Source organism: Neolamprologus multifasciatus, chromosome 12 (genome assembly GCF_963576455.1).
Source record: "Neolamprologus multifasciatus chromosome 12, fNeoMul1.2, whole genome shotgun sequence".
Taxonomy (NCBI): domain Eukaryota; kingdom Metazoa; phylum Chordata; class Actinopteri; order Cichliformes; family Cichlidae; genus Neolamprologus; species Neolamprologus multifasciatus.
The window spans coordinates 18,102,227-18,174,315 of record NC_140450.1 but is presented as its reverse complement, the minus strand read 5'-3'; the positions used below and the strand labels follow the sequence as shown (position 1 = coordinate 18,174,315).

At 41.7% G+C, this 72,089-nt stretch overlaps 3 protein-coding genes across 10 annotated transcripts in view; 1 reads left to right on the top strand and 2 right to left on the bottom strand.

Moving 5' to 3' along the window:
• Positions 1 to 14,601: 14,601 nt before the first annotated feature.
• Positions 14,602 to 20,781, top strand: selenom (selenoprotein M). 2 transcript variants are annotated; one of them, XM_085181102.1, is made up of 6 exons: positions 14,602 to 14,620; positions 15,542 to 15,714; positions 16,420 to 16,455; positions 16,655 to 16,689; positions 16,776 to 16,854; positions 18,906 to 20,781. In XM_085181102.1, the coding sequence occupies exons 2-6, from the start codon at positions 15,619 to 15,621 to the stop codon at positions 19,134 to 19,136; spliced, it is 477 nt and encodes a 158-aa protein (XP_085037228.1). In that variant the 5' UTR covers positions 14,602 to 14,620; positions 15,542 to 15,618; the 3' UTR covers positions 19,137 to 20,781. The 2 variants fall into 2 exon arrangements, with proteins under 2 accessions (XP_085037228.1, XP_085037227.1); XM_085181101.1 differs by lacking the exon at positions 14,602 to 14,620 and adding an exon at positions 14,759 to 14,908.
• On the bottom strand, positions 19,628 to 67,787 carry smtnb (smoothelin b). 2 transcript variants are annotated; one of them, XM_085181076.1, is made up of 21 exons: positions 67,657 to 67,787; positions 67,383 to 67,518; positions 49,598 to 49,755; positions 48,373 to 48,451; positions 48,208 to 48,286; positions 47,081 to 47,154; positions 41,674 to 41,770; positions 36,948 to 37,612; positions 35,903 to 35,954; positions 34,595 to 35,194; positions 33,191 to 33,264; positions 26,289 to 26,468; positions 26,004 to 26,079; positions 25,813 to 25,845; positions 24,877 to 25,056; positions 24,598 to 24,660; positions 24,422 to 24,494; positions 24,163 to 24,339; positions 23,944 to 24,070; positions 23,660 to 23,811; positions 19,628 to 21,222 (listed from the first exon to the last, which is right to left on the bottom strand). In XM_085181076.1, exons 2-21 carry the CDS (start codon positions 67,431 to 67,433, stop codon positions 21,069 to 21,071), a joined length of 3,144 nt encoding a protein of 1,047 aa, XP_085037202.1. In that variant the 5' UTR covers positions 67,434 to 67,518; positions 67,657 to 67,787; the 3' UTR covers positions 19,628 to 21,068. The 2 variants fall into 2 exon arrangements, with proteins under 2 accessions (XP_085037202.1, XP_085037203.1); XM_085181077.1 differs by having other exon boundaries at positions 21,105 to 22,316.
• A 1,752-nt stretch (positions 67,788 to 69,539) lies between these two features.
• The window catches only part of trafd1 (TRAF-type zinc finger domain containing 1), a 12,665-nt gene continuing 10,115 nt past the window's right edge, over positions 69,540 to 72,089 (bottom strand). For all 6 annotated transcript variants that reach the window (XM_085181085.1, XM_085181082.1, XM_085181086.1 and 3 more), the window contains exon 12: positions 69,540 to 71,699. In XM_085181085.1, coding sequence (XP_085037211.1) covers positions 71,661 to 71,699 — 39 coding nt within the window. In that variant the 3' untranslated portion in view covers positions 69,540 to 71,660. The remainder of the gene's footprint in view (positions 71,700 to 72,089) is intronic.

The window sequence follows — 72,089 nt, the reverse complement described above, 5'->3', positions numbered from 1 at the left end:
TTTCATTCTTGATATATATATATTTCTAATACTCTATTTTTAAACATATTTTTAAACAAGGAAAATGAACTACACCTTTTTAAATCACTGTCATAACTATTCCACAGGTTAACTCCTCTAACAGAAACACATCTCTGCTTTATATTTGTCCTTATCTTGTTTTTTTTTAAAGAAATCTGTTCCCCTTAAGTCATATTGACTCTCTCTGACTTTGAACAGCTTCTGAGTACTGGGGCAAAGCAAGTTATTTTGTGCTTTATACATTATCTGTGCCATTTTATATTCAACTAAATCATAAAATTTCAGGGTATTCAGATTAATAAACAAAATGTTAGTTGGTTCTATATAGTTTGATTGGTTTATAATTCTTATAGCTCTTTTTTGCAACTTGAAAATAGGAAGAGTGTTCGTTTTATATGCATTACCCCATATCTCCAGACAGTAAGTCATATATGGAAGCAACAGAGTACAATAGAGTGTGTATAATGATTTTTTGTTCAGGACATGCTTTGTTTTATAGAGAATAGCAATGGTTTTTGACATTTTTGTTTTCACATGGTTTATATGAGACTTCCAACTCAGCTTATCATCAATTATCACTCCAAGAAATTTATTTTCGTACACTCTTTCAATTTCAATTCCATTAACCCTGATTTTAGATACATTTTTCATTTGTCTAGTGCCAAAAATAATCAATTTTGTTTTCTTTATATTTAATGATAACTTATTTACATCAAACCAGTTTTTTAATATATTTAACTCCTTTTCCGCTGTAGTCAGAAGCTGTTCTAGGTTTTTACCTGAGCAATACAGAGTGGTATCATCAGCAAACAATACACATTTTAACAGTTTGGAAATGCTACATATGTCATTTATGTATAATATAAATAATTTAGGGCCCAGCACAGAGCCCTGAGGAACACCACAAGTTACCTTCAACTGCTTAGATTTTACATTATTGAATTCGACATATTGATATCTGTCATCCAGGTAACTTTTCATCCACTTGTATGCTAACCCTCTTATGCCATATCTCTCTAGTTTATTCATTAATATAGAATGATCAATCGTATCAAACGCCTTTTTTAAGTCTATAAAAACACCAACAGTATATTCCTTATTATCTATAGCATTAGATATCCCTTCTACAAGTTCCATCACTGCCATCGAAGTGGACCTTTTCACTCTAAAGCCATATTGGTTATCACTTAGGAGATTATGCTTCTCAATATATTTATCAAGTCTATTAACAAATAACTTTTCTAAAAATTTTTGAGAACTGTGGGAGCAGTGATATTGGCCTATAATTGGTAAACTGACTTCTCTCTCCGTTTTTATGGATTGAAATAACTTTTGCTATTTTCATTTGTGAGGGAAATACACCAGTTTGAAAGGACAGATTACAAATGTATGCGAAAGGTTGCACTATATAGTCTATAATACTTTTAACTTTTTTTTTTTTTTTTCTTTTTTTTTTCTGCCTGTCCCATTTGGTTCTTTAGCCGTCAGAATTGTTGTCTGAAGACCAACAAGGATACCCAATGGATTTATTTTGCCAAATGGATCATCATGGCATTGCCGTATTGGTCCATTTGATCGACCTTTGTTTTTATTATTTATTTTATTTTCAGTTGTTACAGACGGGACAGACATGAGTGAGGGATAGGAAAGGGAGAAAGAAAGAGGAAGGAAAAGAAAAACAGAAGGGGAGAGGGACAGTGAGAAAGGGGGGAAGAAAAAATATCTCCGGGATCACCTGTTGAGAGAAAAAGAATAGAAAACAAGCAAAAAAAACCAAAACAATGCAACATACTATACACAACACCATCGCATTAATCTAGCTAAGTGTAAACAGCAGTAAATACTAAATATTGAATGTTGTTGTGCAGCACGCAGGACAGACAGCGCACAATGTGCTTTGAAGTAGCAGCCAAGAAAGGTGTGATTTAATACTTTTAACTAATATCATGTCAATACCAAAACAGTCAGTGGACTTTTTATTTTTAAATGTCTTCACAATGTTAATTATTTCTCTATGAGTTACAGCACCAATAAACATGGAGGACACATTCTGAGTAATATGTTTATTTAGGTCGTTATTATTTCTTGACTCTGGAATTTCTTTTGCTAAATTAAAGCCAACATTTACAAAGAAATCATTAAATCCATTTGCAATGTCTTTAGTTTTATCAAGCACAATATCTTTATCTTTTTTAAAATAATCTGGATAATTCTTATTTTTTGAGCCCTTTTTGATTATACTATTTAATATCCTCCATGTTTCTTGTGTGTTACTTCTACTTTGCTCCAATAATTTGTGGTAATATTCTTTCTTACTTGTTCTTATAATATTTACTAATCTATTTTTATATAACTTGTACTTTATTTCAGCATCTTTTGTCCTCTGTTTTATGAATCTCTTATATAGATTATTTTTCTTTTTACATGCATCTTCTATCCCCTTTGTGATCCATGGCTTATTTGATCTGTGATGCTTTCTAGTGATTTTCATTAAAGGACAATGTTTTTCATATAGTGAAATTACAGTTGATAAGAATGCATCATATGCACTATTTGAATCTTCATTTGCAAAAACCTCATTCCAATTGTGTTCCTTTAAGTCCACCTGGAGGGCAGCAATGGCTCTTGTTGTTCTAAGTCGTATCATATCAAATATTTGATTCTTTTGTTTAGTTTTAATCCCAAAATAATTTTGAAAAATTGCAAAAACAGGAAGATGATCGCTTATATCAGTTATAAGAAGTCCACCTACTATTTCATGGTCAATTTTATTTGTGAATATATTATCTATCAATGTAGCTGTATCAATTGTTATTCTACTTGGTTTTATAATTACAGGGAAAAGGGAGTTACTATACATTGTATTTATGAAATCTGTTGTTTTCTGATGTCCATTTGGGTTTAGCAAATCTATATTAAAATCACCACAAATTATTTGCACTTTTTTATCATTTAGATTGCTAAACATAGCAGCAAGTTTTTCATTGAATGTCTCAAGGCATGAACCTGGTGTCCTATAGATGCAACTTATAATTATATTGTTAGCTTTTTCAACATGGATTTCAATAGTGACACATTCCAATACGTTATCTATGGTGCTTGACATACATTCAATCAGACTACATTTCAAAACTTTATCTACATATAAGGCAACACCGCCTCCTTTTTTATTCACCCTGTTCATTGTAAATAATTCGTATCCTTCCAGTCCCATTTCACTAATTTTCTCATTAGACATACAGCACTGCACTTCAGAGTCACACTGCTAGCGATCGATGCAGCAATTCTGTAGTGTACAGGAGAGACGTCAGGAGGAGATCGTCTGCAGCGATCAGTACGCAGGACACAATGTGATGTAAAAAAAAGCATGCAAACTTGCACTAAAAAATCTGCGAAACAGCGAGGTGAAAGGTGAACCGCGTTATAGCGAGGGACCGCTGTAATTTTGAAGGTAAGTCACAACATACCCTTCATACATACTAGTGTATAGAAACCCTTACCAGCAATCATTAATTTTTTGTGTGGCTTTTTTTCACGATTTGTTAACTGTGTAGGTGTGTACTTGTGTAGCTGATATCGACATAACGGGGAAACATCTGGTTTGACTATTCTTCACCTGTAGTTTGAATGCTGAACATTTGCCTATTAAATCATAAGACCAGTCACTATAAAGAGATGGATGTGCTTCTGAATGTGGACGATGTCTTCTGCTGCAGTAATGCAGTTCTGCTTGTGTTGAGTGATGTAAACAACTGATCGATCTAAACTCTTTAAACGTCAAAATTGATCATTAAATTTTTTATGACACAACAGTAGTGAGTGTTCCCACCTTCTGCTCTTTGTAACGTAACGCAATCTTTCCGTTTTCAAGTTTTCGACATGATTTTGGAGTATATCTTCGCAGTAGTGATTGACCGCAAAGTAAAGCTACCGGAAATGTACAACCCCACATCCGGTCTCAAACCAGGAAGTTAGCATTTTCTTGTGCACAGGGTCCATAAAGTTTATTTTGACTTTGACAACTGATTCAGGACTGTCCCCAGAAATGATGGTTCAAGCATGAAGGGGCACACAGGCTGTGTCCCAATTCAGGGTCTGCACGCTTGAAGTACGCATTTTAAGTGCGATTACGTCACCGCCACGCGAAGTGTATGGCTGTATCCCAATTCAGGGTCTGCAGCCTTAAAGTACGCAGCCTTAACGGTCCACAAGGCCTGCGTACTCAAAGACCGCTAAGGCCGGAAGTCCGAGGCTTGTAAAATGGGACGGTCTAGCCTCGGTCGCGCTGCCCAGGTTGCCTAGCAACCATGATACTAACAGCTGGAAACGTTTCATACAGCTTTGTTTGACAGAAATGAAGGAGAAAATCTTTTGTTCATTTGTTTGTTTGTTTCTACATGAGCTTTGATCATTCTCCTTAAGATTAAGGTGAACTGTGTATATTTTAAAGGCTTTAAAACCAAGTTAGTACAAACGTCACTAATGTCACATAACTTTGCCGACATGTGGCCAACAGTAATGTTTTAATGTTCTTCGTTATTAAACATTTGCACATAAATAAGTGACATAATATTCAGTACTTACTTAAAGTTTACTCTTCGGGCGCCCCTCATCCGCTGTTTTTTTTCGGCAAAATTATCTATACCCACCGCCGCGCTATGCATTCTGGGATATGTGGGGCCACGAAGTCTACACCGCCACATCCTTGAAATTCAGGGAAATGAAGGACTTTTTTTTTTTTTTTTTAATTGAAAGAAATTTTCATATACAAAACAAGTTAAAGAAACAGACCAGAATTGTAACAATTTACATTATAAAGATGGGGAAGCAAGTCATTATAACTTTACAGGGAGAAAATAAAAGCTTCTAGGGTAAAGTAATAAGGAACATAGACCTTTTGACACAGGCAGGAAAATTAGAATAGCAAGTATTTTGTGATTTTACAGTATAGTACAGCAGGTTTTTTTTTTTATTCATATTTGAAATAAGCTTAAGTGACTTAAAATATTGACAAAAGTAATTCAAGTAAACATAGGAGGGGCATTCTTCCACTTACATAAATGAATGAAAAACTTACATAGCACTATTACAAAATTAACAACATCTGAGATTTCAGAATCCAGATTGTCCATAAAGTAAAGAACATCCTTAGATGTGAAGGAAGGTATATTGGAAATTCTGATTGAAACCCAACAGTGTATTTCAAACCAAAAAGCATTAACATACTGACAAGTGAAAAATAGATGCTCTAGTGCAACGGTCCCCAACCCCTGGGCCTCGGACCGGTACCGGTCCGTGAGTCGTTTGGTACCGGGCCGCGAGAGTTGAGGCCCAGGTGTGAAATGTATAGTTTTCAGGGTTATTTTGTTATCGTTTTTATCATTAACTCGGTTTTCCTGGGTCTTTTCACGTGTGTTATGAATAAATCTCCTTTTTTTCGGTACCGGTACTAGTTTTATTTTGTTGTATTTATCCGCGACACCCTAAAGGCTGGTCCGTGAAAATATTGTCGGGCATAAACCGGTCCGTGGCGCAAAAAAGGTTGGAGACCGCTGCTCTAGTGTTTCTGGATCGGAAGAATAGAAAGCACAAGAGTCGGCCTCAAAATTAAACCTTTTATACAGGAGTTCTCCAACTGGATAAATGCCGGATATGATTCTGAAGTGTGTTTCTTTCATTTTAGGTGCAAGTGGGTATTTTAGGTAAAAAGAAAATTACTTTTCTTTCAACATACTATCAAGATCATGTCTGACATTGACATTGTAGTTGTAGAATACTATTTGCTTAAAAGTATTAGAGATTAACTTATTGTTACATTGTTTTTCCTTTATTGAGGTATTACCTATCGTCAGTGAAGATAAGCATGTTCTTATTAGTGAATACTTTAAAGTATTTACAATAAGATTTAACAACGGTGTGGGTAGTGCTTTACAAACCTTATTATAATTATTAAATGAAATGTCTATTTTATTCTTATCAATAAATTCTTCATAAGATAGCAAGTTTCCGTTTTTATCAAGCAGATCAACAACAAAACATACACCGCTATCATACCAGTCTGATTTAAATAAGGACTTCTTATTGATGACTATAACCCTATTATTCCACAACACAGAATTGTGAGGTGAAAAATTGTGGATGAAAATTAGTTTCCCAAAATTCAAAGCTTGCTTATAGAAACTAGACAACTTAAGAGGAATCTTAGATATTTCATAATCACATCTGAGCAGAAAATCTAACCCCCGACCTTATTAAAGAGTTTGTTTGGAATATGGTACCACGTAGATTGAGGATAGGAAATGCAGTCTTTTATCCATCTGAGCCTGAATGCAGCAATAATGGATTCAAAGTCTGAAGCTTTCAAGCCCCCATTTTTATAGTCTTTAACTAATTGTGATTTGCGTATATAATGTGTTTTATTCTTCCAGATAAAGCTGAATATAATAGAATTGGACAGTTTAATCATTTTAGGAGATGTAAAAATTGAATAACAGGGGTATATGAGTCTTGAAAGTCCTTCTGCTTTAGACAGGGGAAATGAAGGACGCATTTGAGGGCCGCATTTCGAGCAGCCTTCGAATTGGGACAGCCTTTGTCACGTCGCTGTGACGTAATCGGCCTTAAAATACGGCCTTTAAGGCTGCAGACCCTGAATTGGGATACAGCCTACTTCAAATGCATACTCCAAATGCGCCGTCAATTTCCCCAAATATCAAGCATGGTCCGGTGCACGCTTCGTGGTCCCATATATCCCACAATTCATAGCGCGGTGGTGGGTGTGGATAATTTTGCTGCAAAATACGGCAGAAGGGAGCAGCTGAAGAGTGAACTGTCAAAAGTAAGTACTGAATATTATGTAACTTATTTATGTGCGACTGTTTAATAATGAAGAACATTAAAACATTACTGTTGGCCACATGTCAGGAAAGTTGTGTGACATTAGTAATGTTTGTACTTGCAGCGTTAACTTGGTTCTAAAGCCTCTACTTCAATATATAAAAAAAACACCCAGCACGCCCCTGCGGGCAGTTTATCCTTCAAGCTCGGGTCCTCTACCAGAGGCCTGGGAGCTTGAGGGTCCTGCGCAGTATCTTAGCTGTTCCCAGGACTGCGCTCTTCTGGACAGAGATCTCCGATGTTATTCCCAGGATCTGCTGGAGCCACTCGCCTAGCTTGGGAGTCACCGCACCTAGTGCTCCGATTACCACGGGGACCACCGATACCTTCACCCTCCACATCCTCTCGAGCTCTTCTCTGAGCCCTTGGTATTTCTCCAGCTTCTCGTGTTCCTTCCTGATATTGCTGTCATTCGGAACCGCTACATCGATCACTACGGCCGTCTTCTTCTGTTTGTCTACCACCACTATGTCCGGTTGGTTAGCCACCACCATTTTGTCCGTCTGTATCTGGAAGTCCCACAGGATCTTAGCTCGGTCATTAAGTTGACCTTAATCTTACAGAGAATGTGATGATTCTATGGATAATTAAAGTCAGTCATATATCCACAAACACAACAAGATGATAGTCAGTGAATGCTGCTCGGTTTGCAGTCCTGAATATCACGGCACAAGCAGGATTCACTGCACTGTTAATGTTTGCTATGTTATATTGTAGTGATGGGATTTCCGGCTCTTTTTAGAGCTCTTTTCCGCCTCTTTAGGCTTGGCTCACTAAAAAGAGCCGGCTCTTTCGGCTCCGAACCGGCTCTTCAGGTTGTTTTGTTGCTTTAATTAATTTATTATTAACAATAATATAAGATTATGCACAAACGGAATTACTAACGTAAAAAAAGTGGTTTTATTTATATATGTTTATATATAAATATATGCGGTGGCCACCTTTCTACTACCACACACCAAATCCGGTCGTTGGTACTTGCTGGCTTGTGTAGCCACTAGGTAACAAAAGCTCAACACTGCACCTAGCATCCTGGAGCACTTCTGTTGTGTTTTGTACGTGTTTTGAGTTTTTATGTGCTTCGGAGTTTGTACGTGTTTTTGGAGTTTTTACGTGTTTTGGAGTTTGTCCGTGCTTCAGGGTTTGTACGTGCTTCAGAGTTCATACGTGATTTGAAGTTTGTACGTGCTTTGTCTGTAGGAGCCACTGTAAATATACTTTTATTTATTCACTCCACATAAAATGTAATAAATAAATCATATAATACAAAAATCAACTATTCACATTTCAACTTTTAACTATTTAAATTTTCAGCTTTTTCCTTTTACAAATTTAAAGTGAAACAACACAAAACACTGCAAACCACAACACAATTAAATATAAATTAAAATATGAAAACAAAAAGAAGATGCATATTCTCTGTCATATGGACCTGCATGAATAAACTTTCTGAATCCTTTATCATCTGCAACTGAAAATAGTTGTGGATGATTACTATACCTTTCTAATGTGACGTTGTTGTCCCTGCCTCTCTTTCTCTCTCTCTGTTCCTGTGCTACTGAGTGTAACTACCGCCCCTCCCCCCTCTTCCCAGCGTAAAGCACAAGGCTCGTGTGCTGAGTGAAGCAGAAAAAAAGTGCGAGAGAGAGAGAGAGGCTGAGAGAAAGAAGAAAAAAAAAAACACGTGACGGCTCGCGATAAGGAGCCGGCTCGCGTCGTTCACGTCAAAGATTCGGCTCTAAGAGCCATTTCGTCCACAAACGACCCATCACTATTATATTGCTGCCTCTGTTCGGTGGTGTCGAGCCAAACGGACTGTAACGTGTGTTTGAACGAGCTGACGGTTCACTCGTTAAGCAGAAAGAAAATGCTTTAATCACAGGAGTCACACGTGTCCACTGTACCATCTGTTTAGCACTCGTAATAACACAAACACTAAATCCTCCTTCTCTTGTGCTGTTTTGTAGCAGTGTCTACACCTGAGACTGCCACCTGTCTGTCTGTCCTGCACTCTCTCTCTCTTTCTTTCTCTCTGATTGTGGAATAAAAGTATGAACATGTATTTATAAGTTACACTTGTGTTTGAATCCTGCAGCTTATCACACATTTGATTTCCATGTGTGACAACTGCAAGTGTCCAGAGTGAGGACAGACTGAGGGACCCACTGCTGCACATCATCTGTGAGGCTTTGCACCCCTGATGATCCACCAGGACAAACTCAGCAGTGTGTGAGGAAGAGGAGGAGGAAGAGCCAGCAGCAGCTGACAGATGGAGAGAATAGACAGACTGTTCCCTGTTTGTGAAGGACTGCTAGGAAAGTTTAAAATAACTAATTGTCCTGAATCAGTCTTATTAAGGATAATGTTCAAATAATTTTATCATCCCAGTGTTTTCCGTGTGGGAGAAAGTACTCAGGGCCTTCAAATTAAACACTATGAAAGGAAGTAACAAGTTTAATGTCTAGAAACCTAAAGTGTGTTTCAGCAGCAGAATGGAGCTAAAAATAAATGTTTGTTTCAGTTCTATGAAGCTTTGAGTATTTTGGATCAGTAGTACTGCTGTGTTTGTTGCATCATATTGCGGTAATTGTTTATATGCTTTATATATTCCGAGGTTAGTTGATCTATAGTGTTACATCATATTCTATAAGGATGTTATGTGTTTGTATACTTTCTGCCAATTTTGACCCATTGAGCAGAAGTCAGCCTGTTTAAGGCTCTGATATCTATTCTGTATGACTTAAAGCAGTTATGACATGGTCTGATTTTCTCACCCAATATAGGAATATTTAATATATCAATCTACTCTTCATTCTATCAGAAAGAGTTTTCACAGCTCGTACATTTTCTTTTTATACATATATGTAAGCATTGAGCCAAATGTCATGATGCCAACGTATTAAACGAACAATATTTCTCTTATATATAATACATCTGTATATACACTGTCAAAGATACTTGTCTTTGACTGAAGATTTAAGGTGATAGGAAATATAAATAACTGCAACTTGAATCTTTGACCCAGAGTTCAAGCTCACTGCTGTAATATATCCTGTAATATATATATATATATATATATATATATCGCGGTTAGTATCATGGTTGCTAGGCAACCTGAACAGTGCGACGGAGGCTAGACCGTCCCATTTCACTGGCCTCTCACTTCCGCACTTCTCGTACTTACAGTACACACGTACGTACGCGTAGTGCGCGTACTTCAAGCGTGCAGACCCTGAATTGGGACACAGCCACAGTGAGACGGCCTACCTTGCACTCAAGTACTTGGCAGCACCTGCCACATCCATACCATGGAGAGGTTATTTTCACTCTCTGGGCATGTTGTTCAGAAGAAGGGAGCTGCCCTGTCATCTGAAAATGTCATAATGCTTGTCTGTTTGAGCAACTGGTTCAGTGCAAAGAAACAAAAGTAGTAGGGACAACCCATGTGTTGGGAAGCATTCATGTAACAAAGGCTGTGTCCCAATTCAGGGTCTGCACGCTTGAAGTACGCGCACTACGTACGGTGCGTACTATAAGTACGAGAAGTGAGGAAGTGAGAGGCTTGTGAAATGGGACGTTCTAGCCTTCGTCGCGCTGTTCAGGTTGCCTGGCAACCATGATACTAACCGCGAGAAACGCGAGATTGTGTGACGTAAATGAAGGAGAAAAAATGTTTTGTTGGTCATTCATTTTTGTCATGACATCACTTTGATTAGTTGAGTATCTGAGGCTGAGACCACAGGACTGTAAAACATGATTGTTAGGCTTCACTAAAGTCACTAATGTCACATAACTTTGCCGATATCTGGCCAACAGCAATGTTTTAATGTTCTTCGTTATTAAACATTCGCACATAAATAACTGAGGTCATATTCAGTACTTACTTTTGACAGTTCACTCTTGGCCGCTCCCTTCTGCCGTATTTTGCAGCAAAATTAACCACACCCACCACTGCGCTATGAATTGTGGGATATATGGGACCACGAAGCATGCACTGGACCACGCTTGATATTTGGGGAAATCGACGGCGCATTTGGAGTATGCATATGAAGTACACTTTGAATTGGGACAGCCGTCGTCGCGTGGCGGTGACGTAATCGCACTTAAAATGCGTACTTCAAGCGTGCAGACCCTGAATTGGGACACAGCAAAAGGGTTTTGCAGGTTACCTCTGTGGTGGCCATCTTGTTTTCCCAGTAAAGAGGAGGCCTTCTTCTTCAAACAACTGAAAGGTGCATTACCGCCACCAACTGGTATGGAGTATGGTCTGGAACGACGCTAAAAAAACAATTAAAAAAACAATGAATAAATAAATAAATTCCTCAAATCCTTCCAAACAGGTTCCCCTCTTTTAAAAACTGAAATAAGGCCTGATAACTTTTACTTCCCGATTCCTTTCACAATAAATTAACAAGATCCAGTTCGATTTTTAGGTTACTGAGATTCCGAATCAATTGTCTCCTCTCAACCTGATACCTCTGACACTGCAACATGACATGTTCTATAGTTTCCTCTACCCCACAGTAATCACATTTTCCGGTACTATGTTTCCCTATCATGAATAATGTATTATTCAAGCCAGTATGTCCAAATCTCAGTACGTATAATCACCTCCTCCCTCCTAGTCCGTCCTGCGTTTCTCATTCCTCCCACCCTCCTTTGAATTTTATACAACCATCGTCCCTTCCTTTCCTCCTCCCACTGCTTTTGCCATCTTGCTCTCATATCTTGCCTTACCATACTCCTTATCTCTGCTTGGCCAAAACTAACAGCCATGTCAACCACCCAATGTTTTACGGCCTCCTTTGCAACTCTATCTGCCTTTTCATTCGCCCATACTCCATAGTGCGCTGGAACCCATAAAAACACAACTGCCATCCCATCATGTGTATCCAGAAAAGTGACTGCTGAATTTCCGCCAAAACATCTGCTCTACTGTCTGAGTGACTATGCTGTAGACTGACCAATGATGAACTTGAATGTGAACAAATGACAGCATGTAATGGTCTCACGTCTTCCACCCACTGAACAGCTAATAATATTGCGATCATTTCCCCAGTGTATACAGAAAGCCCATCACTAATCCTTTTACCCATTTCCACCGAAAACTCTGGGACCACAACTGCAACACCGGTTTGACCAGTTGTGTTCTTTGAGGCGTCTGTATATATTTGAACATAACTATAATAGTGGTCAATGTAAGCCTGTACCGCATGAGAGTTCAAAGTAAATGCCTTATCCTCATTCTTCTTGTTCAACAATCTTAAGTCTACTGTAGCATCAGGAAGTAGCCATGGAGGTACTGCCGGTAACGGCACTCTGTGACTAATGTTTAACTGATCCAGATTAAATTCTGTTGCTTGTCTCCCCACAATCCATCCAAAGCTCTTCTTTTCCCTCCTTTCTTTCTCCCAGCAAGGTTTAAGTACTTCATGCGTTGGGTGATCCTGCCCATGGCCCTGTACGTTAGCCCAATAATTAAGTATGAGCTGCTCCCTTCTCAGCCCTAATGGCATCTCTCCCATCTCCACCTGTAAAGCTGCTGTTGGAGTTGTTTTAAATGCACCTGTGCAAATTTGTAGTGCTTGATACTGAATATGGTCTAACTTTACCAGAGTTGTGTCTGCTGCTGAGTTATATGCTACACACCCATAATCCAACAGTGATCTGACCAACCCAGTGTATATGGCCCTCAAAGACTTCCTATCCGCTCCCCAGTCCCTCCCAACTAAACACCTCATTATATTTAACACTTTTTTTTACATTTGTCCACCACCTTCTGAATATGTGCAGCCCATGTTAACCTTTCATCAAACCACAATCCAAGAAACTTAAATTTACTCACCCTTTCTAATTCTTGATCATACAACTTAAGCTTGATGTCTTTACCAACTCTCTTCCTTGTAAAAAACATCACCTTGGTTTTATCAACCGAAAATTTAAAACCCCACTTATAAGACCACTCTTTGACTCTTCTAATTGTTCCCTGCAGTTTCTTCACAATATACTCTATATTTTTCCCTCTCTTCCATATTGCTCCATCATCAGCAAAAAGTGAACATCCCACCCCTGCCTCTATATCATTAAACACATCATCTATCATCAAAGAAAATAACATATGGCTCACTATGCTCCCTTGAGGTGTACCATTTTCTACCAATAACCTTTCAGAAAAAACCTTCCCAATCCTCACTTGAATATGTCGCCCCTTTAAAAAATCCATTATCCACCCGTACATCCTCCCCCTAATACCCAATTTACAGAGTTTAATTAGTAGGCCATCTCTCCACATCATATCATAGGCCTTTTCTATATCAAAAAACGCCGCAACTACACAAACTTCATGTTCCAAACATAAAACTGGATCCATAGTATTCCTCCCTCTTCTAAACCCACTTTGATATTTAGAGATAAATCCTCTAGTTTCCAAATAGTACGTCAATCTTTCAGTTATCATACGCTCCATCACTTTACAAACATGCGATGTTAATGCTATAGGTCTAAAATTTCCTGGATTTGTGACATCCTTTCCAGGTTTCCGTATGGCTACCACCACAGCTTCCTTCCAGCTTTGCGGCAGTTTCCTACCCTCCCAAACTCTGTTATACAACCCTAACAAAAGATCTTTAGCTGATTCACTGAGTTGGTTTAACATGGTATAGCATACCTGATCTTTTCCCGGTGCTGATAATTTAGATATTTGAGCATTCAGTACCTTTGAGGTTTTTCTGAAGAGTATTTTGGACTTTTCATTGTTTTGAATTGTTGCAATAAAAACATATTTCAAATTCAAATTCAAATTTTTATTTGTCACATACACAGTCATACACAGTACGATATGCAGTGAAATGCTTAGACAACTGCTCGTGACCTAAAGAAAAAAAAAGAAAAGGCTATGAATAAGATAGGAAATAAATATGAAAATTAAAAAGGGTAAATTTAACTAGGAAGGAATAAAATAAAATATAAAAATTAAAGTTAAAAATGAAATAACTGTACAACACAAATTAGAATGAAGGGTAAATTTAACTGGGAAAGAATAAAATAAAATATATAAATTAAAGTTGAAAATAAAATAACTGTACAACAAAATACACAATACACAGTATAGAAATATATAAGAATGTATGAAGAAATATAAATATATATATACACAATAACAGCAGCTGTACAAGTATTAACTGGAAATGAAGAATATAATGTCCAGTGTTGTGCAATCCACATTTGTAAGTGTCTTGTGCAGTGCAAATATGCTTAAAGTGATTTAAGTGATGAAGTGAAAACAATGTCCAGAATGTTCAGTGTGTGTGTGTGTTTTATTTGCATAAAGCAAGTATATTTGTTCACTCCCATGCTGTTAAGGGTATTAGAAACATGAAGAGTATGCTGTTGAAGTTTCTTTAGAACAGATTTAAAAAACAAATCTGATTAATTTGCGATTAATCTTGAGTTAACTATTGATAAGTATACGATTAATCGCGACTAAATATTTTAATCGACTGAGAGCCCTAATAAAAACATAACATTTGTCCCAGTGTTGTGACTGATTTATCTGTCACCGGTGGCACCAGTGAAGTCTATTTATGAACGAGTTTCACACAAATGAGCTTCACTTGACACGTAAGAAGTCTCAGCACAGCAGTCCTGAAAGGGACATCCTGAAAACAAAGAAGCTGATCGACAGCACAGTGAGTTCAGGAAGGTAAGCTGTGAAGTTGTAGTTTATCTCATTGATGTTGGCGCAACTTATTTCCACGGTTTTTTCAAGTGAGATTGTAAACCTGACACCCTTCTTAACTCAAGGGGAGGTCCTCCTCCTTCCTGTTGTTTCAACTAATGGTTTACATACCGTCACCTGCTTTAACCCCGGAAACAGAGCAGTGCAAACACAGCAAACAGCTCCAGTTTTTCTTCTTCCCAGAAATGTTTATATAGGAAGATTTATCCTTTATATTTAAACAGGAGAACAGCGAAAGAAGGTAAAATACAAGTAAGTTGGATTTATTTCATATTCGGATCTAATATTTCTTGAGCTCAGCGCTCACCGGTCACTGTGAGAACTTTTGTAGTGCGGGAATCAGACACCTGAAAAGTCTGCTCCCACACAGGGTTGTGACTCATTAAATAGTCCTTGACTTGGTAAATATCACATTTCCTTCACGGGACTCTGAGTTTTGCAACCACAATCCTTTACAACAATCGATCTTCTTTAATCCTCCTAAATCCAAGATTACACAGGCTAAATAACTTTGCATAGTTCACCCTCAGGATCAGTCTACCATATAATCCAGTGCATTTTGGAATTTTAAATTATGCTGTTATTAATGTAACACGGCGCATGTGTCACTTTGCACAAAAGGGCATCAAAAAAAAAAAAAAGAAGAAGAGCACGCAGACAATAACAGAGCTCTTTATGTTGTCCATCTCTACAATTACACCGCCTGTGACAGCCTATAGAGCGCACATGAAATCCATAGGATTCATTTCTTTTAAGGAAGCCCGGGATAACCAATGAGCGCGCTATCCACGCCTCCTCCTCTCTCCGCCACAAAAATATTTGACGTGGCATAAGGTCCGGACGTGACATAGCTGCTCATCATCTCTCCTCCCTCCTCTTCCATAGCTCGGTTACCTTCAATCATCTGCAGGTACTGGTCCTGGTGAAGAGCGAGTGTGGCTCCTCGATCTGAAGCAGGAGAAATGTGGCTGATCGTGTTGGCCAGTTTACTTCACTGCGCCTCGGCTTATGATGTGGATCTGAAGAAGCTGGAGGGGCTGGCAAGAGCGAGGGTGGAGGTAACATAAGGCTTTATTTTTTTTCATAATCCTCCCCATAAAGAAGAACACGGGAATAATTAGGGCCGATTATCAGATTCGTTTAAACGTGTGAATGGGTGCCCTGCTTTTAAACATTTTTGGATTGGGCGCATGCGTGAGCAGGACAGATGTGTACTAAGCTGAATGGATGCCTCCGTGCCTGAATGGCATGCGATCTAATGAAGAACACGGTCTCTAATTCGCAATGTTACTATTTTAGTAACCCTAAAATCGTCATCACAAAGTGACTTGGTGGAAGCTTAAAAGGGGGGCACAGGGTGTGTAACAGGCGGTCCTGCACAAAGACTGAAACTCTACACCTTTTTCTTTTGAGATCTGTGCAGTTTCCCCCAGGGTGTCACCCAGTCACCTACTTGCCAGCATCACTGAAGCAAATCATGATCTGTTGTTATTGTAGTGTTAGTCACGCCTTATACCTGAGGCTCAGATATCAGCAAAAATAGGTCGGGTAGCCTTCCCTGGGGCTGTACTAAGCGTTCTTCAAAGTAAAAGCTTGCAGTGATACCAGCACATAAATTATTTTTTTTCTGTATAAAGATGCATTACAGTTGCAGATGACGTGTGTTCAGTAATCATGTTTCCAGTTCTTGTAAAGCCCCATTTCTGAAACACGAGTTCTGCATGTAACTTTTTCTTGTTTCTTGTGTTGTTGTCTTTCCTCAGACGTGTGGTGGATGACAGCTGAACAGGCTCAGAGAGGCAAGTTTCCCTGTTATGTGAACAAAAGTGACAAAACACTGAGAGCCAGGGGTCAGAGGCAGGCTAAAGCCTTACTCCTGCCTAGAAGTTTTTTCTCTCTGAGGAACATTTTAGTTTAGAGTTTCACATAATCCCTGACAGATTTGCCACTGAAACCCAAACTGAGTAGAAAAACACTAATCCAAACCTCTGTCTGCAGGTCAAAGCCTTTGTGATCCAGGATATTCCTCTTTAGTATCCTTTCACTGAAGTGCACTGTTACTCTTTAGAAATATCTGCTCATAAACTGCACGCTGTTTAATCCCTGAGCACCACCTCAGCCATAACCTGGTGATGAAGCACATTCCTGGCGCAGACCCTGAGCTTGTCCTCCTGAACCATTATTATGAAGAGCTGGACGTAAGTGTGTGTTGTACCTTTCTTTTATTTTACTTTTGTAAATTGTATTTGTTGTTTACTTGCAGCAAATATGACACTCGTTTGTGCTGAATGTCAGAATCAGTTTAACAACTGAAGTAAAGCATCTCACAACAAACCACCAACACTTGACATCATTACTCGAAGAGATTACAGCTGAAATGATGACAAACAGGTGTCCTGTGACCGCTGAGCAGGCTCTGAGCTTTTCACGTCTTTTGGATTAAAATAACTTCAGAAGGAAACAAAAAATCTGCAGCGCACAGCTCATTCTACAGATATATCCCACTTTGATATGACAAGAATTTACTTCTAACATTTAAACTTGAACTAAATTATTACTTAACTGACTATTTAGTTACAAAAATGACAGCTTTTCCCCACCAAATTTCCTCAAAGCCTGGTTGTGCTGTGATTTTTATTTTATTTTTTTCTCAACGGTGTTTCCTTACTCCTTCTGCAAGCCTCCAGCCGTTTTAATGAATATTATTTCCTCAGGCTCTTCAGCCACATAGTCGGTTATAATAATCGTGCAACAAATCAGCAGATTGTCTTATTAATTTCATACAGTTAAAAGTAAGTAACCCTTCATATGTTAAGCCTTAAGTGTAACAAAATTCAATGGCTGTGAAATTATCTGGTCAAATATGACACGTTTTATTTTATGTGACAAAAAAACAGTGACGCAGTGAACCATCTGCTGAGATATAAGACACCCAAATTAGACGTACTTGATAAAAAGATTGATAATGATACAGAACAGTTAGAATTTGCATAAAATACTAAAATTTTACTCCAGAAACAAAACATTTGAACAGCTTGTAATGTTTTTGTGTAATTGGGAGTCACTAGTGTTGCCAAGAGCTTTTACTCATGATGGTTACATCAATGCTTTTTAAAAATAGCTGCTACTGACCACATGCTGTCATTCAACTCATATTCATTCAGTTCTGACATTTAATCAATTTATTTATTTTGCACTTCCCTAAAAGTAAAGTGAGAAACACCAGTGACTTTAACTAAAAGCTTCAAATTATTAAATAAGAGAGGAATTCAGATAAACCACTTACCACTAGCAATTCAAAACAATAGACTTTTCTCATGCAGTTACACAAGTTGAGCTTTGTTGTGTCATGTTTATAATATATGTGATAGTCCTATTATGGCGTTTTAAATGGTAAAAAGCATATTTTTGTGGTCAAAATACAGCATTGAATCACTGTACTTGACTGTGGGGATGAGCGTTTTTGTGGTGGTCGAACTTATTTATCACTTAACAAACAAAAAAATAAAATTGTTGAACTGAATATTCGAGAAGATGTAATAGTTCGGATAACGTTTTATTTGAACGTGTAAATAAATTGTAACCCTAAAGTGTTTTTCAAGTATAATATTTTTGTAAATGCCGGGAGCATTTCCATGAAATGACTCGCAGATCACTTTGTTTGATCTGCGGCTTCCTTTAAATTTTAAAGTACTCTTATGATTTAATCAGATTTTTCTCCTTTTTACTTTCCCCGTTCTCAGGTGTTATTTTGTTTTTAACTTCAGCCATATCTTTTATATAGCCTTATTTTTTCTTAACTCCTGTATTTGTTGCCGTGGTTGTGGTTAACAGCCTTTATCGCATTATTTTTTGCACCTGTTGTTCCTTCCTGTGACGTCTTGTATGTTTGCATTGTTAATCAGCCTCCACTGGAAAGGTCTTTGGGCCAGTTCCCATGCTTTTAAATGGGTTGTATGAATACAAATGTCTGTTATGACATTAAAAAGAGCAGCACATTGGCCAGAAAACTGTAACAAGGATCCAAAAGAAATGTAAAATGTTTCAGAGCTTTGTAGTTTGATCATCACGAGTGATCTTTTCACACGACACATAATTCATTTGTGCAGGTTTAATGTTTTTTCAGGTTTCTTTAAACCCATCAATGTTCAGCTCAGCTTTACTGCACTATTAATATATCACAGATCAGTGTCTTTTGTTTAGCTCACAGTTTAATGGTCCTTTTATAACAAGTGCGTTTCCTCCGCAGCGCATCGCCCTGTCTGACATGACCCGCTCTGAGATAAACGAGCTGCTGGGGAAACTGGGTTTCTACAAGAAGGCTCAGGCCGAGGCCGAGGTGCCGGAGGAGTTCCGCTTCTCTCCTGCCAAAGACAGCCCGTTCAAAAATGAGCCTGCCTACCAGCCTTCTGCTTCATCTATAGCCACAGAGGGTGCCTCCTCAGAGCCCAGCACAGAAGTCAAACACACTGACCTGTAAGACAAGACATCAGCAGTAACAGTACCCCTCTAGCTCCCTTAGCTGCTCCACAACCAGCTGATTATCACAGGTGACAGAAATGTTTGTAATTTTAGAGCCTAGCAGATTACAGATGAGCCCGTCAGCAGGCCTATGTAGACGCTCCACAGTCTGAATTTGCACCTTTTTTTTATGCCACTGTCCATTGTGTTGTCATCTGTGGTAATGATCTTTGCCTCATTTGAGCTCTTTTGTGTGTCTGTGATTGCCTCTGACCTACTGTGAAACTAAATGAAGCCTCAGGCTGAAAATCGTCTGACTGGCCTGGGGTTGATGCTGCATGTTCTGGTGGGTTGGGCTGATGCGCACAAAAAGACTCAAGTGCATGGAAAGTAAACCATTTTTAAAAAGAAGTGTGCTGTGGCTCTTGTTGTGCTGAGTGTTTGTGTGCAGATATCCCACGCTGCCGGGACCATGGATAGTCTTCAAAGCAATAATCCCACAAACACACGTTTGTTTCTCAAATTGGTTTATTTCATATTTAACTGTGGTGCACAGAAAAATGAAATAATGTGTTTTAGCTCTCATATATATACACACACACACACACATACAATACTCCACTGCTTCATGAAAGTTTTTTTTTTTGTCAGCAGCAGATAGTTCTCAAATAATCTCTCAAATCTAAGAAATAAGCTTCTTTTAAATCAACTCTGAACCCAAATTTTCTTCTCGTAGAAACCCAAATTTTATACAAGTGAAATAAAATATTCATTTAAAATTATTTTTTGTCCCGTTTCCTCTTAGCTACATTTAATTAAATATACAGTTGGCTGGTTATCAGTCATGAGTCCTCATGTTTGTACTGAAAGCCGGCTTTCACACAAGAAAATATAACATTGTGGCATCTTAAGCTTATCGACAAAACCTTTTAAAAGCACGATGTACACACCAGCGTTAACCGTATTAAAAACTACTCAAGCATAAATAAGGAGCCCTCTAACAGAGCTGTGTGAGAATGTGTGTGGCAGGGCAATGCAGGAGTGGTGGGAGGTGTGTGTGTGCTGTCCACCAAACAGCCAGTAATGACACAAATCAGCTGAATGACTTCTTTGTACCGAAATACAAAAAAATCCAAACCTCGGTTTAACAGCTAGCATCTTTCATCCATACTTATATGATGGTGATGATGATGATGGTGGTGGTGTGGTCATACAGGATGGATCAAATGTCCAGTAAATGTCCTCAGTAGCTGTTTGGACTTCAGAAAAGTGAGATTACAGCAACGATGTTGAATCCACTTGAATAACAAAGGCAGAAAATCCCTGTGCTCATGTAATAAGAATCCTTATACTCATCAATTACATCAAAATGAAAATAACTTAATTAAAACACTTCAAGCAACATGAGTTTGGTTTAAAAAAAAAAGTAAAAGTACCAAAATTGAATAGAAATAATAAGTTTTTTCTTTTTCAGTGAGATTACTGAGAGAAGTGCAAACACATTACAGTACTTACAAAAGTGTAGCAGAGAAAAACGCATGTACAAATACTTTAAAAACTGCAAATACTAGAAAACTATTTTTCTTTTTCCCCTCTTGGCCGTTTCTCAGTACAACAGCAATGTGATCAAACGACTGCCTGTTGAATATTACTTGGAGTTTTTTTTTTTTTTAAACAAAGGGGTCTTTTTAAGAATCATGCTGCTGCTGACCTCTTACTGGAGAACGGTAGACTTTTGTGTCGACAGTGTGTGTGTGTCCAGAATAAGCAACACACATTATCACTGCCGGAAGACATTTTAAGCTGATTTTAACTGATACATACACACGCACACACGCTTACAATCCCCAAGCCGACCATCAGAGATGTGCAACTGTTTGACCCAGCCTGCTGTCAGAGTGGAGGCCATCATCAGGTGAAGGTTGGGGGTGGGGGGGAGCCCGAAAACAGGTCAGAGGTCACAGGGCCGACCCATGGACATCTCATATCTGCGCAGGTGGTTGACCAGAGACTGCACATAGGTGAAGACGCATTTGGAGTCTGGTTTGTTACCCATGATCATCATGTCTTCCACCTCCAGCAAAGGCATGCAGTTGGCGTGGGTCCTGAGGAACAGGCGTACAGGACAGCGTGCATGAGAAAGCAGAACAGACAGAAGACCAGCTGGGAAGGAGAAATCATCATGTTCACTACAAGTTTTTTTTCTTTTTCAAATAGATGATTCTTTATCTATGAATATAGTATAAATGGCCATGGAGGAGGTCTTTAACAGTAGGAAAAGCTGCAAAAACGTTGCTGCTCTTCACATTTTCCAAAGCTGTTTAGTGTGCTAGAGTCTTTGGCACATTTGCTCTAAACCATTATGGACCCTTTAAAAGCTCTGTATAAATAAACTTGGGTAATGTTGGGCATTTCAATAAACAGTTTTAAGAACTGAGACCTCCAGTGTGAGCTATGCAGAGTGTAACCACAAGGTGGCAACATCTCCTCACACTAACCCCCCTGAGAAGTCCCACAAAGAGAAAAAGCACCTAAAAACAGCAGATGGGACGATGAGATAATAAACGTCAACAACATAACATTTTTTCAGTAATTTCAGGAACTGTGGACATAAATCATTCTGAACTTTATTTCTATTAGAGTATTTTTACAAGGCTTGACAAGCCAAGTGCATAAACACCTGTAACCTTACACTTGATAAAAACTCGGTGCACAAAGCAGGCTTCATCCTTCTCTGTTTTTTTCCTTAACTCTGTTTGAAACGTTGTGATCTGGCAGTTCCTTTTAAAGCACTGATCTGCAGATGGTCCTGGCCCTCTGCCTGAGCCATAGTCTCAGAATACAGATACACACATGCTATCACACACACACCATGTTTGGTACTTTAGAGCTTCAGATTAACATGAAGCATCAAATATCCAAAAGAAGCCAATAAAGGAGTTTTTCTGTGTTTTACATTTTAAGTCTGTCGGGAACCACAGAGTGTGTGCGATTCCCTCACAAGCTCGTCCCCTCTCTCACCATAGGCTCAGTTTTAGCTGCGGTGCAACTCTAGGAGGAATTTTTGGTTTTAACCAGGCCCTTCGTCACCAGACCCCTGTAGAACTCCTGCAGGTACGTGTACACACACTTCCAATCTGGCTCACGCATCTTCACCATGTCGTCCACATCCAGCAGCTGGGGACAGTCCACTAGTTTCCTGCGCCCCCGGCCAGCGGGGGAAGGGGGTAGAGGAAGGGAATAGGGAGAGGAAGGAAAAGACCCAAAAAGACAGAAACAACGTGGAGAGAATAGGAAAGACAACAGGCAAAGGACAGATAAAAAGACACAGAAGGAACGGGACGGAGAGAGTAGACAAAGAGATGGAGAGTGTGGGAAAATGAGGAAGTGGGAGTGGAAAAAAAAACAGAAAGCAGTGAGCAGCCAGTGAAAAACAAAAACAGAAGGAGTGAGAAAGAACACAAAGAAAAAACAATCACATTACATTCTGTGTTCACAAATATATCCATGAGCTGACATGCTTCATGAACATCTCAGTACATACAGTGCGTGACAAAAACACGTACGCACACACACAAAGGCGAAACAAAATGTCAAATGAGCGCCAGGCGATGCTCATTTAGCCTTTTTGTTTGCTGTTGTTTTTTTCTGTGCACTGAGACGAGGACATTTTTGTTGTTGTTTTTTTAACCATAATCAATGTGAAATACGAGACACGATGAAAAAAACAACGTGGATTCTGCAAAAAACACACAAAAAAAACAAAGTTACAACGACAGAGTGACTAACAAAAACAACCACACTGGTGCACAGTATAGTGTGTGTTTGAGTGCGTATCAAGAATCCAGATAGTAAACATAAACTATTGGTGGGGATTGGAGTGCCCGGGGAGGTGAGTGATGGTGCAACACAAAGGTGAGAAGATCTGGGGGAGTGGGTGGGGCTGTGGCTGAGTGACAGGACAGCGCTGAGTACGATTCACTACTCGAGATATCTCAGCGTTACATTATCCTGGTAGGAGCACGTGAAGATGCACACACAGCTGGGTGGGGGTACCAAAAGTGAAGACTGGTGGCATAAAAGAGGATTTTGAAAAAGAAAAGAACAAGGAGAGGAAAGAGTTTTAGACTAAAATAGAGGGACATGACTCAAGGCACAGAGGCGAGCTTAGAAGTTTTGTTTTTGTTTTTTTTTTTAACCTGTTTGCTGTTTGGAGTGGGATTGCCCGTGGGGATCTGGTTTGGAGGAGACTGGGGTGTCAGAGTGGTTACTCATAGCAGAGGAGAGAGTGGAGGTTTAGAGGCAGAGGTATTAGACTAGTAATGGGCTCAGTCATGAGTGGGGTTTTGATAAACCTGGGAGAAAGGGGGAAAGCAGGACATCGGTCGAGAAGTTTTCCCATACCGCTGGTCTGCAAATGCCGGCAGCGAATCAAACTGGCTCATCACTTCTACACCTATAGGCCTAACACAGTAGTTCTTCCATTGGTTTCCTACAGTCACTGCAAATGTTAGGAAGAACCTGTCTTCAGCGTGTACTCACTCTGCAGCGCTAAAGGCCACCTCAAAGTTTTGCCTGCGGTTGCTCGGGCTCAGGGAGTTGTAGTCAAAGGCTTCGGGGAAGAAATTGTGCACCAGGGCACAGAACGCCATGCCGTCACTCCAGCTGGATGAAAAATTCTGAATATCCACATGCTGACGAAGGAAAAGAAACAAAAGAGATACGCAGACGGGGATGGATAAGCAGTGGAAACTTTCCCAAAGTATCATCTCAGCTTAGGTTCAAGATTAAAAATGAGCACTTAGCGTGGAGGATCGCTGGCTCACCTCATATGAGCGGGTCTTGGCACGACACCAGTCGAGTAGCATCTGCTTGATGGAGTTTGCATTGGGTACGCCAAAGCTGGTGGAGCGCTGGACTTTGTTTACCTTGGCCACCGCCTGATTTCCAGGGCTAAAAGAAAAGTCGGTTTTGTGTTAATATTTACATGCCTCCATCTGCTCCTTTTCTTTCTTTGGTAGCACTACCTTTCTGTTTATTCTTACCCGCCTCCCTCCTTCTCCAGCTTCTCTATCATGGCTTTGCGGGCCTGCATGGCCGATGTCTTCGGCAGCGTCTGAGCCCTCATCAGCTCCTTGCGCCTCTCCGCCTGCCTTCGCTCGATGGCGGCCAACCCACCGCTGGCACTTCGCGACAACGCGTCGTCCTCGCGGTCGAACACACTGAGCGCAGGAGTTTAATTTGAGAGAGTGCACAGATATTTAAATCTGCTGTAGTTAACAGTACAAATGCCTCGTGACCAACCTTCCTATTTTTTTGCTCGTGTTAGTGGAGGTGGAAGAGGTGAAGCTGAATGATTTTGACTGGACTGTCCCTCCTAGAACGACAATCACACGGACACATTAATGAGAAGATTAAGAAAAAAAAATGCAATGCACTTGAGTGAATGTGTTTTTGTAAATCCAGCAAGCAAAACTCACTGTCTGTTTTCTGCACATAACTGGACTCGACAATAGTACTGCGTGTTGATTTGCTCCCATCATCTGAAAACACACAAAAACTTTTTTAAATCAACCATTCTTTACAAAATTCTTCCCATCTCTGTCTTTATAATCAATTTTTTTGCATTGTTTTGATGCAACACAATTTTACTCTTTTTACTTTCAAGCTAATGTCTTTGTTTTGAATGTTTATAGATTGGTTTTATTGTTTTGGTTTTACTTCAGTTAAATGCTGGTTCAAGAAAGATTAGAGACTACCAGACTGAGCAAAGCGGTTCGTTTTGGTGATTTGGCCGACGGCTGACCCATCTGCCGACTTCTCCACCTTGCTCGTGACCACCTCTCCCGCTCCGACCCCGGCACGACCTTTCTGCACCCGGTCGTCTCTCTGCTGCCGGAGCTCCTGCAGGCGGGTTTCGCGCTCCTTTTCTCTCTGGTCTGGAGGAGAGGAGACGGGAATGGTAGAGAGATGATGTCAGTGGAAAAAGAGGAGGAGGAGAAGGAGGACAAGAGGTCCTAAAGCTGACAGCACCTCATCTGACTGCCACAAATTTGGATTAAGTGAGGCCTTCCAGATTTGAGGCAATATGTTTCAGAATTCTTTCCACGGGACTGTGAGGGTTTCTGAGCACACAAACACCCACAGGTGGGAGTCTTAACAGGCAAGCCAAAGCTGTCAAATAAGATGTTCTGCGCAAACACCACAGACCACAGAGAACAAATACACACCGCGATGTCAAAAACGCTGGTACCTGCACTGATGGCTGTAGTTTTTCTCAGAAAACACGCATGCATTTACACATTCTGCACAGTATTAATGATTTACTAACTTAAATTGTGTCTAATATCTAGATCACCGAGGCCCTCTTGGACCCTTTGCATGCTCATTTCCACTGAATCCACTGACGCATCCACTCTAAATCTGAGCTCACCATTAGCAGGTGCCTAATGAAACGTGGTGAGTGCCCGCAGAAAAACAGATCTTAACTGTTGTAGGGTGAGTGTTTAACACATTAAAAAAACCAAAAACAAAACACAGGATGCATGCACGATACCAAAAAATGTCATAATATCCTCCATCACAAACCACATCTAAGATTGTTGCAGTCTCACAATGACAGGGTGTGTGTACACAAAAAGGCAAACACAGGCAAGTATAAATTGTTATTGCACACTGCACACCACCTGTCCTACCCATTTCCTCTTGAGTACATCCCAGCGTGGCCTCTGAGGGCAGAATTAAAGGCAATTACGTGTCAAGATAAGGTATAAACAATAACAAAAAAGTAGATGAAAATTAGAAATCATCAGGCCTGACTGCTTTTAAATATCTAAAAAGAAAGCCTTCATGCAGTTTGGAGTAACAGTAAGATGCATGGTGTTACCTCTCTTTCTTTTACGGAGGTCTCTCATGGCTGCGCGGATCAGCTTCCTCTCCTCAAAGTCTTTTGACTCATCGAGCTGTGAAAGAGGGGATGGAAACATGAGGGGTCGTTCTATGCAAATTCGCCCAATCGGTACTTTCTATGCTACAAATCTGCACACACACTGCAGAGCTGTGACAAGGTTTAGTGTCAATGCACAAACTTTCCACATGCCTGAATCAAAACACCACTTTTATCGAAATAATAACTTAAATCATTGAGAATTATGGCTCTGGAGTGACGTACCATTTTGTCGAGGAGCTCTTCATCCTCGATCGCAGCCAGCTTTTCAGCCGTTAGTTTCCCGGAGAATTCAGCAGGTTTGGTCTGAGCGCCAGAGCCATTGGGAATGACTGGGACGTGACGCTGGACAGACGAGACAGCTGAAAACACTGGCTCAGAAGCGACGACGGGCCCTGTCTCCATCTGCGCACAAAACGAACACAGTAACACAACACAGAGCGTGAACAGGAGCACATATATTATCATAGACTGCAAAGAAAACCGTGACCTTAGTTGGAAATCAGTGAGCTACTGGAAGGACACCAGAGCCAGAACCAAAATGAAGGAGGGTAAAAAAGAAAACTTATTTGAAAGTGGCTGACATTTAAGATGTAATCAGAACAAGCCGAGGGCTGCTCTAACACATCGCAGGGACAGTACGTCCGACACTTCCTGTCCAGTAATAACTTCCTTGTCTCTAGGCCAGCTCCAGCGGGATGATCTGCGAGGGAGTGACAATAAGCACACGAGGCTAAAAGAAACCCTGCCAAGTTACTGTTCACTAGTTTATGGAGTGCTGCTGACACATGGATTTTTCTTAATCATACAACACTGCTGCCAACCCCAGAGTTTATGTGACAGATGCAATACTTTACTCTCACTGTAAAATAGGGACAACGCATTACTATATAAAAAAGTCCAGAGGAAAAATATCTCCTAAGGGCTGAGGAGCAGAGCTGAGGAACGTGGGAATGTGTTGCATTATTGAGAGTTACCATGAATCCTATAGAAAATTCCTTTTACATGTTCATATGGTGCTGAATGCCTGTGGCAGACTATATGTTCTAGCTGTGGCCTCAATGCTTTTGCTGTAAACGACTCTGGGTCCAGATATAGCTCAGGCAGCTGGTCCCATCTGTATCCACAGCCGCCGAGACCTGCCCACTGAAGTCCCCCGGCCAAACCAGGTCTCAGCAGGGAGGGACAATGCCCAGCTCAGCCACAGAACTGGGTGATCAAAGGTGGCCCCTGGTTTTCAACTCTTTTCTGGACACAGAGTTCTGACCCATGGGACAGGCTGGACTGAGAGGCCCGCGACCGATGAAGAATGTTCTGGGAGGCAATGCAGCCAGACAAGGTCTCTGAGTCAGGCCACAGGGGGAATGCACACGGGGTGAGAAGCTCCCCGATAACCTTTGTGGTCGAGTCATGTATAACTAAGCCTAAGTGTACCTATAAACATCCAAGTTATTGTGGAATTTAAAAAAAGCCTGTTTTGATAGTTTTTTTTTTTTCTGTGATGGGAGACTGCTTTGACCAGTTCCAGGTGAAAAAGTATAAATAGAAAAAATGCCAAAACAAGCTGAAACTGGGCAAAGACATACAGAAACACGATCAGATAAGATCACCCCTCATTATCACATCGGTCTGCTGGAAGGATTACCACTTAATGGAAACCAGTCACCTTGACTTAAAGTAGTTGATTGGCGGTCCCAGCTGCCTCCACAAGATTAGACTCTGCATGGTTCAATAACTGAATCTCATGCTGCAAATTTACAATATCCCTGGAAATGTTACAAGTGCACACACAGAGGATATGTTACACAGTAGCAAAAGCAAACAAGCCTCAAGATGAGGACCACATCTAATCAGAGCCTTTCAGTCTTTTCTAACCTGACGTCTTGATACTAGGCTCTTTTCTGAAAAACATGAACGTACATGCCACGCGCTGTGCCACATGAGTTAAAAACGCCTTCAGTGGCTTTGCGGGACCTGCTTTCCTTCCCTGCATTTTCTTTCTAACTCGAGATTGCAACTTTATAAATGAGAAGGAAAAAAAAGCCGAAGAAAGACTTCAAACGTTCAATTCTATCTTCATGTGCCTGCCAAAGTGAGCACGGCACACAATCTGCAGATGGCAAACTAAAAGGCTGCTGCTAAATGTAATCATCCTTCCCTCCGCCGGGAAGTGCATCCACTCAACAGAACACTTGCAGGCATCCATGAATGCGAACCGGGACACAATTAGAGACGCATGGTGTTACAGCACAGGAATACCTCTGTGACAGACTGCGGTGGAGTCCTTCACATAAACACAATCTGTCAGAACTCTGTGGCAGCTGAGACGGTCAGCTGAGACGGTCAAGCTTACTGAGAGATTTGAAAGAGGTGGCCAGAGAGAGTATGTGGTTTGAACACGGGATCGCTGCTGCGGCACATAAAATTAATGGTCTGCTGATCCGCAGGTATTGGCAACACTGGCACAAAAAGACAGTCCCATTCTTCAAGTGGCTTATCTGAACTAAAGGGATCATGATCAGAATCATTAACAGAGCAGTACCGTGCTGTTGCAAAGAGAAATGTTTGCCATCAGAGAGGGAGCAGAGAGGGAGCGGCACGTAGCAAAGGTTGGCGGGTGAGGGGCCGGTGAAGGTGCGTTTGTCCTGGGAGACACAGAGACTGAGTGCTGGATGGGCGTTAGAGGCTCCTGGGGTACACTTAACTGACTATGCAGGAGACGGTGTGCTTGGGTTTCCTGAGGTGCACTGGAAAGAGAGTGTTGGGGAGTGCAGCTGGAAGCATCCTGAAGTTTTTCGGACCCAGTCTCCTGCATGCAGGATGGAGCACCACCAGATGAAGTTTTGCTTTTATTAGAAATTAAACTGGAGCAGTCTTTGCTGTAAAGTTCATGCATTGATGGACCAGGTAGCCCCATCACCTGACACAGGGCCTCAACTTGCCTCATCAGCCTTTCCTGCTGAATCCTCAGTCTCAGGTTCTCCTCCTGCAACCTGGAAATTGTCTCAGCCAGAGGAGCCACCTCAGCCGCAGCCTCATCCAGCCGGGCATCCACTCGCTTCCCAAAGGCTTGCAGGTCACTGTGGATCTCCCCCACGGCACAGCGCAACGTTGCCTCAAATTTCTTCACACCAAATTGCTCCTCTTCATCCTCAGCTTCATCCTGAGCAAACAGGTCCCCAATTACTTCTTCGAGGCCAGACTCAGCACAAGCACTGTCTGGGCTTCCCAAAGCCTCAGGAGACTGAGAGGCTGGGAGGAAGTCCAGGTTCACTCCAGGCATGGCCAGACAAAATTTAACTCACACTGGCCAATGTCCTCTTTGCTGAAATACACACAAGTTTCCAAAAGGTTTATCCTGAGGTGTCAGATCAGGGCTGTGTCCTATGCCTCAGTGAGAATAGAAGTGTCCTCTCAGAAAACAATGCATGACCTTTATACCCCCAGCAAATCCCCCTTGCAACCAATGAGTATGCAGGGAATCCCGTTTCCCAGGCAGCCCACACCTACTTATTTCTAGGTGCCCTGGGCGTGTATATTTATCTCCTGCCCCACTGTTATTCCACTGAGCTGGTTAGATCTGGGGCACTGGGGGAGGCCAGAGGGGGAATTGTAGTGACCACAAGTCAGGAAACTCACACCTCCCAGTTCAACTTTCCTTTTATCTAAAACACGTCCTTCACACCTCCACTGGCAGGCAGCAGGCATTTAGATGTGGCTCTAGGCCTGGGCTGAGGTGAAAAAGTTGCACACTGGTTGTACACCTCCTTTACTAAAGGCTTTCTAACAAAATACAACCTGATTCATCAGCTCAGCCATTTTGCATGATTACCATTCAAGATATAGCTCCAGATTTGGGAAGAGGGCAAAGAATTTAGGTCCATGAGAAAACCAGACATGCTGTGGATATGAAGTAAAGCCCTGTTTTCAGAGCTCTGGGCAAGGATGTTAGGAAGGACAGCAATTCAAAAATTTCGTTCAAGGGTAAAGTCAAATTAGCCAGTGCTGATGTCAAGTACTTTTGCTGCACCACAGAACAGAAATCAAATAGTACTGTGCATACTGCATCTATGAACACAGTGTGAACAGAAGCATTTCATGATAAATATGTGATCATTGATGACAGACATAAAGATTAAAATGAGGACTGGAACTGGGGAGAAATTTGACAAAGTGCAACAGTCTCTGGAATTTAAAGATAAGCAAATGAGAATGACGTGGGCTCGAAGAGTGAATACAAATGCTTAGCGGCAGCAGGAACAATAGCCCAACCCACGGAGGACATCGCTCTACTCTATTAATTAAGTACATCCCCAGTCTTTACCCTCCGGTCTGTGAACCAAGCTTAAATCTGTGACAGACATGAACTGGTTGTGTACCCAGCATGCGTCATGCATCGGCAGCATGCTAACAATAGAGTTTTCATCCCTCTGTGTGACAGCGAGACAATCTGCCACTGACTTTGAGCCTAGACGTCCACGTTCATGCGGCAGCACCACCAGCGTGACCGAGAGCTTTGAAATAATCTCTGCGACTTTTGGAAAGGTCAACTGTCCTGTCATCGCCATGGTTATAAAGCTAAGGCATCATTTGTACTTGTGTTCAAGGCCAGCTATCAGCATGGACAGACAGCGGACAAAACAGGCAGGAGCAGCTGCGATCACTTAGAGCAGAAGCCAACATTAATTAGCCACCGCCTAAAATGAACTCTCATTGTAGTGAAACACTGCGAGCACTTAGCCGAAATAAAAAACTACAAGTCACTCAGTATTTGGACTTTTTCATTGTTAATATGATCTGAACCGGTCTCTCAAATGGCTCCTGATTTAAAAGTGATCGTCTAGAAAAGAAAAGCCGATGCTATCAGCGTCTTTTATTGAGATAGAAATAAATTGCAAGTGCTCAGGTTAGACCACCAAAGTGAAGGCCAGACCACCCAAACAGATCAGAGTTTCATCTCAAAACCACTCTGGTCAATTAACATCACTAAACAGGAAGAGTTTATTTAAAAGCACGCCATCCTGTGCACTCTCTTATAGTCACTAATGTGAAAAGGGTATGTGGGTAAGCTTCTTTAAGGTCAATCCTCCTGACATGTCACCTTCTCTCTCTCTTATACACACACACACACAAGCTAAACCAGAGAAAGTCAGGCAACAGGTGGTCTCTGCATCTGCCTGAACCAACCCACCAACCTCTGAGCTCAGCTTAACCAACGGTGTCTGTTATTTTTCACAGTCTCATTAGCGTGGTGACTGAGGCTCAGTCTTCGATGGTGAGCAGAAGCTGTTGAAATATCAGCAGCAGCCTTAATGCAGCTCTGTGCTTTCTCACTGAAGGTGTTTGCGTTAAACTTATACAACTACAACGCAGCTGTCTGGATGTTGTAAACCACTGCATGCTGCTGCCAGCATGCTGGCATACCTGTGCTGTGTCGCTGGAGCCCATTTTTGATCCACCAACCTCAACAGTTACAGATAGCACAGTTGTTGTCTGGTAACTGTTTAGAAGTAATCCTATGCACAGCTGCACTTAAAGACATTACCTGCATGCTAGGATAAACCTCACATCTTGCAGAAGATTTGTCTTCTTCATACAAAAATCTGTCTTTTATAAGAAAGCTGTTATGCTGAAAGGAGGGTCCACAGGCACAGCCTTGTGGACCCTCTTCCCAGCCCTAATTAACCTACTCTCAAATCTCATAATCAGATTACCACTGCGCTCAACACACGGGGGGAGGGGGGACACAAAGCCATTAAAGAGTAAACAGAACATTGTTTGTTGTGCCTTTCCTCTCTCAATCACCCACTCTCCATTAACTAGGATGCTTCCTTTCATGGTAGAGTGAAGGATTTAAGAAATGAGGCAAATGGGAGTTTATCTGTTCTCCCAGACCTCAGAGGTTATAGTTTGGTCATTTCTGACTGCTGTAACTTTCCAATCCTATGGAAAGACCAATCCACCCAGTCAGTGCAGTGTGTGCACATGCAGCACTGTGCAAATGGCCTGATCCACACCTCATTTCTTTATGTTTTGCTAGGAAAATGGGAAATGGGCGCAGTGCAGCTTTGGCACACAGTAGATTCATCAGCTGATGGGCCAGATGTATCTCTCAGGTCCCGTGTCAGGTTTTTCCTGGATTCTTTCCAATTTTGTAAGGGAATGACTTTCAGATAGTGCTGTAGTGGGGGTTTTAGGCCCAAGACTTCCAGTTTTCTCCTCAACTTGTTCAGTTTTCTCAGTTTTTTTAAGAGATAAGATAAGAGAGACTCTGTACACCAGGATGAGATAGTCCAAGTTTTCAGCTAATAGCGCTTTTGGAATCATGCTGATGAAAAAAATATAATTTGATATCCGTCAAACTGTGTTATCTTTGGCATTTTTCATAAAGAAATGTTCTTTGCTAAGTTGTCTAGATACAACACAGGTTGATCCCTTGCGTTACATGTAGTTTCATGCTTCAACAACTCATAGGTCAGCGTTAACTGGCTTAAAAAGCAAAAAAATGTTCCTTTGAATGTTTACAAGGCCTTATAATTAGTGAAAAAGTAGCCAATGTCCAGGGAAAACTTTAAAAAATCTCTAGAAAGCCTGAAGAAATAGGTTTTCTAAAAATTACAAAAAGGAAATGAGGGGTAGTTCAAGACTTTTGCACAGCACTGAAGGTGTATTTAGGAAACATTTCCTGGATAATTTTCAGCGTGCATGACCTACAGAGAAAAACGGGAATACCCAGAACACCTCCCTCCCTTCCTCTTTCTCTCTCTCTCTGCTTCTCTCTTTCATATACCCTACAAGGGCAGATGTGACTGGCTACCCGCTCTGTGTTTGATAAACACTGTTCTTCCCTCCTCTCCCTCCTTTTCTCACACTTGGTGACCTTCACTCCCCTGGCTCTCTAGCTTTTCAGACCTTATAGGTGATTGTTGTGACAGAAACGCAGCAGAAACCGTGCAATTTAACTGGGTCAGCTGGAAATAAAACAGAAGATGAAAAAAAGCTCAAACTATAAATTAATAGCAGGTCTTATCAAGCCTGTTACACGAGCTTGATAAGATCTGTCAGGTTTATGTGTAGCCACAATTTTGTGACCATTTGTCAAAACCATTTTGTAAGGCAGTTTGTACCTTGATGGAGGGTCCAGAGGAGAAGCTGGAGGAAGAGATCTTAAATGGTGTGGCTCTTAGGCCGAGGGTCAACTCTGAAACAGACAGAGAAACAAAGCTTTGAGAAATGTAAGACCTTAAGCTGGGGTGAAAACAAACACACTACAGTACAGTGTCATACACAGCACATAAGTCTAATGACTGAAGATAGCACCACCTTTAACATAAGCACTTTCTTCACTGGCCTGGTGTGCACATTTCTATGTGACCCGCTTCCTCCCACATCCAGACACGCACACATGAAAGCTATATCATAAAATACAGGACTGATGCAAACCAGCAAAGCTCAGTCTACATTTAAGAGAGCTTGCAGTGCTTTTGCAGGAAACTGGAAACACATTAACAGGCTGCTGTTACTCAGAGCAGGACAGGCAGGATTCCAAAAAAGGAGCCTAAAAAACATTAAAGCGAACATGACATGAAAAAGAGTGTGAGGCTCGTGACAGAGCGCAGCGCGGCTCTCGGAGTACGAGGGAGCTGTAAGTGGTGAGCGGGCTGGAATCGCACGTGTTCAGACTGAGTTTAAAATAAACTGTTTGGGTTTTAGATGCTGGTCGCTGAGAAGAGCTGAAGCTTTAGACATCTTTGTTTGGACAGACTGTAACAGCAGCCGTAGCGCTCGCGCTTCTGTAAAGCGCTGAGTTGATGCCAGACATGTTTTTCTATCATGCAGATAATTCGTCTCTGTTACATCATGACGTACTGTCCTGAGTGTACTATCAAGATGTTGAGCCACATTCAAAGTGAATGTGTTCCCTCTCTGATGGCATTTTTCTCTCATTTTAAAATTCACACTCAAACGACTGACTGTAGAAAGTACGTGTGTTGCAGACAAGAACTACAGAATATGACACACAAAGGCCTGTACTGTATGGGCAGGCAGGCTCATTCATTTGCACTGTAACAATATTCCCATTGAGTTTCGTCTGAGACAACCAGTTGCTGTTTCTCTTGTCCAAGTTTGTTCTCTTCTGTTGACCCACAGCTCCGTACTCCCGACATGCCCACGCTCTAACAAATACCATTCAGTGCGACCATGCCGTTCATACACTCAGCTCTAACATCTATCCCCACTCATCCATGTGCTTCTTCAGATGCACAAAACCCCTCTTGACATTATCCCACTTGTGACCTTATTCCTTCAATCTGATTACTCCTTGTAGCGGCTGATATTAATGCTGACATTTGGAAGAAAAGACATATAATCCATTAGAAATAACGTGGGCTGCAGCTTGGCAACCTTAATGAGTCCAAACAAAAACACTAGTGTGCGGTAGCTCAGAGTAAAATCTCTACACTACGTCAACCATCGCTGCTCCTGGTGACCATTTAAGGACGTAGTGAGCTCCAGGTTGATGCTCCTACCTTGCCTTTGCCCCACCAGGGCATTAGGAGTGATGCGTGGGGTCATGTGGGTGATGGGTATAATGTTGCCTCTACTGGTGGTTGATGAGGAGGAAGTGGTGGTGCGCCCATCCTTGATCTCAATGGTGAGGAAGGTCTTCATGTCTGGGTCTGCCTCTCCCTGGGTGACCTTTTCTCCAGCTGCTATCCCTGGGGTCCCGTCTTCCTTTAACTTATCGGAGGCGTGCGCATCTTTTTGAGCTGGATGTCCCATCCCACCCATGGAGCTCTGCGATTGGTCAGCTGAAGACAGAGACTTGTTAGCCGCGCCTCTTGGCTGAGGCACGGCCTGACTCACGGATGCGGATGCAGAGCCCACACGTGACCGTGCTGGCCTGTCTCCAGATGTGCTGAGGGATGCTGCTGAGTGTGTAAACAGCTCGGTAGCTCTGGAGACATTTGCTTGGCCAGTGCTGCTGGAGAAGGAACCATTCCTCAAAGGAGTCTTCTTTAAAGATGAGACATTTGAACTCTGTTCAAGTTCTGCAAACTTGCGCATTCGATCACGAACAGAGGTGGTGCGACTTAACTGCTCCGATATAACAGCTTTCTTCTCGGGTGCTGTGAAGACAGAATCAAAGAGGGGAGTTTAAATCAAAGAAAGAGACAGCTCAGTACAGGAGAGATAAGTAACCAGGATCTCCTCCACTGCCCAGGTTGAATTTAGCACCGTTACAACTTATTGCTCTTGTAATCCCCTCCTTCACCTCAAAAGCTTTCTACAAATCCTATTCCTCTTTTCTTTCCTCATTTTTAACCTTTGTTCCAGCCCCTTGTTTTACTTGACTTAACTTGTGCTTCACCCTCTCTTTGTTCCTATATTTTTGGACTTTTCAGGCAATGTTTCTCTCACTTAGAGGTGATATGTACAACGCTCATGGTTTGGGATATCTAAGGATTAGAGTAGATAATATTTACTGGGGTCATACTTACAAAGATAAAACAAGATGTGACACTTAAGAGGAAAACAAAATTATAGCACAGCTTGTAGGACATGAGATGACATGAAATCTAGGAGAGAGCGCTGAAGATATGGTGCATTAACAAAATGCTCCCTTCCCAGCCGTCCATTCCTTTATGGTCAACCTAACAGCCCCTACATAATTCTCAGAAATGATCTAGCAATAATTTCAATGAGAATTTCTCCAGATATATTCAAGACAATGTAAAGATGAATGTCTAAAGTTTTTCCTTGATAAGTATCTTAAAAAGATGATCTAGCTTGATATTGACAGGCTTTCTATTTATACATCAGAGCAGGGCTCTTACCAGAATCCCTCGCTTTGCCATAAGAGCGGGACAGGTCGCTGCCCACAGTTATCTAAACACAGGAAAAAACAAAAACACGACAGAACAATTAGTACAGGAAGAAGAGGAGAGCAGAGGTCAACGGGCAGAGCGAAAAATACACATTCATGAGGACTACATGGGCGGCTACGGGGACTCCTGACCTACACAGTCCTAAATACAGAATCGACTGGTGGTGTTTTCATTATGTAACATTGTACTCGGCATGAAGATGTGAGCATCTGTTCTTTTTTTGGCACTGTGGCCACGATGGATCCCAGAGTGTTTACATTACTGCGAGGAGCCTGAGGATCAGCTTGTATAGCACGGGGAACAATAAAAAAAAGTTTGGGGCCAGTCTTGAGTAAACACATTAAGCAAAGCGACACGATGGCGTCATGGTCACCGTAGCCCCCCTCCCGCTCCATGTGAAGATCTTGCTTTTAACAGTTTAACAGAGTCAGTGCAGAAAAACAGAGAGAGAGGGAATGTTTGGCCTTTAACGCTGTGTACTCCTCTCTGACACCAGGTGAGGCCGAAGCGCCGCTGAGGTGAAACAGAGACAAGTCAGGTGCACAGTTTGTTTGTGTAACCAAGTAACAAAAGTCAAACAACATCCAGCGGGAGTTCGAAGTGGAGTGTTTATGGATGCCGATGTGACCTGGGTGTCACTGAACAATGAAGTGTCGGCTTTCGTGTCAAGAATAATGACGTGGAAGGAAAGAAAAAAGGAGCGCTCGGACGGTTTGTGCGCTTCAGTTTGGCTATGCAGCTCAGCACCCCACTCTAGTGGCGCAGTCACGATATACGGCGTGTGTCGCTCGGAGTTCAGCAGGCTCAAAGATACAGACAGCTGACAAATGCACCACAAAGCATTCATGTAAGACTCCAGGACAGCCTGAGTACAAGGCAGTGTAGCTTAAAAAGGTGCAAAAACATGGATTACTTAATTTAAGTTGTTAATTCATGAATATGACTGAATCCTGAAGCACACACAGATGGACACGCACACACACACACACTCCACCTTTTGCCTCTGGATGTCAGTTTTCCCGCTGAGCAGGCCATTTACGGGATCTCTCCGAGATAAAACCGCCCCATCAGGCTCCTCCTGGTTAGACTCAGCTTGGGTGCCGGCTGAACCTCGGCTTCTGCTGTCAGTTTCTGAATCTGTGCTGTAAGTCGATTCACTCCCGGCTACCTCCGCCTCCTCCGATGGCGCCCGCTCCTCTGAGGACATGCTTGCACTCTGATCAGATGTGCCAGAGACCGTCCGCTTCCTTGACAACAGGCCGATGCTGTCTGAAGTCTCGGAGCCCAGACGGGGTCTGACGCATGAATCCGAGACATCTGAGCCCAGTCTCTGTCTGGCACAGGACTGGGAGTTGATGCTTCTGTCTGATGCCCCGGAGTTCAGCCGACCACGCTGGGAGGAACTCTGGCTCTTGTCTGAGGCTCCAGAGTCCAGCCGGGCTCTGTAAGCTGAGCCCAGACCTTTCTCTGAGGCCACAGGATCCAGATTGGGCTTGGAAAGCATTGAGGCTGCGTTAAGATCGGAGGAGTCTGACCTCTGACAGTGAGACATAACCAGGTCAGCCTCCTTGGTCACAGCTTCTCGCTGAGGCTGGATCAACAGAGGTCCATCATCCTTTACCAGGTGATCCAGAACCAACACCATCCCTGAGTTGGAACCTGTTATAAAAAACACAAATGAAATATATGAAGTAACTTTCTGTACCATTCAAGTTTTCTCTGCTGTAAAAACACATTTTCATGTTACCTAGATTCTTCTTATATTACTAGTACACTAGAGGGCAATGGAAGAAGTAGATGGGTATGTTGGAGAGTTAAATGAAATCTTTCCACAACACTGGGGCCCCAGAAAGGCCAGGCTAGAAAATACACTCAGGATCACAGGGCAGGCATGTGGAGACATGAAGGGATGTAGACATTTCCTCCAGACTGGCCTCAAGTTCCTGAGTGAGATTTGCAACTGGGCCGGTGAATGTGCGTCAAGTAGGAAGAAGGCTTTCCACGAGTGTGGAAAGCGATCATGTGGCACAGTTATATCTGGGACGCGATTAAAAAAAAGGAGTCAGGGAGAGAGTGGGTTAAAAAGAGAGACGAACAGGAAACCACACTCCAAATATCACAGCCCTGCCCGCATCCTCCCCCCTGCGACAAGTATCTACCTCCAACACCCCACCATGCTGCTATATGAATATCTGAGGTTATGCACACACACCGCAGATAAGAAAAACAGAGAAAAAAACCAAGATGTGTATCCACTTCCTACAGCACATGTACAAAGAAAGACCTAAAAACACTTATGACTGACCTTAGTTTGCACCAGCTTGGCAACCAAATGGAGTTCACCAAGTATGCATGTCTGTCATTTACTAACCAAATCAAAGAGGGACTCCAGTCTGACCGGAGGCAGCCGACAGTCTCTTTCAACTTTCGAGCAGTCGTAATCACGGCTGAGCATTCACAGCTTCACCAAGCATAGCTGACCTTTATCAGCTCATTACTGCTTTATAGATTCTGCACAATAAGTTTATTAATAATAGTTTATCGCTTTTAAAGCAATTTCCCAAAATAATCCTGTGAATTATTTCAGATATGAGAGAAGCTAAAAATGGCAGCAAGCTGTTGATTAAACAGACCGAATGCTTATGTAATACAGCCTGAATAGAAAACGTGATCGGGACACACAATTAGGAAAATAATGGTCCGCTACACAGTAGTGTCTATAGCTCGCAATGCACTCAACCAAAGCTCAATTAATTACTGGTCTTTAATAAATGTAATAACCAAAGTGAGAGCCAGCACACGCGCGCACGCACACACACACACACACACACACACACAGCTGCTCTCCAGCAAACTCATGTTATTGTTCACGTCGTTGCCGTTGGGAAGCTGTCGTATCTATTGTGTGGGCATTTCTGGGAAAATCCCCACTGCTACTGCATAATGAGAGGCTTGCATTTTTTTTTTATATATTTCAAAATAGCAACAAAACGCTACAACCTTCTGCCAGTATATATACGGAGCACAAACAAAGGACAACCAAGAGCTTTCTTTATACTGCTTTGACAGTGAAGCAATGACCCCAGAGGAAGCCTGCCCAGTATTTGTGCTGGCTGTGAAGGGGTCAACACGAGTTCGTTTCAGCTGCTCATGAGCAGTTCCATGGTTTAATCAAACCTTAAATTTGGTGTAACAGGCTGGGCACAGGCTTCTGTAGCAAGGTGATGAAGGCAATGGTTAGCCCTGTTAGCCAACTTCTTTTAAGTATTTTAAAAGAAGTTGTTACATTAGATGTAAACAATATTAACCCCACTGTAGATTTGGAGCCATGCCAGCAGCTCTGGACTTTCATTATTAGTATTTTTTTATTCAATTTGACAACTAATACAATACACAGTAATACAATATGATTTGATATTTTACTAAAATCTACAAGTTTAACCTCACTGTGGTGAAAAAAAAAGAAAAAGAAAAGAAACAGTCTGGATTACTAGAGTCTGAATGATTCATCCTCAGGAACAATGAATGTCTGTCCGTGCATGTAGTTGCTGTTGAAACTTTTCAGTGGCAACCAAATGGAAGAGCAACACTGACAGAGAGGTTAAAAAAAAACAAAAACGTATGTAATCTTTCAATGATCCGACCTGTGGTGGGATTAAGCAACTTGTTTTTAGAGCTAGTACATGCTTGTGCTACGGTACTGCGGGGTCTGTGTTATTAGGTGGTTGCTAGGAACCGTGATGAGGTCATATTACACATCATTAAAGCTTTGTGGATATAAATTAGATGTTATTGTTGCAAAATGAGATGATGCTTTCATAATTTGTTACTTTTTTTTACTTTTTTTTTTTCTTTTTTGTTGCTTTGGCAAGTGGTTGCCAGGCAAAATAATAAGATCTAATATAGGAGGCCTAAGATATACCTGTGTGCCAATTTTGGTTGCTCAGCTTGTGATTGTGTAAAGAGATTTCATGTGTTATAGCAATATTTGGACTAAATGAATGGACTAATCAGATACTGTACATAAAAGCTAGACAAATCACCTGGGCACTTGTGCCTTTGAGCATGTCCATTCTTTCTAATGATCAGCAGCGAGGAACTCACCTGTTTGCAAACAGAATCTGTGAAACTGTGTGTGTACTGTATACAGACCACAAAATCCTGAGGAGTTAGTGTTCTCAGCTGTTAGCTTCACGTACTATTGAATAGCAAATGACGCTCTTTTTGCAAATTATGACCCAAATAGAGTTAAAAGGACAATAAAGCAGCATATTTTTGTGCAAAACCTTTAGATTAATAAGTTACTGTATGGGGATCACTTTCTCAGTCTGAACTACCCCTATCCCACATCACCTCAATCATGATGTCCAAAACGCTCAGCTCAAAGCTTTAAAACTGCATAAGATACGTTCAAAGGAACTCGCTCTCCCCTGGGAACTTAAAGCATTGAGAAACTCTTGAAATCATAACCTTACCGGTATAGTGACACATGGTCACTGACGTAAGCGTGTAAATATAAGCTTCTTCTTTTGTATGTGAAACGCAGAATTATGCGTTTATGCTCAGGGCTTAAGACGACCACACCTTCAGGAACCACATGCCCACCCTGCCTACACTGTATTACACCAACCACAAATGTCCCATGTCTTTGTTGATCCACTTTAAAAAAGCTCCCTTTCCTCTTTACATTTCTATGGTGGTCTTTTTTTTATTGACCCTAGCTTCACACTGGCTTAAATTGTAAGGCACAGCTAAATGCAGAACAGTGGGGAGTTTCACGGCCACGTAAAGGAGGCTTCAGTTCTGTTCTGGTATCAGCTTTATTTAGCAGAGATGTGGTTGTTGGGTTTCCCTCTGTTGCTTCCCAGAACCCCATCACCAACCCCATGTGAAGGACACCAAGAGCCAAGCCCACGGCTGACCAGGCCACACACAATGACATTATGACTATGAGCCTCGGGCCAAGCTCCAGTTAGCCAAATGTGTGCTGAAATCAGCTACGGATGGCCAAAGTTAAATTTGTTCTTAAGTTATACAAAGCGGATGTTATACGTGGTATTTAGGATTAAAAAAAAAGTAAAAATGACAAAACACAAACAGGCTTGCAACAAGACTTCAGTCCCCTTTACACGTTTTATAAGCTGCTCGTGGTAGCTCTGTAAGTGTTGCTGCAAATGTAGCACACTTGTTTCCTCTTAAAGGCATGAACTGACATTACTTTATTGATGGCTGTACTGACAGAGTGGCTAATAAAATTACTTTACACTTAAAAAAGAAAAAGTAAAGGACGTGTAGCCAAAGAGATTTAGTCGTGGCTGTGAGTTACCCCAAACACTTAATAAAGTTAGATGAAGGAGCATAAAGAAGCTGAACTAACATGACCTCCCGACGACCACCTCATGAGGAGAATGGCTCCTTTGGCCAACTATTTTAACAGGCGCTCCAGAGGAAAAGGCATCAAGAGAGGCGTATGCATTTACACATACGTGTAACAGAGGTGACCAGTGTTGGTTTTGTGTTGATATTGCCTGACTAAACTTGACCTTTAGGGCATGTTTACAGTATATACAAACTTCTATATGGCAGTGATCCCTAAGTGTGACAGAAGTATATCCTGCAAGCGTGAGGTTGTGCAGCTTCTCTTTTTTTCTTATGAAAAACAAACCATAAAACGGTGAAAATTTCCCTCTCTTTTGAAGAGTACTCGCATTCATTCTCACCTATTCTCTGTTGCTCTCTGTTTTGTTGTGTCTGCTGGCTGCTTAACTCCCAGATCTGAGATCGGATACGCTCACTGCGGCTCTCCTTCTCAGTCTCCTGTGAAAAAAAAAGAAGAAAAGAATAACATGTGCTTAGTGATCTTCAATTCAGCTGCAAAAAGCAAAGCTGCACTCAACTGAGCTGAAATTCTCAAAAGACACAATGTGTTCAGCCATTGCTCAGAGCAGCAGGCAGCCACTCCTCCGATCAAAACCAGAACGAAAGATCAGTTACTGTCGTAGGTCTGAGGTTAGCTGGTGATCACAACTGTCTTTTGTTTGAGGTCGAGGTCAAATGCTCGAGGCGTTGAGCATGGATGAGCAACACAGCTTGGCCAGCTGGAAAAATAAGGATGTTTACTTTAGATTGTGTATGGCTGAGAAAGAGAGAGAGGCGCCCTGAGTGGCTAAAAAGCAAACATGTGCATTCACCACCTGGTTTACTGCTATATTAGGTCCATGATTTGACCATCTTTAGATTACCTCAGCACTTTAACCCTGAGCTCCAATGCAGGAGGTCACGGGGTTGAGGCGGCAGCATTTTGGATTGAAGAAAAGAAACAGGAGAGAGAGAACAGAGAGGGAAAGATGTGGATGCCGACACTACTGTTGGGCCTCTGGTGCTTGACCTTGAGCTACTCCACGGGAAAATCAGCTGCACAAATAAGGCTTCTCTGAGCACACACACACACACGCACGCACGCACGCACGCACGCACACACACAGTCTTCAAATCACCAACAAACACACTCTTAACTCAAACTTCTGGAGACTTAAACTTTTCTACTAAAGGGCAAAAATTCTCTTGTGTGGAGCTTCAGGTGTTGCTCGTCACTCAGCAGCTCATTTGAAATGATGAATGACATCACAGCACAAAAATCACTTTAAAAGAGGCATCTGGGTTAAGAATAGCGCAACAAATGCTGGGGTGGATCCTGAAAAAACATACAATACATGAAAATATAATACTTAAAGCAGATTTACAGCCTACTATTACTGCCAAACGCTCCTTAAACACATTCACTATCTCTCAGGCTCGGAAAGAAAGTGCACACACCCAACCGCACAATCGCACCGCAAACAGTTCCCCATGTGTAAATTATGTTATTCAAGACAAAAGGCTGGCCTGGTTGTTAACAGCAGAAGCAGAGTGAAAATCCTACAAATCACACCTTTGGTGTTTTAAATGGAATTTAATCAGTGCAATGTGTGATCCGCGCAGACAGAGGACCAACCACAAAGCCTGCTCCAAGTCAAACACAAGCAAGAGGCAAGAAAGAAACCCGACAGCTTTATGCTCTCTTGACTGTGACCTTCCCCTCCTTGAGCAGATCACAGGAGATAGTGGTTTGATAGCAGAGGAGAAAATGTGATGAGACGCAGGCAAAAGGTGAATGTGGAAAATGCACAGCTCGGGTTGGGACACGATTACATTTTGTTGCTAAAATAAGCCAAAAGGGGAGTTGAACTCCTAAATGTGATATTATAACAGTGTAAATCTACGTAGCAGGTGCCCTGATGTCACTTTTTCCAGGTTTCCATATGGAGCTAAAAGCAGAGCACAGACTCAGGGGCTCGAAAAAAAGGTTTTCTGAGCTTTTCTAGACAACAATAAATGTCACCTATACACTGCGGCAAGCCACAGAAACGTAGCAGAATGCTCCTATAATGAGTCATTAAAGCGTCTGATGGTTTTGCAGGGCACAAACAGTCTCCTGTAATGAAGGCACTACGGTGCACTGAGGCGAGAGGATGCTCGCATCCTGAGTGCAGTCACCCAATCAAAGAGTCGCAGGGGGAGATAATTGTGTTCGAGCAACAAACACAATTAAAGAGAACAAGCCTTCCCTCACGTGCTCACCCCCCTCACCCTCTGCTGCTCCTACCGGGACTCAGACAGACAGCCGTCATTTAAAACTCCCACTAAACCACAGGGAACATATTTCTCACAGACAGCGAGGCTGAGTGAAAAAAAAGGGGAAGATAAAGTGGAAATAGAGATCGAGACCAGAGTACGGGACCTGCTGCCAGCCGCCATGCTGTCATTAGCGGCTTCGCTCTGGCCCTGATGGTTGGGACCTGACAGAGGGGAACCAACACCGACACCCTGTCGCTCCAGCCAATCGTCCCATACGGCCTCAAGCGCCTGTTTGTGTCAGACTATAATTGCAAAATCTCAACCTCGTAAACACAAAAACAACTGTCCTCTCCCGTGACCGCAGCGAGGCGTGGGCCATCTGGACTCCTCTGAACCCTCAACTCCACAAAAAAACAACAATGAGAGTTCAGAATGAGACACAAGCACCTCTTTTACCAACCAGCTCACACACGTGAGCTCAACTATGGATTAACACGCCGGGTTTTAATCCATAGTTGGATTAAATGACGGGGTTTAACTTCCAGTTTTCCGTGGAAGTTAAATCCATCACTCCACCGGTGAGGTCAGACCCATTTGAGGGTCTTCCATGCCGCTACGTGGAAGAAGAAGAAGAAAAGAAGAAGGAACCTGGCGGCTCACTTTCCATTACGGCAGCCTGAGGAACCACACGCTCGGCTAACCTCCAACAAATGAAATACAATATCTAGAATGAAGCAGGAATCCTCTCTGCATCACATATACACTCAGTCTGGAGTGAGGAAACCCGCAGAAGTCGTCAGACCAGAGTCTCATTCCCATTTTTACTTACTGCAGATCAGCACATGCCAGTCTAAGCTTTCCTTCTGGTCTTTTTTAGACTTTTCCTCCTACAGGACGCTTTCACAATTCATCTCTAAGAAGTCTGCTAAACCCTCTCTATTGCACATACTGGGGCTTGTTTTTGACAACTAAGGTTCCTTATTGTAGCAATTTTATGATTAAACAACAACCCAACAAGCAGCCTGACTGAACTCTTCCCCCAACACGCCAAATAGTAAGCGAACCTGCAAACTTTCAAAGTTTAGTTTAATAAATCCATTTTAAAATCCAGCATTAAATATTACAGTTTCTGTTAAACTTGTTAAACAACACTTTGACTATTTGAATGGATCTTCATGCAAAATGTGAAAAGTTCCAGCTGTAATTAGTCTACCTGTTGGCTAAAATGCGCACCGAGCGATCTAAGTGAACAATAAACCATTAAGTACACATACCTGAAATGTAAACACAGAGGCAGGCACATCCCATTCTCCGCTCAGAAAGAAATGAGCACAGACTGACGAGGAAAGATATTTACATGCCTTTTCAGGACAAGGAAAAAAAAAACAAAAACCCAAAGGTTAAGAAAATGAGAGGCGTGTTTAGCCTGCGATAAAATCAGAGTGACATTTACCTTCTCTTCACGCGACTGACTGCCTCTCCCTCTTTCTCTCTCTCCCTCTCTATCAGCAGCAACCCTCTTGGAGTCAGGACGTCCGCTATTCTGACGCTCTGCTCCCGCAGCCACATCATACACACCCACGCACAAACATTTACACCACCACAAACACCACACACACACACATATAATACCAAGAAGCCACTCCCTTGACTTCCCCTCCCTCTCATTCTGTCTCCAGAGGGATCTGACCCCCACCACACTCACACTCACGGACACTTTTACAGGTTAATGGGTTGCCTGGTTGACACATTAACTTCTGACACACTCTGCTCTTGTTTTGACTTCTTTTTTGGGGAGTTGTGCTCTTCAAAACAAAAAACACAATTTAAATATTTTGTGCCTTTATGTGTTGCAATAATCAAAAGGACCCTTTCTGTGTACTGACATTTTTTTCTGCTACATACATATAATTAAAGTTTCCACGTGGTTACTAGAAAATGGGCAAAAGGAAACTTTAAGTGTACCTCAGCTACCCGCGCATGTGAGCATTAGAAACATTAAATTCTAAATGGGATCGGAATCTAGCATAAATACAGACAAACAGCCGTATTAACCTACTAATTAAACACCTTCATTCATCATTTTGTATACAGGCAACTTCTTGAGTCCGGGCTCACATACACATACTGCATGCCGCTTGTGCCTGCGTGCTGCTTTTCAGGCCTATCTAAGACCACCATCTTCAACGGGACAATTGTAAGAGGCTCAAAGAGATCCGACGCTGTGATGTGACTGGAAGGAGCCCTGCTGCTGCTGCTGGCTGATGTTTTTTTTGGCCCACATCCCCATTTCAGTACAGACTTTTAAGACTGCCGGGGCACAGCTGGTGGGCCGTCTGTCTGTCCATCCTTCCGAATTCAACCCCCGACCTCCGCATTTTCCCACTCCCCCTCCTCGTCCATCCTCACAATTTCACCAACGTACTGTTCAGCTGTCTTGAAGGAAGCGAGGTAAAATAGGCTTGAGTGATAGGGCATCCTGTTACGCCAACATGCCATCATCACTTCCTAGCTGAGGAGAACACACACACACACACACACACACACACACACACACACACACACACACACACACACACACACACACACACACACAGGAATGCAAGCAAAGCACAGGCTCCAGCAGACAATGGGACTGATACTAAAAGCCTTTCATTTCTCCCCCTTTGCATCTCTGTGGTGGGAAAAACAAGTGCTTTTAAATGAAACACCAGAACTCTGATAAGGTGAGCGATTGTATTTTTCCCCTCTTTAAAAGCACAGATATGGGAGGTGGTCTCATCACTCAGGGACTTAGTCTTAAGAGCAGTGGCTGCATACAAAAGGAATTTTCCCTATAGAAATCCTATCCACTGGAAACAGAGCTTTTATCAAGAAACTGATCACCGACAGCAGATAATCTAACGTCTCCTCCTGTAAGGCTCCGCTGCTCAGCCACAAGAGGGCGCGCCAGCTGTGAGAGACCTCTGAGACAAGGCCGAATACTCCAGCTAAAAGTAGTTGTCCGACAGATGTAACAGAAATCTTAAGAAATCCATACTTTAAAACTTTTTTTTCTTCAAAAATGAGACAGGCTTTTCAGTTACATGTGTGTGAAATGACAGCAGCTGGAAGACTCTCCCTGTCAAAAGCAATTTTCCGCCCTCACACCAAAGTCAAAGCGCATTTTATCATTTTCCTCGGTTTGGTCGAACCTGAATAGGAATATGTGACAAACACATTCCTCCCTCTGTGGCGGCTCAGGCATGTGTTTTTTTGTTTTGTGTGCAGCTATATTCCCGCTCCGGTAAGTGACTCAAGTCTCGCTGTTTGTTGTTGTTTTTGTTGTTTTCTTCACTGCGGCAGCAGAGAAACCTCGGTGGTCACTGCTGCCATGCAACAGAATGTGACACCCGCAAACGGCCCCATGCTTAGATGATTTTTGTAAATGTAGATGTCAGGACTGCACCAGCACAGCGCTGTGACATTTAATCGTTCTTCTTCCCACTCCAGTAACTCTGCAGTACTCACCCCAGTTCCCATGCTGCTCTGGGACTGCACACCCTCCGGCTCCAAGCCAGAAGTCTTCCCCCTCTCCACGACCACTGAAAAACATGGGCACACAATAGAATTACAGTACAGTAGGAATATTTAGAGCAAAGTAGATACCTTCTTATAATCTCATCTCATGTTAACATTCTGGTCATGTGTGATTTTAAAAGAAGAGGAAACACAGGGGGACACAAGTTAAATTGAAAATGGGTTGCTTTTTTGTGTGCGTGTATCACCCTGCACATACAGCCTCCTACGTGCAGTTCAATGTTCACATGGGCCAGACAGCACTTAGGCATGACAGGAATCCCCTATCTGACCCAGCATCGTAGGTGGATCTGCCCTAGTAACTATGGCACTGAGCGCTCACACGTGAACATACTTTATGGCCAAGACAATGATAAGACCAACTTACTTTTACTTTTACGTTCCACAATGAACAGCTAAGTTCATTTCTTTACCTTTAATTCTAGCACCCTCTTCTGGATGTGCACATGGTGCCTGGATGGCTCTTGAAGTATTGATGTCCATGTGCTACAATGATGGATGCTGTAGCACATGGAATCAGTTAATGTGCAAGATAACTCTAAGCCAAAAGCGCATGCATGAGACTACGCAAACGGCTTGATTTTAGGCAGTTTTTCAGCCTAGTTAGTGCCGTTGCCTCACAGCAAGAAGGTCCTGGGTTCAAATCCACCATCTGGCCGGGGTCTTTCTATGTGCATGTGTTTGCATGTTCTCCCTGTCTATTGTTGCACCAAGGCCCAGTATGAGATAACCAGGGATTATTTCATAACAATGTAATAATTTTCATCTGTAGATTAGCAATAATTTGTCCATCTCTGGAATTTCTTCCTCTCTGCATCCTCATCAAACCAATTTACATCTTTTGCAACAAACCGCAAACATCTGAAGACTTGAAATTCTGACATATTTCCCTCTGGTGCATTTCTCTCTAATTACACTGGTGCAAATTATAGCTTGGTTAAACTGTTTGAGATGCCACTATGGCATGAAGACTACAACACCCTAATTTGATTTGTCACTATAAGACAAGATGTTTCTGATTCCGCTCCGTCAAACAAGTGCTACTGGATCCCACTCACCCTGCTGCTGCTCCTCTTGAATTTGCCGAATGGCCGCTCGGATCATTCTCCTCTCCTTGAACTCGCTGGCTGCATTGAGCTATGAGCAAACACATGCAAAAGCTCAGTGAAACTACAAAGTGATGTGAGACGTTAGCATTACTGATATTGCGATACGATATTCACCATTTGCTGAAGCTCGTCGATGTCCCGGATTGATTGCAGTTTCTGTTTCAGCCCATCCAAGTTCTCGTTGGATTCTGACCTGAGAAAGAAACGCAAAGACATTTTAATGGATCTTCAACTAATCCCCACTCACCATGAAACAAACTAGAAAGCCTAATAGTTTAAAATATCAGACTGTAAAACTTTGGCTCCTCTGACTCTAATCTGAAGCTTCTGCCCATATATTACAGGCAGCTGAAGGTAATTTGAAAGATAAAGGACGGTTTTCTTGGCAGAGAGAAAACCCAGAGGGAACACTCCCAAATCGAGCATGGAAGAAGTGATATTACGACATGACAGATTTGACAGCCAATGACATCCCCCCCCCCTAAAAAAAAAGCTGCACTTATTTTCCCTTTTTCAGCCTCATATTCTCCATTTCACTCCTTGCTTTTATGGTGGTTTCTATTACTCACATACTCATTATCCTCGCTTCTCTCCGCTCTTTGGCATTAAAAAGATGCGCAGCAATGCCGGAGTGGAATACTTCACATTCCACCACTGAGAGGCACGGGACAATGGCCTTTCCTCCTACCACATTTCTATTCCACTTTCAGATGGGTTTCTGTGTCCTGGCATATGAATACATGCATGCATGTGCAAAAGCATGCTTTTTTTAGCAGCTTCACTGAGGCACCTCCTGTGTTATTGTAACGCAAGTCATTCGAGAGCAGCACTGAATGGAAACAATCAGGGCCCCGTCACCACTCTTATATTAGGATTCGGCGATGGAGGAGGAGAGTGGCGGCTGATTCTGAGCGTCTGCTTCTTATCCAATAATGTCACTTCTTCCCTTTACTCCAGAACAGATGATGGGATTGTGGTAACCTAAAGTGATTCAAATAAGTAACCCATTAATCCACGCTGCTTAGCTGGACGACAGGTGCTGGAAAGTCTCTGAAAGGTAAATAATCAAACAGACTGCGATAGCTGATCTACGTTAATGTGACACATGACCGTGTGGCATATTTGAAAGTGAAAGTATTTATTGTAAAACAACCACACTAGGTGGAAATTTTAGGGATGGGAAATTTTACTGTTGCAGTTTTCTCTCTCCTGTGATTTGCTAACTTGACTTTTCCAGAGCTTTCCCAGTGGAGTTGAAGATTTTCAGCATTTCCAGTTCACCTGGCCTAGTAAACTGTCATCAGCACAGACATCTGTGTGTCTGTGTGTGCAGCTTCACCTGTGCTGGTTCTCCTTGTCCTCCTGCTGATTGAGGCGTGTGGGTCGAAATCTCTTGCTAGCCAGAGCTGCCTCCATGTCCTCAATCTCCCTCCTCCTCAGCTCCCGGATGGCTGAACGGATGCAGCGCCTCTCATCCAGATCCACAGTTCCATCCAGCTGCAGACACCATAATAAAAGACAAACAGAATAAAGTGCATGAAGGATGGAGGCTGCACAGAACGGCAAACATTTGGCTTGCAAAGTTTAGTCTTACGTTTGCATATCTGCACGTATTCACAAGTAAATACAGCGCAGAGGCTTGCTCGCATTTCATGAAATGGCCACACAGTTACATGAGAGTCTGCAGATAAAGAGTCACAGACCTGCTGACAGTGTAAGTACAAGGTGGCGAGCAGCACTGAGCGTAACACGTAAAAGTAACACATTACTGCGATCACATTTTATTTCACCAGTAATGCAGTAATGTGACGTTATTGTACTAAATTCGGTAATTACATTATAGTTACAATATGTTGTTACTTTTGGTCTCTGTAATTAATCCCAGCTCTCTCACACACACACACCCACGAGAGACAGCGTATCCAATAAAGTTTGGGACTCAGCGATTTTTAATTATGTGAGCCTAATTGCGATTAGGTGTGACTGCGATTAGGATAATAAATGGTGTAAATGGTGTTGAGGAGTGTGTTGGAAGAGCTAGAGAATTAGTTGGAGAGATTTGGGATTTTTTCCATGCATTGCAGATAACTTTGGATGACACCGTTATCATCGTTATCATTTGCTCATGCAGGCATGGTGGGCATGTAGGATAAGCTTTTCACGCAACCTTCAGCTGTTTGAAAAAATACAAATCTGGAATCATTGAACTCCAGCTCCAAGTATGTGCGTGTACTCAGTAGTATAATTCCCAAAGTTCCCATCCATGCACTGCTGGCTTACTTTCGAACATTTAGTAAAGAGTTATAGGGTCAGTAGGGTGATGGGGGCTTTAGAGATTTGCGATGACAAGTGATCAGAGTTCACTAATGTGACGAGACAGAGCGCAGGATTAGAAATTGGCCTGGCAACAGCTAGTGCTCAGCACTAAGGATGAGAAGTGTGTTTGTCTCCCCGGGTCAACACACTACTGTGGTGTCTTACCCAGTCTCGCTGAATGGCAGCCAGACTGCAGCGGGACCCAGAAAAGTTGAATGGCCCACTTAAAACACTGAGTGAGCCATTTCATCGCTCTGAGTGGCTGTTACTTAAAAGGCACATATTTTCCTCGAGCCAAAGAGGACTAATTAAGGTGTTCAAGTGTGTATAAAAGCACACCTGCAGACAGAAACACCACTTCAACAAAGACAGGCGCCTTCGTGTCAGCAACAGCCGTGAGTGCAGGGTAGAGAGAGCCCTCTCCTGTCAAACAGGAGATAAATCTCTCTTTTTAAAACAAAAAAAACAACACAACAGCAGGAACCTGTCAACACACGCAGAGAGGAACAGCTCCTCTGGCAGGCTTTTCTTATGAATCTCATGCTCACACACTTTAAGGTTTCCCGCTGCACCGGTTAAAACCTGCAGTGTTGTGACTCAAACCTGTGTGTGCCAACTGCCTTCTTCTGAAGGGAGCTGGATGTGGTTGTTAAGCTAAGCCCCACATGCTGATGGCTTGAAAAAGGGGGTTGATGTAGCCCCACTGCTAGGCCCATGGGAGGAAGAGGAGGAGGAGGCACTTCTCACAAGAGATGAAGAGGTCCAGTGGTTTTTGAGGTTTCACAAAATATGCAGCCCAAGCTACTCCAGCTCACAGGGGCTCTTTCTTTATGCTGCAATTTGTGGAAATTCAATGTGCTGAGCTGACTGAAAAGAATGGGTAAGAAGAGAAAGTGCTCATAAACAGCTGGAAAGAAAGGATATGAGAAAGCAGGAGGTGGATAATAGGTTAGAGTAAAGAAATGGAGCGTTAGGATGACAAAGAAAAACGAAGGAGAAACTAGACCTGTGCATGACTAAAAATGGGCAGATGAGAGCTGGGTGGGAAACAGTCAGTCCTCGCAAAGGTCATTCCTCACATTCCTACTGACTCACAAGAGAAAAAGAAGGCAGCAAAATACAGCAATCAGGCACTGGGTTTGTTTCTAGCCCAGCGCAGAGAAACTATGACCTGGAGAGACAATGGCTGGTTTCTGATTGTGAAGCAGGAAAATGAGATCACATTCGCTCATCACTGGCCAGTGTGTCCTTCACACGCCCGTGTTACACTAACTCAAACACTCTCCCTCAAGTCATCCCTTACCACGCTGCCGGGCTCTGCGCTGAGCAAGTGTCAGGATGTGATGGTACAGCCAGTACTCTTTTCACCAAGTATCAGGGCTAACTAATTTATTTATTCATGATATAGAGCAGCACAGCTTCAACCCTCAATTCAAAGACAGTAATGTGTGCCTAGCATTCTCTAGCAGGCTCCAATTCAGCTTAAACTTAAAACAAAAATCATGAGAAATGATTAAACAGTGTGGAGAGAATCAGAGCATGTGACATAAATGGAGGAATTAAAGTCATTAAGAGCAGACTCGAGCACTTCGACTTGACCTGCTCTAAAAACAACTTCAAATAGTAACATCTAACATGTACATGGGGTTTAAACGGACCAATCAGCAGCCATCTGTCTGTTGACAGATGCCGCCAAAGACTGTAACCCACTTTCTCCCTTTACATATCTGCACTTCCTCGCACAGGAAAGAAATTAGCGGGCTTAACCCAGACTAATAAAACACACCTTACACCTGGATGCCTGCCAAACAAAACAGAATAACGGTCAAAGAAGCAGAGACGGAAACATGCGCTTGGGTAGTAACAGAGTCCAGTTGGCGCCTCGTGACAGCGGCCTTGACAAAGAGTGAGCTGTGTCATGAGAGCGGAGAAGGGAAAAAATATCCTTCTGGTTACACACTGACAGCATCTCACACCAGTGACCGTCCCTGCAGGCATTTTTCAAACCAGACCACAAACCTCTGGCTCACCAACTGTCACTGTGGCTCCAAACAGCGACACAGTGACCCAGAAAGAGGCCGTTACACCCAGACAGAAAACGTTTCATAGAGCGCTGCTCGTGCCTCTAACAAGACGCATGACTCAGAAATCACACATGACGACGTCGTCACACACGCGGAGTACGTTTTTACAGAAAATGATGCAGTCACTGAGACGTCAGCGCCAGATATCAGCACCTTTAATGACTGCAGACAGTCATGCTGCAGTCTGGTCTGCTGTGCTGACAGACCTTCAAGGAAGCTGCCGCCACACCTGTCAGCCTCACCTGACTCAGCCGGTGAGATCCAGGAGGAAGGAGGTGGATATGAGAGGGTGATGAGAGAACAATCCTTGCTGGGAGACAGGTATTAGAGACATTACACCATGATATTTGTGAGGAAACAAGGAGAGAGGAGGAGAATGACAAAAGAAAGTTGCTTCACAAGGGAGTTGGTAAAAACTTGCACTTGAAGGGTGCTTTGAGTCACTTCCTGCCAAGCAGCAGCTTTCTATGGAGTCAAAACCTCAAACCTCCAAAAGACATCCGACTGAAGCAGCTCAATCAATCACAGCCAATTAGAGAGCTCCTACGGTTTACCAGTAATCCCAACCAGCTGACGACATGCTCCTGAGGACAGGAAGTCATCTGGTACACATGAGAGACACAGGTTTCAATAGGACTATGTTTCGGGAGGCCAATTTAATTTATTGTGCCCGATATAGAAACTGCACCAGATGTGGTTAAACAAGGAGGGGATTTAAGGTAGTCACAATATTGGTATCAACTACATCATAAAAACTGCCCTCTGTGGAACTTTTCTAAAACCTGAAGATGTTACCAGACAGAGTAGCTTGTGACATCTTGTCTAGTGACATCAGTTTTAATATGTAAAACTTTTTGAAAAAATTAGCAAAAAAAACCCTTCATCTTCTGTTTTTGCTTATACTTATACTTATATATACTTACTTATACTGTTTATTAACTGAGAGTGTTACATTCAAATGCCAAACATATTAGATAGGTTTGTTAGATATGTCAAAATGAACTCCTAGCATAGTCCCACACAAAAACAGGTTAATCTTTGTCCTACATTTAATGTGCTGGAGTCTTTTCACCGTAGCTGTAGCCTGTCAATCATGGACCCACAAGACCTCCAAGGCGACTTGACAAAAATCTGTCCACAGACAAATCAAAGCCTGCCAAAGTACTCAAAACTGCCTTTGTAGTAGTTCCCATGACCGCTGGTATTTTCAGGACTACATTTTGACATTGTGAAACATGTGAAAACATGCAGTGCTTAGACAGGATTAATATACAAATGATGTGTCAACCTCTATTCTTTTCCCAGCGTTAGATCATTTTTTGGTAATAACGCAGAGCAGTACACAGCCTCTGAATGTCTGAAATAGACCACTTATTATATGAAAGCTCTGGCTTTCAGACGTCTTTGTGCACTGGGTTGAATGGTAACACACAGGAGCCTTGATGGGAGGATGAAACGTTGCGTGCTGAAAATGTTTTTGTTTTTTTTTAAATTTTACATTTTTAATTTGCCTGTGTTTGTCAAAAAAATATGATTTCTTCTACAGCTGTATATATTTAAATATATAAGAGGTTTGCATGTACTTTACAACACTAAACTCAGGTATTACAAGTATAAAAGTTAGCTGTAAAAACTGCATTACTGTTGAACAACGCTGTGAGAAGAGGTTCACAAAAGTTGGATCAAACATTGTAGCTTGTTGTGTGAACCACATCATTCACACACACACATGCATAAACACACTGCTTGTATAAATAAGAATATATGAAGCTGAAGGAAAATCTAAAATAATAATAAATAATATATACGGAAAAGCTTGACATGGCATGCAAACAAAAAACCAAATACAGTAAATAAACAAACCAAAAATTTTATAATTAAAAATTCTCCAAAACCAACATTTTCTTTGACTGACTCATAACAAATTAATAGGGGTCAAATTTAATGTGAACAATATCACAAAAATGCATTTTCTGAAGAAACTGCAGTGTGAATGCTGATAGCTGAATGTCTTGAGCTGAAATGACATATCTGCTGAATTTTAAGTTAAAAAATGTTGAATGAGCTAAAAAAAAATACAGAATTTCTCACCTGAAAACAAAAGTGCAGAACTGTTGAAAGCTGACATTCACACAGAAGTTGTTGAAAAGTAGCTCAACATGTTTTAAAATGTAAATTAGAAAAAGCTGAGTAATGAGAAAGGAAAATTCAGAGTCAGAAAACCTCTGAATGAATATTAAAAGTTCATATTCATTCTGAATGACTGAAATGTGATCCCTCTAATTGGATCCACACAGTTCAAAACGTTTACATCTCTGAGCTTTGGAAGACACACTTTTGGAAAGAGAATAATGATGGCTACGTTTTGAGGGTAAAATGATGGCTGTAGAGCAAACACTGTGGACACAGCAGCAGTTTTAAGATGAATCTTGGCAGAGTGACAAACAGAGCTCATTAAGCAGGCAGGTGTGAGCCTGGTTGCTATAGCAACTCCAGCCAGTGGCACCAGACACACAGACACAGACATGTGCCCGTCTGCTGCTGGTTTAGATAAACAGAAAAGTGAGCCCAAAACAAATGCTTCCCAAGAGAAAACTACAAGTCGTATTGACAAAATTCTTTCGCTGTGAGCGCCAGCAATGTCCAGTCTACAGAATTCTCCGGTTTCATGCCTGTGGAGTTTATTATATGGACGTGGCTATTAAAATCAACAAGAGCAAACCTGAAATTTTGCAACAGGCAAAACTGATCAAAACCTGTGGGACTACATAAAGGATCAGAATTACCAGGGTCTCCCCATAAAAGAATTGAGGCCAATTTTACAAATTATCGAATGAAATGAAATGAAATATCAAATGCTCTGTACCACCTCAGTTCTTTGGGAATAGTGCATGCTGACCTCAAACCTGGAAACATAATAGTTGTGAACCACCATGAGTCTCCCGTCAAAGTCAAAGTTATTGACTTTGGCCTAGCACATCCTGTGTCTGTAGTGATTCCTGGTACCTGTGTGCAGACAATTTGGTATGAAGTTATGCCTCATATTCCATATAATGAAGCAATTGACATGTGGTCTCTGGGGCTGGTAGCTGTGAAACTTGCTATGGGGGTGCCCCTACCCTGGGATTACAATGTTTTAAAATTCAGACTGTGGCATGGCCAAAACGACCACAGCGAACAGCGGTGGACATTTAAGACAGAAGAACAATTTCAGTATGAGACAGGATACCAATCCAGCAATACTCGAAATATAACACTGCAGTATCTTGATGACCTCAAACAAGTAATCACAGTTAGAACAGGACCTGAAAGTGGCACAGATTTATTGGTCAGCCTGATTAAACGGATGTTGGCCTTGGATGCAAACCAGTGCATCAAACCCTTAGAGGTTCTCAAGCATCCCTTTTTTGACCCTGACCTGAAAGTTCCCCCTGCATTAAAATGAGAAGCAGAGGGAGACAAAAGTCTCCAGCATTGCTTCTTTGACCCCAGACAAAAGTGACAAAACCACAAGCAGCGGTTGGAAAAGTCAATCAACAGCAGAAATCCACTGCAAACACTTATCTACAATTCAAACCCAATACTCCTTTAAAACTGATAACAACAGCTTAAGATTTTAACAAAAAAAATAATTAAGTTGTTCCAATATTTATCACTTTGGCTTTTTTTTTAAAAAAAAAAAAAATTATTTTCACTCCCCCCCCACCCCAACCAGTTGCAGCAGATGGCTGTCCCTTCATGAGCCTGGTTCTGCCGGAAATTTCTTCCTATTGAAGGGAGTTTTTTTCCTCCCCACTGTCGCTAAATGCTTTCTCACACAATCACAATCCTCTGATTGTTGGAGTGGCCAAATAATGTAGGGCAGGGGTCTCAAACTCCAGTCCTCAGGAGCTACTGTGTATTATAGTAGCTCTCGAGGACTGGAGTTATAGAGACTCCTGCTCTAGGGGAACTAGCAATTCTTGTGAAAATTTAAAAAAAATATCCTTAAAAACAACAACCAGCAAATATGGTCTTGAACATGGGCACAATTTTGGTGAAAATCCACTAAGTAATCACTGTTTCAAGTTCATACCAATATTCAAAGTGGAGCAGCGGACACCTTACCATCACATCAATCCTTCAATCAGACCTCAAACACCATGTTTACACTGGTAAATTGGATACAAATTAATTAACTAAGTCTTGTTTGTAATTCTTCAAAAATACAGAGCTACCCTTCAGCTTCCTAGTAGACAAACTGTCATGGTCCTGGTTCTGGTGACCCAGGGTTCTTATGTTTTTGAGTTGTGTTAATTTTCCAGTGTCAGTCACGTTTTCTTTTTTTTTTTGTCTGTATGGGATTTGTGCTTATGTATAGTTTTTGGTCTTTAGGGTTCTGTCTCAGTGTCTTCCCTGTCTTTCCGTATATCATGTTCCCTCTCCGTCTCTCCAGTCAGTAATGTCCCCATGTTTGTTTCTCCCCCCTGTTCTCAGTGTTAAGCTTATGTGTATTTGTCTGCTTCTCCATATTTTTCATGCTTCCTGTTTTATCTTGATAGTCCTTGTCCTGCATTCGATGTATTTAATTTTGCTTCCCCTTTGTCTTGTTACGTCAGATTAGCCCCCAGCTGTGTTCCCACCTGTTCCATCCTCTCATTATCCTGCCTGTCCTCAGTCTCCCTCTGTTTGAAAATTTTCTCTGAAATTAAAATACATTTTCCAAGTGGCAATCCTTCTTGCCCGGATGGACTCTTTTATCTTGTGTTATAGGCTACAGCTTCATAGTGTTCATAGTAAGCAAGTCTCCGTTTCAAGTATGAAGAGAAGACTTCAAGCTGCAGGTTTGAGAGGATGAATTGCAACAAGAAAGCCATTGCTAAGACATCAGAATAAGACAAAGAGGCTTGCCTGGGCCATGAAACACTGCTATTGGACTACTGTAGACTGGAAGAAGGTATTATGGACTGATGAATCATAATTTGAAATCTTTGGTTCGTCACGCAGGATCTTTGTACGCCTTCGAGTAGGCAAAACGATAGTTCCACAGTGTGTGGCATCAACTGTCAAACAAGGAGGAGGAAATGTGATAGTCTGGATCCAGGGTCGGTGACTGAGAGTGAGAAACACCCTGAACCCAAACGGCTACCACAGCATTCTGCAGCACCCTCTGGTATGCGCCTAGTTGGTGAAGGTTTTATCCTACAGCAAGATAATGACCCAAAACATAAGCCCAGTGTCTGAGACCCCTCAGACCAAGTGACCTTTTGACTCTCAGTGGGTGTGTGCAGGTCTCGTCTCATTTTGTTGTTTTTTACTGAAAGCTAGGACTTGTACAGTTTTACACAAAAGTCTGAAGTATGTGGTTGTGCACCCATGTGCATGAATATAAAGGAGGGGTAGGGGGTACTGTGTTTTTGTGCATGAACAGAGCCCTAGAGTAATAATTTCCAGAGTAGACTGAGGTTTGAGTGCAGCCAGGCAGCTGATTGGATGAGTCCTGTGTCAAGTCCACAAGTGAGTTTGGCCTTATAAGGAAACACGGGACGCTTCTTAAAGCAAAAGCTGAAATAGATTAGCACCTGCCACCGAGGAAGCTGGGCTGCTACTGACAAACAAACAAACAAACAAACAAACAAACAAACAAAAAACAGATAAGTGAGGGTGAGTAAAGCTCAGAGTAATTTTAATTACCATATAATGCCCTTGTTGGTTTTCTTCAGGGCAAAACTCCAAGATTTAATGATTGATCAAGTGGATCAATTACCTCACAATGCCTGCATACAGTAGGTCTCCACACACACAGACAAAGATAGGTGGAAATATAATCAGGATAGCAACAGAAAGCCCTGCAAGGCAGAGGACACCTGGTTCTGGAGAGGAGGCAGTTTCAGTTGCCTTTCAGCTGAAAACCAAACTCAAGGTTAGAAGTCATTGTGTTACAGAGCGCTCTGAGCCTCCATTGTCTGTGATGAAGAAAAAGAGGGAGCATCTATGAACTATACAGGTAAGTGAGGGAGAGATAACTGTGCATGTGCCAACGTGCTTGCAGCAAGTGCAGTTGCACGTGTAGGAAAGCTTAAAACGTTTTCAATAGACAGACCTGGGAAAACACTGTCCCCCTTTACACTAGAGGTAGCAGCCACAAAGAACAGACACATAGAGGAATGCGCGGGGGCCACGAGGGTGGGGGGTGGTATAGTAATCAACAATGCCCTATAGGGCCGTAATGATGCACTGAAGACAGATCTGGACTCGAATGTGCTGTATTCATTCAGTCTCACATTAGTGCAAACAACTCCACACGCTGAAGGATTAATCAGCGCATGCTTGATTGTGCACACATGGTCGGCACTCTGATCTAAACTGCAAAATAATTACTGTTCGGCTGTGTGCAGGACCTCAAAGTTATTTCAGATCTTTGCTGCACTGCTGCGTCTCAGCACACTAAAAATCAGCTCTGCTGTGTAATTCTCTTTGGTCTCGTTCAGCCACTCCTGTGAAAGTGCTTGCCTCCAGACCCGCTGGTCAGGTCGCAGTGAGGTATCCAGGTCGAGCAGGAAAACTGTGACCCACATTTGGGAGCCACTCTCGTAACAGGGTTTAAGCCTCACTGTTCCTTTTGGGATTTCTGATACTGAATCTTATCTGTAGGAGCTGGTTCTTGAAGTTGAAATTATAGTTAAAAAAAACAAAAACACCTTATTTGCTTTTAAAAAAATATTTGTATATTCCCATCCAGGAGGAACGAGCCTTCCAAAATCACACTGCATCCTACACTACAGTTGCACTGTCCTGTGACAAGACTTTGAAAGTGTATGATGAATCTTCTCTAAATATGCTACATCGCTGGTCAAACCAAAGCCTTGCGTGACCGACTCATTTAGTTTAATGATGGAGGGCCAGAAGGCAGAAGTGGTGTCCCACAGGAAGAAAAAGAGAGGGATAACTGAAGCAATTTGCAATGCTGCAGAGCACAAACTGTTTGTTATAAAAGATCCCAGAGAGGCAGCAATAAAAATCCTGCGTATAACAATGATACAGAGACAGACTGAGAGAGGCAAACAAAATTTAACAGATCAGCAGTGTACATCTCAAGAATGCCACGACATTAACAAGGCCGAGCTGGAAAGCAAAACATAAACATCCGCCTGATGAGTTCTAGGCACCTCAGGAAATGCCTCTTTCCTCAGGAAGTTAATATAGAAAAGAAAAACTAAAAAAGAAAAACAGTGTTTTTAAATTTCTTCAATTTCTCATTTAAAAAGCATTATCCAGCGCCATACAATCATCCTTTTTTATTAACTCTCTATGTGACTTAATAAAAAACTTTTTTTTTCTCCCTCCTGCTGAATGCAGATCCTTATATGTTCCATTTTCCTCTATAAACAGAGCAACAGCTTAAATGACAGCAAAATCTGTGCCGACTCCCTCCAGCAGTACAGCTGAGAATCAGAGCTTGGGAAGTAGCATTAGATGGCATCTTAATGGCATCTCAATGAGAGTTAATTTTCTCTTCCCCCTGAGAGAACAACAACAGATTTCTCATCACATCGAAAAAACTGTATGTTTCATCCACATCTGCTGAGTATTTTTTGTCTAAAAACTGGACAAAGAGAAGACTTTGGAACCCAAAAATCTCCAGACACTAAATGCATAAAGCTCAAGGGAAGGTTGCTGTCCATCTCAGAGACGCCTCTGACAGCAGACAGGAACGAGGAGGGGAAGAAAGAAAGCACGCGTTCAATGTCTTATTCAGACCTTTTCCATTTGGCTGACTGATGATCCGGACAGAGATCAGTCGCACAAACTGCCTCTGCTGGATCACTTACCAAACAGAGGAAAAGACCAGAGCAGCTGTGACAGCAGCAGCAGTCTCATATCTGACAGTTACAAAACTCGGTGCACCGCCTGCTTGACAGCTACACAATATACTGAGTCTAAACTTCACAGGCGGAGTCTCCTCCATCGTTCTGAATATCTCCTGGCTGACTGCATCAGAAGTACTGGAAGTAGGAATTCTTCTGACAAGCTGCAGACTGCAAGTTCCTAAGAGTGAAGCGCCATTAGTTTGAGTCAAACCAGACACAGCAACACAACTCACATTGTGCTCAATTTGTAATTATACAGCACAAAGATTTGTTAACTCACAGAAAATGTCCTCTTGTACTTATTTGTGTATTTTACTGTGGACACTAAAAAAATAGATATTTCTGTAGTAGATATTGAAAACTGGAATTCTCCTGTCATTTTATTCACCTCTTTATCTATTACTTTATTACTGTAGTTAGAATGGCTGTGGAGAGATATTTATCATTAGGACAAGCTGTAAAATTTATAAAAGCAATTAAAAGTCCAAAAGTGTCCTCCTTCACATTTTCCAAAGATGTCCAGTGAGCCGGACTGGTTTCTCTGCCAGGCCGATTCTGGGCCGCGGACCTTGTGTTTGACACACCTGCACTCAAATATGGAGCCACTGATTTGCTGATTTAGTTTACCTACCCAAAAAGGAATGGGAAAAAGTGCACACTTATTTAATCCCACTTCTACTCTATAAGTCACCAAATAGTCTTCATCAAGCTTGTTTGATATAGACCATGTGTGTCAAATATAAGGCCCAGGGGCCGCAATCAGCCCAGCAAAGACTGCAATCTGGTCCACTTGACAGCTTAGGAAAATGTAAATGTACGGGATAAATTTTGGACTTTACAGTGTTTCCTATGGATAAAGACCTCCCCCACGAGCATTATTACTACACCGTAGTAATAAAGTGATACGTAAACAATTAAATGACAGAAAAGTTCCTGTTTCTACTATATATTACAAACATTTAACAGTGTTTCCACAGTAAAATAAAACAAAACAAAAGTATTTTCTGTGACTCAACAAAAACTGTTTTTTAAATAATTACAGGACAGACTGAGCAATGAGCTACCAGAACTTCTTTTGTCATTTTACACATTTATTTCTTACTGAGAGTCATCAGATATCTTTGTTTTATTACAACAACATTTCTTTATCATGTGAAGGAACTGAGATGTACTGTAGAAATGGCACTTCTTGCTCCTATACTAAGACATCTCAATGCGGGATTCAATGCATAGTTAAACTTTGTGAGCTTCACTTAAGATCAAAGTGGGCTGTATGTAGCCCATCAGTTTGACATCCCTGATATAAAGAGTAACGTTTTGTGATAAATGAAATGCACTCAACCCATTTGTGTTGGTGGATAAACACTTTAAAAGTCTACCTGTCTTTTTTTTTTTAAATAACCCATTTTTTCACTCTGTCTTGCAGAGTACGGGGTTCGATAGTCGTTAAAGTGAAACTCCTGAAATTTAAGCTTGCTGTTGGGCTCCAAAGGCCACGGTGACAATTAGTTTAACTTTGTATCGCAATATATTTAGTAAAGTTTCCAAACACCGCCTCATGAGAACTATATAACTCACAGACAAGGAGTCTAAGCAGTAACAATTTAAGTACAAGCTAATACACAATCTTATAATAATGTAATCACATTACTACACTGTTGAGCGCTGTTTGTTCAGCGTACTGCCACATTATTCTCTAATGGCATTACAAAAAAAGACTACTAAAAATAAAATACTGCTTCAGATTTTAAAGGCTGCTCGTCCTTCTGGAGAACCCACCCTTTCAAAAATGACATAACAATAGTAAATATATGCTTAAACAAGAAAAACTGACACACTGAACTCAGTTTCAACTTTGCCTTCTAAACACAAACACTTAAATACTTTCTGAGCTGCGCTAAACAGTGTTACGTTCACTCTGAATGATTGTCCCACAATAACAAACTACTGAGGGGTCAAAGACCAGATGATCTCAAAGTTCATGGTTTTTCTTTTCTCATCTGTTCAGAGCTAAAATCGTAGAGCACTATTTATAGCAGAACAAAAGTTTCCCGTTTTATGACGCAAACATGCAGCTTCTTATCTCAGCTCAGCACGGCCATTTATTTGGATATTTGCTTCAAAGATTGAAGCCAGGAACTAAATGGTTCACTATAACAGGCTGTCACTGCAGCAGTGCAGATAACTCATCCTGCGTCAGAGGGAGCGCTGCCCTGAATATTAAACTGCTCCAGTCTTCATCATCACCTCCCTTTAATCCTTCGGAAAATGGAGCACAAACACCACATACACATCTGCATAGGTCAAAGGCAGCCAAGTTCACAAACCCTAAAGCTCGAGATGTAGGAGATACTTCAGGTTCAGTTTTCTTGTCTTTACAGGTGTTTGTGGTGGGATGCAGGTGTGCATTCGGAGGGAGATGTAATGCATGCAACAACTTGTACCTACCATGATAGGTACAAGTTGAGGACACTTCACTCAATTTTCCAAAAAAGGAAAAGGAAAAGAAATGAAAATGGTTTTCAGGATCGTTGAGGCGACAGCAATATCTGATCATTTCAGCTTCAATTTGATTGATATCACTTTAAAAAGGTGCCACTACTGTACTGTTCTGTCACACACTGGCTGTTACAGACGTGGATGATTTTTGAATAATGTAGGTCAGTGTATTTACAAGTAATCCCGGCCAGTTGAAAGCTCAGACGTGAAGCGGTTCTTAATGCTCAGGCATGTTTTACTGCTCTTGGCTCTGTGTGGTGCTAAAGAAAGAGGAGATTGATGATGATGAACACAGCAGCCGCAACCCACCTGCTGTTCAAATCTTCTGTTTGCAAGTGGGCAACCAATCAGAAGACAGCTAAAACAACTCGTTTCAGACTGCGGCCACACTGAGGCCACGTTTTAAATGAAATCTCTTTGCGTGTGTCTGTTTGCGATTTAGTCCGCAAGGAGTTGAGCAACAAAACGTGGCACAAAGTTTAGGCTCCTGGATGCGCTTATCTATATCAGATATTATAAGGCTGTCACATGGCCTAGCAACCACTTACCAAATGACCTTTTTTTTAAAGTTTTACACACGTACAACACCTTAAAAGCATCGCATAGTTTGAATTTTCATCACATTTATACCCACACAGTTGAGTTATTTATCATACATTATGATGCCATGACCCCTATTCCATTACTACCTACTCAGATCGACTGGGCACGGTTTTTAGGGTGTTCCATTAGGTCAGGGGTGTCGAACTCCAGGCCTCAAGGGCCGGTGTCCTGCAGGTTTTAGATAACACCCTGGGCCATCACAGCTGATTTACAACTCTAGGCCCTGTTCGACACCTGTGCATTAGGTCATAGCACCTGGTGTGTTTTAACAGTACCTGCTTGGCCGGGTGACGTTGTCAGACTGCATGCCACCGATTGGCTGGTTATTAGTGTCACTCAATGAGTCATGAGATTGTCTCATTCACGAAAATCAACCTGCCATTTCTGGAAACGGTTACAAAAAAGCAAAAAGCAAAAAAAACAACAAAACGCAGTGTTCTCCGTCTCAGCAGACCGAGCAGCAGGTATTCTTGCTTCGATGTCAAGCTTTGTTGTAGAGTTTGTTACGTCGCAGGACGCTCGAACGCGTTGCTATGACAACAACCATGCATATTTGGTGGTACCAAATTGTAATCGAAAACCAGTCGGTCCAAGTAGGTAGTAATGGAAAAGGGGCCTAATGTGATTAAATATTTGAGTTTGCCAACAGCACCAAACTCACCAGGAAGGATTATTTTGAACTGTGTATCAGGTATTAACTCTAATTCACTTAAAAATTTTCCAGCTCTTAAATTTTATAGTTGGTACAAGCATAATCAGTCCCCTTGACTGAAATTTCATGGAAACATTTTTTTTTCTCTAATTTTAGCTTGGAGTGTATGAAAACACACAGCCTGCATATATATGAAACTGTCCCAGACAAGAGTTATGTAATATAGTGCAACTCCTGCAATTCATATTTTCCTAATGACAAGGCTGACATTTTGGACCCCCGTCTCTGGGGGTTAAGCAAAATCTGCACACTATACCAAGATCCTTCAAAACAAGTCCATTCTTCCTCTCAGACTGTAACCGTTGAGCCCTTGTCAACTCGCAAAGGGTCCACAGAGCCATAAAATAAAGGCCCAGGGGTCCCATATATCAACGAGCCTGGACCACAGAGCAAAATCGGCTATTTTAAACATGTGTGAATGCCTCTCGCTCACCAGGGAGAAAGGGACAGTCACACAGCTGGCAAGACAGGTTACAAATCATTACGCGAGACATCCAGCCCGTGTGAAACCAGCCCAGCAGGCGCCGCAGGCAGAAAAGTCTCCAAGCGGTCAAATCAATTCATAAATAATAAAACGTCTGAGTTGTACATTAACTGCAATGTGATTTTTATGCAAATACTGATTTCAGGTCTGTTACAGTGCAGCCAGAGAACCAACAGACACTTTCACGACAGAGCCGGATGACGCAAGATTGCCACATCAACAGACACCTGCAGACCCAACCCGTCCTGCAGGTTTAACCCCCAAGAAAACTGTTACCGCACAGCACATTGATGGGAATAACAGCAGATAACCATCACCCTCAGAGCTTGAAACCATCAGATAAAGTCTGCTATTAAGTAACAGCGGTTGGAGTGGTTTGGAAGGAAAGGGGTTTTCTCTGAGTGGCCTCAGCAGCTTTTGTGTTTTTGTGGCCACACAAGCACCATTCAGACAGATGACCCGCTGCAAACACTCCCCCTCCCCACCTCAGCTCTTCTCCTGAGGAAACCAGGACACCAACCGATTATTCCTGTGGACATTTAAATAATTGTGGTAGCTAAGAGAAAAGACAACTGCTTTCCCTTGTTGCCATGGAGGGGATTAAATGAGCAGTATAAAAGGCTGGCCGGGCTTTCAATACAAGTGTAGAGACGGGATTAGTGGCGTTAGAGAGGCCGCCGTATGACCTTCTGACTGCTTAGTTCATTAGGTACAACACAGGCCTGGAACTTGTGTTCGTTATCCAACTGTTTAATAGCAGCTCCTCCACCCGGATTTACGATGAGCTTAATTAAAGCCCAGCCATCTCCAAACGCCCATCATCTTTTACTAGTGTCCTGAATAAAGGCAGATTCAGAGAGAGCATAAACCCCACACAATGAGGTGTTATGTTTCATAAAAAACTTAAAACACAAAAAAGGCTCCATTCACAGCTGTCATGCCGCGTTTAAATTACACCGCAACCTCATGTGAACTTCTCCTCCGGGTTTGTTTCGTTTGAATCCGAGTTCACCACGGAAAACCCTGACACTCGAGTCACCACAAATATCATCAGTGAAAATGTGGGATCTCTGTGACCTACAGGCTGCTGGTCACGTCTGAGGGAGGAAAACTGAGCGGAAAGACGCTCAGCCGGAAGAGTCCCGTTCGCTCCAGCTCAGTAAAGGCTTGACTAATGGGCGCCAGGATAAGAACATACGTTTTTTTTAAATTCTCCTGCTGATGCTGCTGCTCCTCTCTGGACAGCATTTTCTCACAGGCCACACAGCAAGAGGCAGACAAGCACCCTTAAAACCAATGAGCTGGGGTCTCATGGGATCATAATTTGGTGAAAAATGTGTCTGAAATTAAATATTCCCAAACAAAATCTCTCAATACAGTCTTTGAAACTTTCCCAGCTAAATTTGTGGCTTTCCTCCCTCGCACTCAGTTCATCTTCCTTTTCCCTGCTCCGTCTTCGTATAAATAAACTCATAAAGCCCCTGATCAAAGCAGCCAGTGCCACCGCTTCAAAGTAAATCACTGTGCTGAAGAATAAATATTATTTCCTGCATGTTCTCCTGTGCTCCCACCAGCGTAACGTCATTTATGGTGAGAGCAATTTATGGGAAAACAAGGACTGTGTGTGTCGGCAAGATGATTTAAAGAACAGCACGCAGGTCAGCTTTAAAAACAGCAATCAAGGGTTTTTTCCTCCCCTTCTTCTTTTCCATCTTAAAGTGCACATTCTTCTGAAATCAGCCAGTGAGGGTAATGACAGAAAAACAAAGCCACACAGAGTTTCAGCTGAGAGATGCAAACTTGAAGGCTTTGAGTCATTACAAATTTTAAAAAACTAAAGAATGAATATGTTGCATGTATGACTGTTGCGTATGTGTCTGTGATTCAGACAAACTCATGCCTAAACAAGGGCAGCTGACTCATACTTCCTTGTCGGCATGCCTGCAGGTGTTACTTTCCCCTCCTCCATAATTAATTACAACCTTCCTGATAAGAACTAATAAATGTTTCTAGACTTCCTGGTGAATGATACATTCCTCCTGTCAGTACTGACTGATGCTCCTGTGAGGTAATGCCTCATGAATAACTTTATTAATCATGAACTACCTTGAATATTCTGCATTAGACATTTTTAGATATTAACTTTTTTAAACAGCTACTTTCTCCATCAGTCTGACAGCTGTTTGCTTTGATTATACACAAAACTACTCATTTATTAAAGATTCAAATACCCTTTAATATCCTGGCACCAGTAGAAAACCCTCATAATTTTTGTACTGCCGTTGTGTTTGGGATATACTGGAGATGAATTACTCCCAGTGTAGTGGTAAGCACTGGGAGTAGATGGCCCTGTATGCGTGCAGACCACCTGTCTGGACACTCTTACCTGTGAGGTATCAAAAGGTGAGACAAATGCTGAATATATCAACAGCACTGGGCTCAATCACCGGTGATCAGACAGACATTTACCTGGATTAAAAGCACACATTTTCCCCCAAAACAAAGGAATCACTTAGCCCCCTAACACACTTATATCCCACAGTGCTCAACATTAGTATTCCCATTCATCTACTCACCAAAGCTCGGAGAGAGGGCTCATCCAACGCTGAATAGCTTTCCAGGGACATTTCTGAGTGTCCTGTCGAGCTCAGGTGAGACGAGATCTGGATAGGGATAGGTGTCCCGATCAACAACAACAACGTCTGTACCCACCTGCACCGCACGTAGGCTGTTGTTATCGTCTTTTAAAAAATTATCCGCACTGTCTATAACTTTCTACTCAGCACAGCAGAAACTTTTTTTTAACTTCTAACAACAGAAATAAACCCTCGTCCTGCTACAAGAGCATACCTCGGTCGTCTTCGTCCGTTTCTCGGGTCACAATGAAAGCACACACAGTCCAAAGTTCTCACGAGGAGACGTTGGGAGCTTTTTGAACCGAGGATTCCCTCGGAAAGGTGTAACCCCGCCCCTCGCTGGATCTGGCCTCTCCCGGCGCTCATTCAAAGCGCGCCGCTGTGTGGGGAGACGTAAAATAGCCTCCAGGTATAGATGGCACTCAAATCTTTAAGATTCTCATTAAAATCTTACCTTTTATAATATTAATGAAACCTCCCTAAAATAATACTAATAATTATACATACCTGTTATCAATAATTATAATAATAATTACATTGATTTATAGTCTGTAATTACCTGTTTATACAGTAAATAAGGGATTAGTTTATTTGATAGTACTTATCTAATAAATAGATTTTTAAGTTTTATTGTTGATAACAGGGCAGTAGAGTAGACCGGAAAGGTGGGACAGAGACCAGGGAGGGAATGACACACAGGAAATAGCCCAGGGTTGAACTAGAGCCAGGCCCCTGCAGTAACCTTTCAGCAGATGGACATCCACTCAACCCACCAAGCTAAACTGACGCCCAAAGTGTGCCTTCACTACTGCCTTCATTCAAGATTTTGTGCAAATGTTCCAGAGAGATTTTGGTTTATGTTGACACTGATAGCATCACACAACTCCACCACATCCCAAAGGTGCTCTGTTGGATTGAGATCTGGTGATTGTGGAGGTCATTTGAGTACAGTGAAGACATTATGTTCACAAAACCAGTTTGAGATTATTTGGCCTTTGTGACATCAGCAATGAGAGTAAGGTTACACTGTGGTTATGGACATAGTCAGCAATGACAGTCAGACTGTTTGACACTATGGGGCCCAAAGTGTGCCAAATAAATGTATCCTACACTATTGCACCATCAGCAGCCTGAACCACTGATAGGCATTCATGCTTTCATGTTGTTCACACCAAATTCTGATCCTACCATCTGAATGAAATCAAGACTCAGACCAGGCAGCATTTCTCCAATCATCTATTGATGAGCTTTTGCAAATTGTTTCATGATCTTAGCTGACAGAAGTGATAACCAGTGTGGTCTTCTGCTGCTGTAGCCTATCTGCATCATGGTCCCTCATGTTGTCCATTTAGAGATGCTTTTCTGCATACTTTGGTTGTAACGATTGGTTATTTGAGTTACTTTTTTGAAGCAGTCTGGTCTTTTTCCTCTGACCATTGACATCAGCAAAACATTTTCACTCACAGAACTGCCACTCACAGGATATTTTCTGTTTTGGGACGGTTCTCTGTAAACCCCAGAGATGGTAGTGTGGGAAAATCCCAGATCAGCAGTTTGTGAAAAACTCAGAGCAGCCCATCTGGCACCAACAACCAAGCTACGTTCACAGTCACATAGATTACCTTTCTTCCTCATTCTGATGCTCAGTTTGAATTTCAGCAGGTCATCTCAAGCATGCCTACATGCCTAAATACACTCAGTTTAACACAGAAAGCAAAGCAATTTACTCAAACTTAAAATAATCAGAGATTCTAGATTTCTGATTTTCATGCACTTTAACCCAAAAACCATCCAAATTAAAACAAAATAAGTCTTGACATACAGGTATTTAACTTTACATTTAATGAATATATAATATATTAAAATGTAACATTTTAAATATTATTAAAATAACAACATTTATACTGTATTCTTACTGTTAGAGACACTCTAGTATTTCACTTCCCTAGCCACGCTGTTGGCGGTAGAAAAGAAATGAGGAGTGGATTAAGTGAAGAACATGAGCAGATATTTTAGTCTTTCTGCCACTTTGTTACAACCAGGTTTATTCATGTGATGTATATGGAAAAGAAAATACAAACACCAGTCACAAAACTATCAAAGTGCGCCTTAAAACTTTTAATAACTACACAAGACAAAGAGCATCAAGACAGCTGTTCTTAAACAGCACGTCAGCCTAAAATCCAACAAAAACAACACACAAGGTGATATCGCTCATGAGCTGCTGTCTACTTGGGCATTTTGATCACAAAGGCAAAATGTGCAGATCTCATTATATGAGCAGGCCCTATGTTACACACAAAATACATCCTATCTATCCGAACTACTTAGAGGAGAAACATACAAAACTTTTAACACTACTTCATAAAATATTAGAAAACATCTTATAACACCACAAATATAATTCTATAAGCTTTCTATATGAATTCTATATGATCCGAGATATGATGGTATTTAAATACAAATGAAAACATTACTGAGTAGTTACAAACAAATTATTAAAGACAAAAGTTTAACAGTATAAAAAGACAAGTGTTCAATCGAACCGGAAAAATCTTCTCTTGGTCAAAGATGTAGAAATTAAAATTCTTCCTCAAGCCCTTTAAACTAAATGTAAAATCTATCAAAGTGCTTTAGGTTATAGAAAGACGAAGAAACGGCAAATAGTGGTTACAAAAAAAAAAATTAAACGTCACAATAATAGGCTTGAGTAACAAACAAAATATAAAGTCTAACAAATGCACACTGTTGGGGTCAGGTGACTGCCCTTGACACACACACAGTTTTCTTCATAAACCAAGATGTGATTTTTAAGGTCTTAAAAAAAAAAAACAACCTTATATTCAGTATAAATTAAGTCCATCTTAGCATTTATAGTGAAGGCTTCATGTTAGCCATAAAACTTCTGATATAAAGTAGAATATGTATGAATAAACCAAACAGACTTTTAAGTGCCCCTATTATACTTTGTAGGCTTTCCCTATCCTTTAGTGTGTTATGCATATAATCTGTATGTGAATGATGGACATAACCTCCAGGTATGCCTCAGGCCTGCATCCTTTTAAGCGGTCAGTCTCCTCTGGTTGTAGGCTATGTGAAAGATGGTCCTTGGCTCCTTGGCTCTCGGGATACCTACCCTGAGGAGTATTTATGGGCTCAGTAGCTAGCTTCAGCTCATACTGGATAAAACATGAAGTTAATTTTATAACTTATGCTCCTTGCCGGAGTCATCTGTCAGCATCTTGTCAATCAGAAGTTGATAACTAGTGAGTGTGCAGTTTTAAAGATCAGCTCGAGGCTTCCTAACAGGACTTCTCTAATGAACAGGTGACGCTACGCTGACTACACTATTTAGCTTTTCTGTGCAGGTTTGCAAAGTTATAAAGTCCATAAGGAGTTACACCCCCCAGAAAACACTGCTCCTGAACTCATTCTAGACCGCTATGCACCGCACTCCTATAATGCCACAAGACTGGCACTCCCTCAAACAAAGAACGAGCAGCTGCCTCACAGTCTGCCATGATTTTCACAGTAGAGTCATTTCTGCTCATTCCAAAATATCTTAGTTTAGAGCAAAGCATGCCAAATGTTCTGCTGACTGAAAGATGGTATGCAGGAGTCTTCATGCACCCCTGATATCTGAGGAGGCAGAGTTCGGCACTCCTATAATCTTGATGTTAGAACAGCCACATCATGATGGTTCAGATAAGTAAGAGATAATGGCTGTGCTGTGATTTCATTTATATTTACATGTAAATTAATCACAGAAAGTTAGAAGTAATCAAAATTCTTTCTATTCTGGACTATCTTAAGTATATAATCAGAGCTGTCCTTGCTTTCATGCCAGCTGACCAATCAGAGCAGGGTTTTGTGCAACGGGGGTTCTTAAAATGAGAGGAGCTTAAATGGGAGCTTTTGAAGATTTCACAAGTATACAGTTTGAGAAAATTGTAGTTTTGAACATTAAGGCATGTAAGCTTACTATAGCAGTCTCCCAAAATAAAAATTACAAAGCTACAAAGAAGCATAATAGGGGCACTCTATTTTTTTATACTAAGAGTAAAATTCCTCAAGATATAAACTTTAAAATCCAAACACTCTCACAGGCACTTAGCAGATAGCTATATGTTTCATTAAGTTTCAAAAAGTGCAAAAAGTTACACGAAAAGCAGAAGAGTAGAAGATTTGGTTATTCCATTTCTGCACCAGTCTCAGCTCTCACTCTTCGTCCTGCTCTTCATTTTGCTTCTTGGGTAACTGCAGTTGGAAAAAAAAAAGTGAAAATGCTTTTAAAATCATGCTGTGTGGCCCTCACGTTAATTATACAGTTATTCTGCGATCAAATATCTGCAATCTTATCTTGTTCTGTGTGCAGAGAATTAATGATCTCACTTATTTCATAGTAACAATTACATCCTTGTATTTATATTTGCATCATCCTATGATCACCATGAAGAGCGTACATGGTCTGCATCAGTGTACAGTTACATTTCTATCAAACCTTCTTTTTAGCATAGTGCTGGCCTTACTTTACTGGGTAAGGTCGACATTTTGTGCAACCGTAGCTTGCTTCCACGAGAGTGAATGAATAGTGGAATTGTAAAGCGCTTTGGGTGCCTTGAAAAGTGCTATATAAATCCACTCCAT

Excerpts from the sequence above, each read along its gene's own strand:
- smtnb (XM_085181076.1), bottom strand. The coding sequence starts at position 67,433 with ATGTCCCTGGAAAGCTATTCAGCGTTGGATGAGCCCTCTCTCCGAGCT. Across the intron at positions 24,495-24,597 it reads TTATGTGCAGAAAACAGACA|GAGGGACAGTCCAGTCAAAA; the intron begins GTGAGTTTTGCT and ends TTGTCGTTCTAG. Across the intron at positions 24,071-24,162 it reads CTGGAGAAGGAGGGAGGCGG|CCCTGGAAATCAGGCGGTGG; the intron begins GTAAGAATAAAC and ends CTTTTCTTTTAG.